Source organism: Condylura cristata, unplaced genomic scaffold (genome assembly GCF_000260355.1).
Source record: "Condylura cristata isolate star-nosed mole 26May11 unplaced genomic scaffold, ConCri1.0 scaffold00027, whole genome shotgun sequence".
NCBI classification, from domain to species: domain Eukaryota; kingdom Metazoa; phylum Chordata; class Mammalia; order Eulipotyphla; family Talpidae; genus Condylura; species Condylura cristata.
In genome coordinates, this window is record NW_004567128.1 from 5,096,207 (window position 1) to 5,167,334 (window position 71,128).

The following is a 71,128-nucleotide window of genomic DNA, read 5'->3' on the forward strand; positions in this document are numbered from 1 at the left end:
TGGATGCAGCCACCAAGCTTCCCTGCACAGTTATTCAGGCAGCTGGTATGAATGGACTGGAGTGAAAATGTCGGTGGAGACCTACTTGCCATCCCAGGGACAATAATGCCATGCTAGCCTGGATTGGGCCAGAATATTCCGCTGCACAGGAAAGTTTGGGTAGCCAGCAGCATTGAGTTGCTGCTGGTACTTTGAGGCGGGAGCAGTGGTTTACATTGAGGCGGCTGTGTGTAACGCCTGAGAAGACATATTCCTAATTAGCTTTATGAGGAATCAGGACCTTGCTTGGTACTAAAAATCAATAAAGGCTAAGTCTCAAAATCTATCAAAAGAGAATTCTAGGGCCCTCCCTAGTGGTGCAACAGGTTGAAGCATAGCACTATGAGGCTATCCACAGCCACTGCAGCACAAGTGAAATCTCTGGCCAGAGAGCTGACCCACATGGCGCAGCAGACCTCTCCTGTCTCACCTGCTTCTCCCCTCAGCAGTGTATTTCAGTATATCTGCCTGTTTTGCTCCCTACACTGTCTCTGGTGAATTCTCTCACCCCCACATTTCTGGCCTGTACCCCAGTTCTGTATTCATAAATAAATAAATCTTTTATAAAAAAGAGAACTCTAACATTATTTTCTGAACACTGGAAAACCTTACATAAGTGTTGTTCTCTCTTTCCTGGGCACTGAGAAGTTCACAGTCACATCTCTGGCCAGCCTACAGCAAGGATGTTTTCCTTTGTGCTCAAAGGAAGAAGTTCAGGACTCAACAATTTGCTTACTCATTGACCTTATTCTTGGTGGCATTAGTTTCTTCCTCATAAATCCCCCTTTCCTTGATTGCTTTGACATAATTCATCAACAATATTTATAGAGCATCAGTTTTCGGGATACAAAGTTGAACAAACTGGTGAAAGTGCAGTCTTTTACAAATTTACATTCTAGTAAACAAACAACAAACAAATAACCCACTATCCAGATAGAATGGTGAGAAACAGCAGGAGGAAAATGAAACAGGTAATGTGGAGAGATGGGACAGCTCCTTCAAGGGCCTTTCGTGAAACTGCATTTTTGTGTTCCCAAGATTTTGGTGAAAAGCCGAATTTCAGGTCATAGCTTGGGATTACTGAGTCAGTCTGCATCATAATGTGATCTCCAGGTGATTCCTGTGGCCAGTACACATTGAGAGACCGTCTACAACTTCAGAGATGGTTGTTAGGAAAATGATCCAAAGAAATTACAATTTAGGTGGGGACCAAACTAAGGGAGAAAGCTCAGGCATGCATGTGAAAACAGGCAGAGTGGTCCAAACAATAGGGACAGCAAAGGGGAACATTTTGTGGTAGTAATAGACAGGGAAGACCAGTGTGCGTGGGACACAAAGAGAGAGGGACCTTGAATTCTCTACTACTGGTCCTTTATCAGAAGCCCTATAATGAAAATTGTTAATTTGGGGTAACTGAACAAAAAATCCTGCATGCAAGGCCTCTATTTCTACAAATCAGAGATACAAGTAGATTTTTGCATGCAGTCACTCACCCCATCATTTTTGGAGGAAAGAGATGGAAAATCTACCCCAGATGAGGCCAGACCGTTGAGCCCTGTGTAGTGGGAATGAAGAAGAATGTTTTGATGGAACACAGAATTGATTGAATACACTGTGCTTTGTGATTGCCAACGTGTACATGAAGGGCACCTATGCTTAACTATTTACAACACTTATTTCCCACTTAGTTCATGATTTCACCCATCTGAGTTAATGGGATTTCCATCAGGAAAAACATTCAAGAAAAACTATGCTTTTCAAAAAATAAAAAAGGGTTTTTTTTTTCAATCTTATGAACACTGAGAAACCTCAAAATGATTGCTATTTCCTCTCTCCTTTGGCCATTCAAAACTTACAATCAAATCTCCCACCCACCTTAAGCAACCATTTTGTAGCCAGGGGCCTTCGTATTTAAATGCTAACTTTGTTTGTTTCCTCAGCACATAACTTTTTAGTTCCTTAACCATTTTACCGGTCATGTCTATATTTTACCAGCAATGGCTGAATTCATTTGTGGAAGATGGTGAGGTGAACTATAAAAATCAACTCAGAAATTGAAACAGGCTATCTTTGGGTCATTTTCTGTGCATTCATTTTTCAGGGAAAAAATGACTGACAGTTGCAACATTTTATAAATGAAGTCTACTTCTCAGGGTAAGGATGAGCTTAATAAGAATGTTCTATTGAGATTTATTTTCTCGAAAGAACACAGCAATAAAAATGCCACCTTGGATTTAAAAAAAAAATTATTTTCTCTGTGTTCCTTCTAGTGCAACATTTTGCATATTCACTCTCCAAATCAGAAATGGAAGAAAAAGAACCCCAATGTGCTAACATAAAACCTTTATTGTATATCAAGAAACAAAAGTAGCAGATCTTCGTGTATGCAGGGGGATTGTTATCTTCCAGAGCAAAGAGGTCTATTGTGTAAAGCAGTTTACTAAATCCTGTGAAAGCACTTCCCACATTTGCTATCCAAAACTCTTCCCACTAATCAAATCAAGAAGAGCTGAGGTTGCCAAATCCTTTACCATTCATCAACCCCTTGCCACTTCTCTCATTTTCTGGTCCTTTCTTGTCCCTCTCAAACCCATATTGTGACAACTTCAGATTATAAACTCCTGGAGGCTTGTTTTATTTGTCAGGGGAGCATGTACTCAACATATGTGATTTGAATGAATGAATGAGAGATTTCTGAGCAGGGGGAGAAAAACTGGTTATAGCCTCCATGTTTTATTGTGGACCCACAGTTGTAAATAGAGAGTAAGTCTCCCCAGTAATCTCACAGCACATGCAGGGCGGCAAAGAGTTTCAGTCTTAACATGAGGCCTTATCTCCACTGGTGCTAGGCTGCAAGAGCTCACTAGTGCCTAGGAAAGGTCACCAGGAGACGAGGGCAGGAAGTACAGGAGGTGTTGAATCCACTCATCGAAATCTGATGAGGGGCTAGGGGAAATAGGGGCCCACCATGTTGGTTTAGAGGTCGTGAAAACTGGTTCGAAGCAAACTGGATCGAGACATGAAAACCAGCGGGAAGGATGCGTATTGGCTTTTCCCTCCTGGTCCACCTGCTCGAATCCATTCAGTCTTAATGTTTGGGAAAGGAGAAACCTGACAAGTCATTTTGTAGATGAGGCTCTGAAGCCGCAGATTTCACCAGACAAAAACTCGCCAGCGCTCAGTTTCCGGGCCCGGAGGGTTTCTCTAGGGATGGGACGCACCCACTAGACCTCAAGTCACCTCCGGGATTGAGGGAGCGCGAGGACTGCCACTCGGGCCGGAGGGGCGGGGCCTGAGCGGGAGCAGAGGCGTAGTCTAGGAAGAGGGGCGGGTGCTAGCGGAGCTCAGGGGCGTGGCTAGGTGAGAGGGCTGTGGCCAGGCCCAAGGGCCCAGGCCCGCGCGGTCTGGAGGGGCGGGGTTAGGGCTCGCATCAGGGCGTGAAAGGGCGGGGTTCTGTCTTGTGGGCGTGGCCTTGGATACAGGGCGTGACGAGGGTGTGTGGTTCTGATGGCCCTGCGCGCCAGCTGTGAGGTCCCGGCACTGGAGCGAGCCGCGAGGTTGGTGCTCTGAGGAGAAGCTAAGGTAAGGACCAGGGGCCGAAGGGGCTGGGGAGGCTTCTGCGGGGTGGGCCGTCCCGGGAGGAATGGGCCCTCCACACACACCGGTGTCCCACCGTACCGGGTCCACGCGTCGTGACAGCTGTGTGTCCTGCGAGTATTGCGGGGCTCTCCGGGAGGCCAGTGGGGCATCGACCTCCCCCACCCCAGCTTTCTACCATGGGAGTCACCAGAAGGCTGCACCTCCTTTTCAGGATATTCGAGCTGGAAGGGAAAACAGCTGTCCCAGGGAAATGGGGGTTGGGGTGGTGGGAGGGCAGTTCCCCGGAGGAAGTGTGCCAGGGGGTGGAAGTGAGTAATTCTAGAAAGTGCAGTCTGCTGTGAAATCGCTGCAGACCCAGGCTGGGGCTAAGGTGCTGAAATCACACTGCCAGCAACAGGAGCGGGTGTCCCAAGCTGGGACCGACTTGGTCACCCTTTCATTTCTCCCCGACTACGCCTGTGTCTGTGGACCCAGTTACAGCCATCCCTCCCCCCCCAACCACCCCCAGGCTGGGGATCTGCGGCACCAGTGTCACGTGGACAAATCAGAGCCTTTTCCACTCGGCGATTCCTTCTGGCCTTTTTGTTTTATGCTTCACCCCAGAATGGGAGGAGCACCTCCAAAATACAAACTTTGTTGTGAGGTGTGAGCCTGTGGCTCTGCGTTAAATGTCACTGCCTTGAGGCCATTGGCAAGACGTTCATGCTCAAGTAAGTGCCCCTCCTCCACTCCGTGTATTTTCACAGAGAGAGTTTGAAAAATACAAGAATTTAAGGGGTGCACCTTAATTTGAAAGGACCTTGCTCTGCCCCAGCTGCTTTTTGCTTTCCCTTCTTTACAACAACCTGGTCTTCTCCACGTTGCTGAGTCTGGTTGAAATATGGAAAGGATCAGTAGGATCTCCGGGGTGAGAGAAGCTACCCCAGACCCTGCCCCCTGGACTGTCCCAGCACACCCTGAGGAGTGGAGCCGGCACTGTTCCCAGATTTACTGCAAATAGAAAACCTTTCCGTTATATAGGGCCTTCCTCCTTTACTGAGCTCATTTTTATGTCAGCACCAGGGCAGCAAGGCCAAGTGCAGCAAGGGCACTGTACCTGTACGCACCTGTCCCATTGTCCCTGGAGCCAGGCAAAGCCCTGTGACTGCTCATAGTTGCAATACAGTAAAGACTGAAGACTGAGTGGGTTGGGAGGTAGTGAGTGACCTTGAATATTTGGGAAATCTAGTGGAAAGAGAAATGGGTGCATCTCCCTGGCTGTTGGTTGTAGTCCACAAAGCAGTGCTAGACATTATTTTGAAATTTCTGGCAATCCCAGATCAGGATGCGCTTAGAGAAGTGGGTGAGAGGAGGACCCAGGTTTTCTCAATCAAGACTTGGCAACTTGAGCTCTGATTTATATTTCAGGGAATTGCAAAAACTTTCTTTTGGAAATTGGTAGGTGAGAAAATGAAGGGTCACTTTGATGAGAATCAAGGCCCCCCCCCCATGTATTCTTTAGTCAGAGTACTTTCCTCTTGTCAGTTTTGCATAAATATAAGTGTTTTAATCAGGCTTAGTTGAGACTACTTGTTATTTAATTCAAACATGGTGTAAATGATCCTTCAAGGATTTTCAGAATCTTTACTTTTTCTACACATTTCTAAGGTTGTGAAATGATAGCTAAGGGATGTGTTACTAAAATCCAAGGCCCTGCATAAATAATTAGTGGTAGTAGAAGCACAGAGTAGAGAAAACAGCTCTCCTGGGGCCCATAGCCCATGGTCCATCTTTAAGGACGGCCTTCCATGGGGACAGATTTCCTGTGAAACCCAGTAATGCATGCTAATAGTTCATCGGTATGCATTCTGTTTAATGGAAAAACATTATTTGTGGTTTCAGAAGCTTGGGTTTTATGAGTTCAGTGGGTAAGTTTAATTGCTTCTCAATAAATTATAACTTTGAATGTAACAAAGGGGATTGGCCTTAGGCTTTTGCATAAAAATAACCCCCTGTTTTGCTACAGGTGTTGTGGCCTGGCAGTAGCTAACTTGAGTTTCTGTTTATTGTATTTGCACTTTCCTGTACCCGCTCTCATGAATCCAAGCTCCCTTCCTTCCTTGGTTGCTTTTCCTGTGCTCCTCAGTCACCCCATTTGTGTCATCTTCCCTCCATATATACACCTTTTACTCCCTGGGGAGGGAGTTTCTCTCTGGCTCTTGTCCTCTCCTGAGCCCCAGAGCACCAGAACTGCATTGCCCAGTCTCCCCTGGACCTTTCCTCTCAGCAACCCCCCCCCCAAATCCATAGAATTAGCAGGAAGAGGCCACCTTTGCCTTCCTACCTGTTCCTCATGCTGGGTTCAGTTTCTCCATTCAGGGATTCCTCTTCACCCTATCCGCAGCCTCACTCAAGCCATAAAAACACAAGGCTTTCCTCTTCTGCCCTTTTCTCTGCCAACCGGTATAGCTTATGGTTTGTTTGTTTTTTCAACCAAATTGGTGATCTCAGATATAAAGTGCCTTGTCCATGTGCAGTTGAATGCTTCACATTCTCTCATTTGGATTATTGGAATCTTATTTGAACCTCCACATGCTCAAATCTGAGCTACTGCTTGCCCATCCAAATTCTCTTCCACACACTGCCTTCCCCTCTCAGTTCAGTGCAATGCCATCTTTCCACTGGCTTAGGCCCAGAATCTTCCAGTCATCCCTCCCTCCTTTCTTTCACATCTTACGGGTTAATACCTGCAAGATAATGTCCAACACCCAACAACCTCGCTCCACCTCCCCTGCAACACCCTTGGTTCCAGCTCCTGGATTATCATGAGTGGACTCCCTGCTCTTTCCCACCCCAGTTGATGTCCAGTAGGGTGCCCTGAGAATGGGTTGAAGCACAGCACTACAAATCTAGCCTCAGCTCCTTTTTTAACTGTTCGATCCCCAACCAGGGAGCTGGCCCACATGGCATAGCTGACCTCTCCTGTCTCCCCTCTGCTCCCCTCAGGAGTGTACTTCATCAGTCTATCTGTTCTGCTCCCCACTCTGTCTCTGGTGAATCCTCTCATTGTCTTGCACCTCTGGTCTGTATCCCAGTTCTATATGCATAAATAAATAAATCTTTTTAAAAAAGCAAATATAAATCAGATCATGTCCCTTCTCCGCTCCCAGAATGCCTTGGTGTCCCCATTTCACCTATAGTAGCAATTCTGTCATAGGTGACCCCTTCTCCAGGACATCTGCAATGTCTGGACACGTGTGTGGCTGTCTTAGAGGAAGGTGGCCATGCTATCTGGTGGGAAGGGGCCAAGGGTACTGCTCAATATACTACAATGCAGAGAACAGCCCCCAGACAACAAAGTTGTCCATTCAAAAATGCCTACATGTGGATCTCCCTGATCGTGCAGGGGTTAAAGTCTCAGTGCTATCAAGCTATTGCCAACCACTGGGCCTGATTTCGATCCCCAGTCAGGGTGCTGACCCACATGGTGCAGCAGACCTCTTCTGTCTCCCCCGCTTCTCCCCTCAGTAGTGTATTATAGTAAACCCATTTTTCTGCTCCCCACTCTGTTTCTGGTGAATTTGCTCACCCCGCCCCCTCTGGTTCCAGTTCTTCTATGTATAAATAAATAAAAATAAACTTTAAAAAAATGTCCATGTGCCAAGGTTAAGAAACCTGATTTAGAGACTCTTTACAATGGCCTAGAAATCTGATTTAGAGACTCTTTACAATGGCCTAGAAATCTATTTGATGTGACAACCATTACTTCTCCTGGTCTCCTCGTTCCCTCTATTCCTGCCATACTGGTCTTCTTACTACACTTGTGTGTGCCAGACAGGCTCAAACCTCAGGGTCTTTGCTCAGGTAATTCACTGCTTGGACTCCCTTTCTCCCAATAACCATGTGACTAATTCCTTCACCCCTTTCAATCCTTTGCTCAAATTCTGCCCTCTCTAAAAGACTTCCCCTGAGTAATTTAAAAATAACACCCCTTTCCAGTTGTACACCAAATTTACCTTGTCCTGCTCTACTTTTCACTGAACATATTTTAATTGTCTCTACAAAGGACTTACATATTACATTGTTGTTTATTGTATGTCTCCCCTACTATACTATAAGCTCCACAAAGATAGTGACTTTATTTCCTCAATGAGCCTAGAACAATGTCTGGCTTTTAGTAGATGTTTGACTGATGTCTTGATGAATGAAAGAGTAAGAGTGATGGTTGAAGAAATCACCTTCTGTTTTACTTGGACTTCTGCCATCCATCTGTGCTGACAGTCATCAGAAACTCTCAGTGCTTTCTCCTATGTACCTAGAATAAGGTCTGAAAGCCTTCTAGTCTCAGGAAATTCAAATTCCCTGAATTAATTGCAAACCACCCGCTGGCCCCACCTTCCACTGTGTTCCTTGGGCATCTGCTTGGGCAGTACCAAAACAAATATTCATAGCAGATTTGGATGCTGGGACGTTCAGAAACATGTCTTTGTTATATAAAGCAGGTTTCTGTTTGGCTTTTTATCTAAAAACACGTGGCCCTCTGTCCCCCCGGGTGGGCTTTCTGAAGGACTGTGACCAAGAGGATGAAGATACAAGACCAGGTTCTCTGAGCTCTTGTGTCTCCCAACCCTGAGAAGCCTTGGGCCAGATAGCATCAGCGGCCATCAGTCTACGCATTGGGCACGAAAGCAGATCTGCAGCATGCAGAGCAGTCCCCAGAGCGTGACCATCGCCCAGCCGGTCAGCCCCAGCTGCCACACCAGCAGCCTGCCTCGTGCTTCCCTGATGGCTCTCCACAGAACCAGACTCACGATCAGTTGCCCCGGTTCCTGGGGAGCCATGCTAAAGGCCTCAGACCTCAATGTGCAATGCCAAGTGTGCACCCGCTTGTCTGTACTGCTCCTTATGGGTTCAGGCATGCCCTTGGCCTTCTCTTACACAACCTTCCTTTCAGGAACAAACCAGCATGTCCCCTGTTGAGTGTAAGTTGTACTTAGCATTGTCTTTCCCGGGGAATTACTAAATCTCTTTTTCCATCTAGATTCGTAGGCAAGAAATTATTTTCTGCATGTTTGCCCACTTACCCCTGATCCAGATGAATTATGAAGAAACTCAAAGTCTATTTTCAACCCCAGTTGTTCTGTCTGGTTGGCTCCTAAGCACCCACCTCCTCAGGTGTGCTCAGCATCCCAGCATTTCCCCCTACCCCACCCCATCCACCTCTCTACCTGTTAAAGAGATCTCTGTCCTAGGGTTCAAATGCCACCCCCTCCTAAAACTAGCGCCTCAGCCCTTTGTATTGACCCGACTTGACTCGGGCTATTACCCTCCGTGCCTTTAAATAAGAAGTACTTTAGCTACAGGTCTGCTCTCCAGGCAGCTACCGTCTGTAAATGTTACATGCAGTGAGATATTTTGAGAGAGGGACCACCTTTGTTGGCGACCATGACACCGGAGGGTTCTAGATGTCTTCAGAGAAAAGAATTTCAGGAAGAACCAAAATAAAGCTGGAAACAAAGTTTATCAGGAAGCCACAGTCCACTGGCAAGAGGGCAGCGGCAGTCTCAGCCAAGAGAAGCTCAGGGCAGCAAGGGTGGGTTTTTTTTTTTTTTAAGATTTATTTATTTATACAGAACTGGAGTACAGGCCAGAGATGCGGAGGGTGAGAGGATTCACCAGGGACAGAGTGGGGAGCAGAACAGGCAGATCGACGAAGTACACTGCTGAGGGGAGCAGTGGGCGGGTCAGGAGAAGTCTGCCGCGCCATGTGGATCTCCTCCGGGGCAGGCGGGAGTCAAACTCATGTGGAAATGACTTAAGCTTCTTAATGCAGTGCTTTAACCCGCTGCGCCACCAGGGAGGGCCGGCTGTGGGGTTTTAAGGGTTTCTTCTTTCTGAGGGGAAAGAAATGCATACCTGGCTCTTATCACTGCTCTCATTTCTTGGAATTTGAACTCCCCACCCCTCTGTCTTTTTGAGTGGGGGGGGAAGAGGGAGCGCTGGTTCAAAGACTCTTCCCAGGCCTTCCAGGCCTGCCTGACTTATCTAGTCCTTAGACTAAGGAGATAGCCCCAGCTACCAAGTCCAAGTCCAAGTGCAGAAATGCAGCTGTGTTCCTGGGGGGCAGGAGTGGGTAGAAGGTGAGACTGTTTTCTACCTAACATAGTCTTACAATTTTTGTTATAGTGTGTTCTTATGATTGCTCCATTTCATTATTAGTTATTGTGCCCAATCCCTTGCTGTGTTTAATTTATATATGAGAGTTTATTGGGGGTATTTATGTATAAGAAAAAACACAGTAGCTTCAAGTACTATCCACAGATTCAGCCATCCACTGGGGGTCTGGGAACATATTCTCTATAAATAAGGGGAACTGCTGTGCTTGTTTAATTATGCTACAGAAAGGGGCCAGCCTCAGAGGGAAACTGTAGCATGATTGCACTTCTATGAAATATCTAGGCAAAGACATAGAGAAGGAAGTCATAGAGTCGCTGGGGGCTAGGGACAAGGAGTCACACTTTCACATAGCCTAAGTAAGGTACATTTGGACATAGCTGCTCCCTCTTAAAATATATACACACGCAACTGTAAACAGAGGGGATTTTAACTTGGTTTGAGAATCTCAGATGCCTTTGGCAATGCTGACACCTTTTGGCAATGGGGAGTGACTGTTGAATGGCTACAGAGTTTATGTGGAAAATGAAGGGTAGGTAGCAGTGATGGTCATACAGCATCCTGGATGTTTTTTTTTTTTTTAAAGATTTATTTATTTATGCATACAGAACTGGGGTACAGGCCAGAGGTGCAGGGGCGGCGAGAGGCTTCACCAGAGACAGAGTGGGGAGCAGAACAGGCAGATCAACGAAGTACACTGCTGAGGGGAGCAGCGGGCGGGTCAGGAGAGGTCTGCCACGCCATGTGGTCTCCTCCCGGGCAGGCGGGAATCGAACTCATGCGGAAGTGGCTTTAGCTTCTCAGTGCTGTGCTTTAACCCGCTGCGCCACCAGGGAGGGCCGCATCCTGGATGTTTTTAATGCCACTGAACCATATATATACACGTTGTTAAAATGATTAATATGATATATATTTTATCACAACCAAGAAAGTTCACTAAAAGGAGAAGTTCTTTGTTTAATTTTCCCTTGGGGATTTCAAGCTTATGGGAAAGGCAAGAAAGCATGACTTTCATCTCTACAGCTACACAATTCTTGCATGAGCTCATTATTCATTATGGCTTCAACTCAAGAATGAAAATCAGTGGAAAGGAAGCCTAGAGTCTAGGCCTGTTTCCCCCATTTCTCTTAGCAACTTGAAAGTTTCCCTTTACTGTCCAATTGATTTTATCAGAACGAATCCTATTTATTTGCAATTGGTTGATGGTATTGTCTTGAAGGAAAAAAAAGAATAAAAAATCATTCAAAAGTCTTTATTTTTCATGTTGCATTTATGTCATGGGTTGCATATTAGCAAAGTCAATCTGAGCAATACTTTTATTTCTAGCACACTTAACATTTTCTGAGCATTTTCTCAGATCTGACACCATTTGAGGCCACAGAAACAATGGACTTATACAGTGTTACTTATTAAACAACTGTTTTTCTTGCACCTCTGGTTCTGGATTCTCAGTGACATTTAAGGGAATACATTAAACCTTTATCTTAAACACTTCACTTTATATAACCCCTTTGTTCTATTGAACTGCACGGATAAATTTTGCAGTTTCATGCTGTACACATTCTTACAAGTTAGAAAGAAGCATAAAGTTCTTATCCTGAGCTCTCAGAACGTGAGGGTGGAGATAGAGAGGTTATGAGATGAGTAGGAACTGAGATAATCTATCTGAGCGATTAGACTTTTTGGCCATGTTTTTAATTTTGAAAATTTGATAGTTTTCATGTTCTGTCAAGTAGTTATTGCCAGAGACTGTTTTATACAGACAATTTTTATGGAGAGGAAACTATGAACTTGGAGGCTATTTCCTAATGAAAAATACCAGTATAGGTATGGTATATGTCTGGGATTTGCTTCAAAATAATCCAAGAAGGCCCTGCCTGGTGGCCTAGGGGTTAAGTCTCAGGGCTATCACACTACAGCCTGAGTTTGATCCCCAACCAGGGAGCTGACCCACATGGCACAGCGGACCCCTCCTTTCTCGCCAGCTGCTCCCCCAGCAGTGTGTTTCAGTAGATCCACCTGTCGTGCTCCCCACTCTGTCTCCAGTGGATCCTCTCATACCCCATGCCCATGGCCTGTACTCAGTTCTACGCAAACAGTTAAAAGGAAAAAAAAATGTTTTTAAATCCAAGAAGGGGAAATAGAAGGGTAAGTATAAATGAAACATGCTGGCCATAACAGATAATTATTAACATGGAGTATGGGGAACATCGATGGTTTGACTGCAATATTTTCATTGTTTGTGTAAGTTATCCAAAATAAAAAACTAAGAGAAAAGGGCAGAAATGGATTTTCAATTGAACTGGCCAATGATCTATTGTTTTTTAAGCCTGCTAAGTTAATTCAGTTAATGAAAGTATTTGAAAAGAAAACTTTTATTTGGCTCAAGGCACTAGTAAGATAATATCTTGAGCCTTTATTGTCCTTTCACATATGTTGAGTCACTCGCATATCTTAAGAAAGGTGCGTTTGAACATAGCTGCTCCCTCCGGAAATGTCTACACACACAAAACTGTAAACCCAAGGGATGTTCACTCAGTTTGGCTCTTTCCGACGTCTTTCGGCAGTGCAAACAGATACTAGGTGTCACAGCCATGAAGAGCACCCGGTGGGGGTGGGGGTCCTGCAAGTAGGGGCCACCATGGACTTGCCAGCTTCTGCCAGTTTCCTTCATCATGGTGATGGTGTGTCTGCTTGAGTCCTGAGTGCTCGCTGGCATTGCCATCCATGCCTGGAACAGAGCACGTGGCTGCAGGCGCCAAAGGCTGGCTACTCACCATGCTTCCTTTTGCAATACTGGTCCGGGCACATGGCTTGTAGGTAGGTAATGGGTCATAAAGGGTTCTGCCTGGAGCCCTCAATTGTTCCTTGCAGGGTATTGATAGAAAGGAACTCTGTTTCCTGCTTCCACTGGACACCTCTGGTGAGATCACTCCTTTCCCTAGGTGTAGCCTTCTCTCGCCTAGCTCCGCTCTCGGAATGGAAAACTAGGTTGCAGCCAGTTCCTCACAGGGAAGAATACGAGGAGAGGGCAGGAGGAAGAGAACGTTGGCCTCCTTGCTCAGCGCCCCTGGGGATCAGTGTGTGTTTTCTGTATCTTGCCCTTCTCTTAGGTAGATGGCAGGAAGAGATAAAGTTCATGTCATAAGTGACATGTGTCTTCTTGTCTCTCAGTGTCTCCTTTAGTGCCTTTACACCCCAGCCAAGGTCAAACTGAGGCCTGCCTTGGCAGAATCAGAGGAAGTCCTAACACACATAGGTTTGTGTGTTTCCCAGTCAGGCTCATGCTTTTATTGAGATAAAAGTCACGTACTTTTATCTCATTTAAAGTCATTGTAAAGGGTGTAGTTCAGAGCCACTTGGCACACTCACAGTGTTGTGCCAACCATCACTACAGTCTAGCTCCAAAATGGGTATGTCACCCCAAAAGAAAACCCCCAACCCATGAATGAGTTACTCCCCACTTCCCTCTCCCCAGCCACTGCTCTCACCAAACTGCTTTCTGTCTCTAGATTCCGCTTCTCTGAGCATTCCATACGAATGGGGTCCTACCATGTGGGACCTTGGTGCCTGCTTCTGAGCTTGAGGCTTTCAAGATTTATCACATCTTACCTGAGCAGAACTTTATTCCTTTTTATGGCCATTTAAAAAAATTATTTATTTATGCATACAGAACTGGGGTACAGGCCAGGGGTGGTGAGAAGATTTACCAGAGACAGAGTGGGGAGCAGAACAGGCAGATTGAATGTACATTGCTGAGGGAGCAGGGAGACAGGAGAGGTCTGCTGTGCCATGTTGGTCACCTCCCTGGCCGGGGATCAAACTTGTGCAGAAGTTCAACTCATGCAGGAGCAATACTGTTAGACCCTCCTCTTACAGGACAAGCATTGAAACATGTTTGGAAAGGACCAGTGAGCCTAGATCCAAGAAACAGGAAGACCGTTGGCCCTGCCTGAGGCAGTCACTTGACAATTCTCAGTACTTGAAATCAGGATCTATGTCTTCTGTCACCTGGGAAGCTTCTCAGGCCATTCCACTATACTCACTATGGTGAGACAGGCACCTTGGCCCTTAGAGACTGAGCCATGTCTGAGACGGCCGTGGCCCCTTCCAGCATGGGCCTTAGACACGGGGGCACACAACCCAGTCCTGGTCAAGTACTCAATCAGTGGTGAGCACCGCCACCCAGAACCGGAGGCCGCTGGGCTCACCAAAACAGGGCCTGGTCAAGGGAGGCTTCTAGAAAGCTGTGCTGGGTGTGATCTTTGAAGGGTGGGTAGGTCTGAACCAGGCACCAGAGGGAAAGCGGCCCAGGGAGGCTGGAGCATCTGCACAAGCCCGGAGACAAGAGGGAGCATCCGGGGTTGAAAGAACTAAGGTCCACGTGGCTGGAGGCAGAGAGGTTAGGGCCACGCACCGGGCAGCCCAGCCGAAGCAGTCACGGCTACGCCCACAGCTATGTGAAGGCGTCTGCAGTAAGCACACTGAATGCTGAACTCTGCAGTGTGAATGGATACTCGAGAGAAAAATTGGCTGTTTTTTTTTTTTTCTTTTCCTACCATGTTTGCTTCCTTGCTACAGGGATAAGAAAAGTGGATGAGGTGATATTGGGGTGGTGCAAGGGGATAAAAACACTTGGTTAATTTTAGCACGATGCCTTAGAAAATCCTCTTCTGAGAATTCTGCTGCCAGCCTGTGCAAAGTAGAGGGCACCAGTGAGCATGCCAAGTGAATCGACTTGTACATTCCTTCCGGTTTGGCCTCCATTTCCCCCACGTCCAAGGGACCGGGTGTTAAACCTAAAATTGGCAGAGTTACAGATTTTATTTAAGCTTAGATTTCAAAACTTCTCATGGGCATCTTGGCAGGAACTAGCACATTTTTTTTCTTCAATCATCCAGATGCAGATTAAATCTTTTAACCAGGCTGCCTAGAGGGGGTTTGTGCCTTTGGTTTCCTCTTACCTACACTAATACAGAGCTGGACTTCAGGGAATACATTTTTGTTTTAACTTTTAAGAAATTGTAAACAGTCTTTTCATTCTTATGGGTAAAAGGAACCATTTCTCTGCACCTCTGCTGTTTACCCACCTGCAGAGAAAGGCAAGGCAGTTAGTCATCCAGACTGTGCCAAGGAAGTGACCAGTGAACAAGAGTGAATAAACTATTGACTCTCATTTCCGCCCCCGCGTTCCCCCAGTGGGTCAGCCGTCTCAGCATTCTGAGTGTTGTCCTACCTACAGGTTTCCACATGATCTTAATCTCTGTCATTTTTTCTTTTCCTCTGTCTTTTTCCTTCCTCTAGGTTATTAGTTTCCTTCAAGTTATTTGGGAAGTGACTGAGATTTCAAGCTAAAATGTTGATGAATAGCCTGAGAGGCCTTCTTCAAATCTCTCCATGTAAATCTCTGTGGAGAAGATTCCAGATTCCGATGTCCATGCCAGTGAGGCCCTGCAGCCTCTACACGTGCACTTATAAAACCCGGAACCGAGCCTGTGAGTACACTGTGACCTTAAAGAGAGTGAATTGTTTCGTAGAAATCAGGTGTGTTCAATGTTTGTCGCTGATGACTATCAGTGGTGTATGGTGGTGTTACTGGCCTTAGCAATTCCGTGAATAGCCAAGTGTGTCTCTATTTGTTTTTTAAAATAAATGTGGGAAGTTCTTTTCTTGCCCAATTTTAACTTGTTGAAATGATGTTGGGCAGAAATGCACAAGGGACATGTCCAGTTTCATCCAGATATTTTGGAATCTGTTCCTTATTGTTTCTTGTTAGCAGCTGTCTTTTTGCTAAAGTTGTTCCACAAACAGAATCATTGCTATGAATCTTAACGTCCTATGAATGTTTGCAAGCAGGCCTGTGATTTCTGGAATATTGTTCCGGAGTTATAAATTTGCAGTTAATTTGAGTTGCTCAGTGTGTGCTGTGTTGTCACCACAGCAGATCAAGGAAGGTAGCAGATGGCATCCGAAACCTTTGGCATTTTAACCCACTCCTGAAATACAAGTTACCATCGCATCCCATCTTGACGGTGCAGATAGTCTCGAGCAGGGTTTGGCTGACATGGGGAAAGAGGGTGTGCTACCAGGCTGTAGCTGTAGTATGCACTGTCCCCCACCCACTAGATGCTAGTAGCTGTAACGCTTACAACACCAAAAATGTTTGCAGACATTACTGGATGATTTCTGGAGGACAGATTGCTCCTGCTTAAGAACCACTGAGGTATAGGGGAAGATAATATATGTATTTGTGGAGAGATGAGTTTGAATTTGTGGAAAGAGTGAATGGCTAAGTATATTTCTTTTAAAAAAAGATTTATTTATTTATGCATACTAGAACTTGGGTACAGGTCAGAGTTGTGGGGGATGTGTGGGATGGGTGAGAGGATTCACCAGAGACACAGTGGGGAGCAGAACAGGCAGTTCAACTGAAATCCACTGCTGAGGGGAGCAGCAGGCGAGACAGGAGAGGTCTGCCGCACCATGTGGTTCAGCTCCCTGCCTCGGGTTTGAACTCATGCTGCAGTGGCTGCAGATTGCTTTATAGTGCTGCACTTTAACCTCTGTGCCCCCAGGGAGGGCCCCTAAGTATATTCTTGAAGGGGATTTTTTTTTTTTTTATGTTTTCCATTACTTTAAAGGAATTGAGAAAGTGTTTTGAAAGGTTGGTTTCTTTCTCGGTCTAGTTTTCTTCACTTTTCCTCTTTGGGCTTACTCTCTTGACTCTACATGCATGTAATAAAAAAGAGATGCATATCCAAGCATAAGGGATGCTTGGATATTCGTAATGCTAATCCAGCTAAATACTAGGACTTGAAACTACTTCACAAATATGTTCTTGTTCTAAGCTCAGTTTGTTTCCTCCACCACTGACTGCTTTTATTAAAATGAACTGGTCAAATCATAATCTCTGGTTGCTGGGTGTGGCTTCCTACCAGCAGGCCCACATCCTACCCAGACTGGCTTATTTTCAATACTGGCATTTTGACATCCAAGGCTTAAAATGGAAAAAAAAAGTCATGTTTCTCTACTGAAGTTTTACTTTTAAAACAGCAAATTGAAAGTTCAAAGCCTAAATTCCAATATGCTTATGTCTTTAGGATAGTTCACTCCTTTTAGTGATGACAAAAACTAAAGTAGTAGTGGCCAGACAAGAACATTACAAGAAGAGAATCCTACAGACTGCTCTGTCTTGTGAACTTACATGCAAAAGTTTTCAACAAAATACTAGCAAGTTGATTCTAATACTGTATAAAATGAATTACACACTACAACCAACTTAGATTTCTGCAAGGCTGGTTGAACATTAGAAAATCAATTAATATAATCCATCACACTGACAGGCTAAAAGAGATAATCACATGATTTTATGTATAGAAGCAAAAAGGCATGTCACAAAATAAAACACTGTTCTCAGTAAAGTTAATAAACTAAGACTAGAAGGGAATTTTCTTGATAGAATAAAGAACATCTACAAAAAACTTATAATAACATCCATCATACTTAATGGTGAAAAACTAGCTTTCTTGCTAATATAAAAAATATATAGTAAAGGGGCTCCCTGGTGACATAGGAGTTAAAGTCTTAGCGCTGTCAAGCTCTCTCCAGTCAATGCCTACTGCAGTGCAAGTTCGAGCCCCAGCCAGGGAGCTGACCTACATACCTACATGGCTCAGCGGACCCCTCCTGTCTCCCGCTGTTCCCCTCAGCAGTGTATTTCAGTAGATCTGCCTGTTCTGCTCCCCACTCTGTCTCTGGTGCATCCTCTCGCTCCCCATACTTCTGGCCTATACCCTAGTTCTTGTGTGTATAAATAAATAAATCTTTTTTTAAATTACTAAATAAAATTATAATTTTCCTAATACAGTAAGTATGTAGATAAAATATAGTATCTAGCTAAAATTAATTTTAGCAGCATTCTTTATTTAAGCCAATATATCCAAAATACTCACCTTAACATGAAATGAATCCAAGAATTATATGAGAAATAGTTTACCTTCTCTGTTTTGCACTTAGTCTTCAAAGTTGGTATTTTACACTGATATCATATCTCAATTTCAACTCACCACTGGGGCCAGTAAACAGTGCAGGTACAGAGAGTGGTTGCCCAGGGATAATAGCGGATGAAGGTTTGCTTAATGTAGTGTGGCTATGAGGGAGGGGCTCAACTGGCCGAAACTGAGAAACAGGGAGATGTGACCTTGCAGGAGGTATTCTGGGGCACACCTGCTTCCCTGAGTATGAGGTAAGGGGTAGAGACTTGGTGTGGACTTGTTTGGTTTTCTCTATCAATAAAGTAAAACCTAAGTCCCTCCTTTGTGGCTGGTACCAAGTTCAGCCCTAGGGCTGTGGGAAAAGCGCAGGACACAGGTTCCACTAACTCGGAACCCAGCGAGCAGATCAAGCAAACACACATTACATGAGAGTGGTTGAGCGCTAAATGGTGTAAGAACAAATGCAGTGTGAGTTCAGAAGAAGGAAAAGCAGAGTGACTGGAGAAATGTCAAAGACCAGCTATTGGAAAATGGAGTAGGGGGCAGTGAGGGAAGGAAATATGATCCACACGCTTGGCATGAAGTCTGCCGGGGGCATGAACTAGGCTGTTGTCGCGGGCAAGGTAAAGAAGAGATGAACCTGGAGACTCTTAAAAAGAAAAATAACAGAGTGATAAAGCAAATAAGGAGAATCAAGCTTTCCTAGAAATGTTCTTTATCCCATTCATTCTACCCACAAATGATTGCAAGGGCAAATGATTGGATTGTGATGTGTTCTGGAGGGAAAGTTTCCCTGGAACCTTCTGCATATTTGATTAGATCTCCATAATAAAAGACGGATTAACAGGAGAAAAATAAATACCAGAATTGTATATACCACGTATAGCTCTGGTACATATGGGAGAGACCCAAGAAAACTAACTCCTCAAAAGGGACCCAAGTGACCACCTTAAATAGCATCTCAGCTAAACACAAAAGAAAGTGCAGGAGGGAGTGGCCAGCTAGGGGCCATTCAGGAAAGGCACAGTAAACAAGAGTAGGTTGCTGTGAGATTTAAGTTACTCCTTTCTTCATTGATAAACTTTCCTAGATATTTGTTTATCCTCCACTTCCTAATACAGAGAGGGAGAGGCCCCCACAAATTGAGATTCCTTTAAATGTAAATGTCTTTAACAAAAAAGTAGTTTCTCAGCTTTCAGTACCTCTCTTATATCTGCTGTTTCTTAAAAAAATAACCAAACTAAAATAATCCCTCTGCCAGAGAAGCATATTTTAGGGTGGTAAACTTTGCTCCGCAGCATCAGCATCCTTGCTGTCATTAGGGTTGATGTGGACAAACTGTGAATGCACACCTTACCACATAATGTCCATGGCTCTCCATGGGACAAACAGATCTGGAGGGACTACTCAGCATGCTAATATTCTACCCAGGTTATATAGCATGAACATCAGAGGTGCCCCACTTACAGGGGTGTTCCTTTGACAGGACCCCTGCTATTTCTATGAACCACTCACTGAAACCTACAAAGTATGGCTGAAAGTTCACTTTCCAAAAACTCATCCTCATCTTTCTCATTCTCTTTTTTGGAAAACAAGTCCATTGAAAATTTTATTAATTTGTGTTCACATTTCCAGCTGGTCTTGTGGGTGGTTCTAGTAAAATTATCCATAAAGAAACTCATTGGAAATACCCTACTTGATCTTGGCACTGATCTCCAGGCATTTTACTGTCATCACAGAGCTCAGAGGCATGATTCTGGGGGAATTAGAAGGTGAACCAAAAAGCTGGAGACTTGCTGGGTGGCAAAAAAAAAAAAAAAAAAGCCCCTCTCTGCAGGGTGCACAACCTGCCTTGTCCCCTGTGTTGGTCAGTGGTGACACCCCCCAACTGGCCAACTCCTAAGACTTTCAGGCTCCCTGAGCCACAATAGACCCACAATTGCAAGTGCCGGGTATGTGAGTCTAGATAGACGACCTCGTGATGACACCCCACTGTGCTTTCTCCCAGTGCACCCACTCTGGGAGAGCATGGATCTGGTTCCAGGGGGCGATCGCCAGTCACCCATCAACATCCGGTGGAGGGACAGTGTCTACGATCCTGGCTTAAAACCACTCACTATCTCTTATGACCCGACCACCTGCCTCCACGTCTGGAATAATGGCTATTCCTTCCTCGTGGAATTTGAAGATTCTTCAGATAAATCAGGTGAGAGCCAGCCTGGTGGTCTCACCTGGAGTGAAAGGGACAGTTGTACACAGCTTCTGGGAGACCATGGCACCAGGCTCATGGGACCTACTTTCTGAATGTATGAAAAAGTCCCTCCTAATTTTTATGCACGTTTTATTCTACCAGTATAGGTGATATTTTCATTTGTAATTATGTATTGATATATACATATATAGTGTATAGATACTTTAATTGCTTTCGAAGATAGAGTATGAAATTAAAGCTTATCCAGGTTTTATTTCTATGTTTCCATTGACTATGCACTACTTTCCTGTTTGCTGACTTTACAAGGGACTTTTATATTAAACAGTAATGCTATTTAATCAGATTTAACCAATCACATTGTAATGCATTTGAAATGGGCTAAAAAGAGGGACTCTGAGAGCTGGGTGGAGTTTGCCTTTTTGTAAGAGACTGTTATAGGTATAAGGGAAAATCTCCCGTGGTGAGGGTATATCTCTCCCTGTATCGGGAAGACCTAATTTGTTTACCTTTTACCTGGAAGAGCAAGTCTCTTTAACAGATTTAAATAAATCTTTTAGATTTATTTATGCATACAGCTGGGGTACAGGCCAAAGGTACTGGGGTGGTGGGGTTGGGGGTAGTGGTGAGAGGATTCACCAGAGACAGAGACAGAGGGGGGGAGGGGGGGCAGGTCCAGTGCCTTTCTTGGTGAGCAGCCAAGCTGACCTCCCACCCTCTGCGCCCACCACTTCCCTCACACCCTTTGCCTTTGGCTGAATTTCTTTAAGGAGGTAACTTAGCCATTTTGATGAGCAACACAGCTTCACCGGGTCTCTCCCATGTTTGTAAGGGATATCATCAGGATACTCTTGTCTTACAACTTTTCTCTTGTTATTCTGTCTGATCTTAATTTGATAAGTATCACCCTGGGAAAACTGAGAGGGGGAAGGGGACACTCCCCCAACCTCCACAGTCTGCCCTGTATTTTCAGGAGCATTCTCAATCCAGTGTCAATTTTATGACTCCTTCCTCCCTAGGGGCTAGTATCACTTGGCAACACCTCTAGACACTTGGTTATCAGGCCAGGGGTGGTGGTATGAGGAGCATCTGTTGGGTTGAGGCCAGGAATTCAGCTGGCATCCTCCAGAACACACTCAGCTTTCACGAAGAGTTAGCTAGCCTCAAATATCAGTAGAGCTAAGATCGAGGAACCCTGATCAAAGTTTTCCTTTCACGAATATGAGGAAATGAATCAGTGGCTGTCATAAATGAATGAAGTGAAAAATGTAACTTCAAGCATAAATAGAAGTGTTCACACCTGTGTTTATGCAGGCGATGGGACTGTGTTGTATCCTGGTTTTCTCTGTAGTTTCCAGTGCTTTCATTCACCCTGCTGCATACAGGTTTAGTCTCTTCCTGGTTCTCTTCCCTCTGACATAACTTGTCTCCCATGACTCAGGCAGTACTGGAGCCTGTCCTTAAGGGTTTTGGTGTCCTAATGTCCCCCATTTTCCTTTCTCCTCTGTGGGATGGCACAGGCCCAAGCCGTAACCAGCTATCTACACATGTCAAATTGAGAAGAAATTATTCCCTTTCTTCCCAGATTCATCAGGACCTTTACTCATTTTTCCAAAACTGCAGCACGTGCCTCCATGTCAGCTGGAAGCCTATAGTACTATGTTTGGTGTAATATAGGGCTTGCAGACATCTCCAAAATAGGAAGCCAGATCCATATGTTGTTGATGCCATCTTGTGCGATGGTGAGCTCTACTGCTGTTCCTGCCACAGCTTTCCCAGTGGGCAGAGCCAACCTCCAGGACCCTAGCTCTCCTCCATGCATAGCAGTCCTCTTAACCGATTAGTCTCCACCCTTGCTAGGTCCCTGGCAAATGTTTTTCTTTTTTTCTGAGGATGTTAAATGTTGGCCAGCCCTCAAATGACCTTCACAGTCTAGGGACTGTCTTTGCCAATAGAACATTACTTCATTGAGTTGAAAATTTTAGGAAGTTTTAAAATGGATTTCTTTTTTTTTTATTTTTCCTTTGGTCTCAGTGTTCAGCTTTTAAGGAAAGAGACAAACATTTTGTCTACTTCAGAAATCAAACCTCAGAATTGCCATGATCCTTTTGCGATAACAGTAAACACAGCAGTTAAACAGTTAAATAGTTCTATTAGATTAGTCTTCTACTGTCCTAATAATGCTAAAACAAACAACTTTAAGATCTTAGTGGCTTGGGACATTTACATATCACAGGGTAAACTGATATTCTGCAGTTATGTTTTGTTTTTATCGAAGTAACATTGCATCATAATATGAGTATGTGAGGCTCAGGTGTACAGTGTTGAGAATCAGCATGTATATATACCACATTAAGTTCACCACTGAACTTAGAAAACATGTCATTTTTTAACAAAATCTGCTAATTTACATGTTTTATCAGGAAGGAACAAAGTAAACCGCCCCTTTCCATTATGCTTTAATAATTATTTTCTTTAAGATACTGTTAATCTTTAATAAGTAACTAACTTTCTCTATCTCTCTTTTTCCACATTCCAGTGACTACTTCATATTTCCTGCTTATTCTTCACTGCTATTTCTCTATGCTATTGCAGAATAATCAATAGCATTCAAAAAGGAAGAGTGAATGAACATAAAAAAGTAAAGAAAAAGGAAAATATATCCTAGAAATGAAGAAAGTCAAATAATTTGAAATCTAGAAAAGAAAGGATCCAATAAATAATAAATATTAATCTCTCTCATTCTCTCTCTATGCATATGTATGTAAGTGTATATCTCTACCTCTATCTCTATCTCTATATCTATATGCTGCAGTGTGTTTACAGAGAACCAGAGGCAGAGTGTGTAAGGAAAGGACTCTGACAAAAATGAAATACACCAAACTTTATGGGATGCAGCAAAAGCAATGCTTAGAGGGAAAATTATAGCTGAAAATGCCTATATTGGAAAAGAAGAAAATTTTCAAATAAATAACCTAGCTTTCTACCTTAAGAAAATAGAAATAGAAGAACAAAAACAACAAAAAATAAAGCCTAAAGCAAGCAGAAAGAGTATAATTAAGAGCAGAGCAGAAATCAGTGAACTCAAAAGTCTGTTCATTGGAAAGATAAACAAAATTGGTAAACCTTTAGCTAAGTGGACCAAGAAAAAAATGAGAAGACTCAAACTACTAAAAGCAGAAATGAAAGGGAACATCACCACAATTACAGAAATTAAAAGCATAAGAGAAGGTACGTGCGCGTCTCATACCGCGGCCCTCTGCTCGGTATTTCATTTGACTCCTCTGAATAGCCCCAGATGCTGATTTTAATGAGTGCATGTGGGAGATACAGTCCATTGTGAGGAAGGCCACCAAATTATGCCTGGGCTGCATGGCATGGGTGGTCCCTGTAAATGTTCACCTCCTCTACAGTAACTGCTGTCGACATTGCCAAGAGGCATGAACAAGAACACCTGAATCCTGATGTTCGAATGTTCTTCCTGCCCCATCTTGCTTCACTTGCTTTACACTCTTATGTGATCCCAGGAAGAACATTTTTTTTTTAAAGATTTATTTATTTGTGCATACAGAACTGGGGTGCAGGCCAGAGGCTCAGGGGCAGTGAGAGGCTTCACCAGAGACAGAGTGGGGTACAGAACAGGCAGATCTACGAAGTACACTGCTGAGGGGAGCAGCAGGTGGGTCAGGAGAGGTCTGCCATGCCATGTGGTCACCTCTGGGGCAGGCGGGAATCGAACTCATGCGGAAGTGGCTTTAGATTCTCAGTGCTGTGCCCCAACCCGCTGCGCCACCAGGGAGGGCCAGGAAGAACACTTTTACAAACATTTTAAGGTCCTATTTTGGTCCTACGTTTAGTTTTTTTTTTTTTTAGAAAACACTCTCATGACTTTCTGTACATTTACAGAGGTTGTACTACCATCACTACAATCCAGTTTTAGAATGTGTCTACCACTCCGAAAAGTTGCGTGCCCTCTTCCTGAATTTACTTTATTTGTTTGGGTCCTGGGCATTCTTTTCCCCTTTATCGTCTCTTTTCATGCCAGCTCCCTCACCTACACGTTAATGGCAAAAGACGGTGAATGTTACATAGATTTCTTATAAGACTTACGCTGTGCTAAGTGTTTTGTATTTATGATCTGGTTTTTGGAAAGACTATTTATGTTCATCTAAATGCACACAAAGAACAAAATACCAGAAACCTCAAACCAAAAAGTCTATTTTTTAAAATAATATAATAATTCATTTTCACATCATTTTGTGCCTTTTCCCATCTCAATTGTAATCCCCGTGGGCTTCCCATCACCAGATCACCCCTGTGCCATCACCATAGTCCAGTGCATTTCCCTCCCCCCACTGTTTTTGATCCCATTCCCCACTCTACCCTCATAAAATGTCTCTGGTATATAGCTGTTCATTATTATTATTATTTTCTCGCCTGTTCCTTTATACTCCTGTGATGAGTGAAACTATCTGGTATATTTCCTTTTCTTTCTGGTTTGTTTCACTAAGCATGATCTTTTCCAGCTCCATCCATGTTGCTGCAAAAGGCATGTATTTATATTTTTTGGTTGCTGAGTAATGTTCCATTGTGTATATGTACCACATCTTTTAATCCAGTCATCTACCAAAAAATGTTTTTTTGATGTATCTTACCACTGCCCTGCTTTCTAACCCACTGTTTTCTATCTCTCTGCTGCCTTTCTTAACAATTGAACTTCCCCGCATTGCCTCATCTGTCCCTCCAAACCAACGGTAGCCTTCCCCTTCCTCTTGCTGAGGTTACCAGTGATGTTTCAGTTAACTAACTCCACAGACACATCCCAGTCTTTTTCTTTAGTTCTTGGTTTCATGGAAGATCTGTTAAGCTCCAGACACTGTGCTGGGTGCTTAGAGTAGAAAGGAGAAGGGATGGTCTCTGACTTTAAGGAGCTTACAGAGTGGTGGGTAGTCAGACTGGTGCAGTGACAGAGCTAATGCAGAATGGTAAGTGCCAGGACAGGAAGTGTGCCCTGGGGTCTGGTGAGAGAAGGCTTCCTGGGGAAGGGGACACCGCATGGTCTGTGCAGAGGTGGAGGTGTGATGCGGAGATGCTTGTGTTAGGTATAACTGTGTACAAGAGAGCGGACAGGGAAGTCCTGAGGTAGGCCCGAGCTGATTCACTTGTATATAGTACTGCATGGCCCATTTAAGAGAGTTCACGTGGGAGGGACACCCACTGATTCAACCTTTCCCCCACATTCCTTCATGGTGTGAGACACTGTCCCTTGAATTGTTGGATTTCTGTTTCAGTGATCGAGGGAGGACCCCTGGAACACAACTACCGATTGAAGCAGTTCCATTTTCACTGGGGGGCCATCGATGCCTGGGGCTCTGAGCATACTGTGGACAGTAAATGTTATCCAGCAGAGGTATGTTAAGAACTTGGGGAAAATGATTGTGAAGAAGTGGGAATATCTCCGGAGCTTCTAGGAAAGGCTTGTAAGTTCTAAGAATATGAGGAAGACATCAGGTAATTGCTAAAAATACTAAATACTAAATAAGAAGCAGACCTATCGATTATTCTGTTTATACAGGTAAAAACTCTAATTCCCTTCATCTCAAGTAACATAGCAGAAATGAACCTTAAGATCAAAGCTGAATTCTTCCCGAATTCTAGCCCAGGCTCAAATTGTAACTTAAAGTAATAGCCTAGGAACAGCACAGGGCCACCAAGTTGAGTTAACCCAACTAAGAGATGCTGGGGGCCTAACTGGAGGCTGTGGGATCGAAATAGGAAGAGCGATATTTAACAAGCATTTCTGAAATACAAGCAGTAAGACTTGGAGGCAGGGTCCTTTACAGGAGAAGAGAGGGAGAAGTTAATTGTGACCTTGAGGGTCTCACTTGGGAGGCTGGGTATTGACCTATTCATGATCAACGAAGAATAATTTTAGGTGTGAACATTGATATTCTTAGCCCCATCTCAGTGAGGTTGGGAGGCTGGAGAGTGTCCGTACATAAGCAAATCAGCAACCACTGGACCCAACATACCTTGGATCTCTCACAGGAAATGACAGTTTCCCTTTAGGGGCTGGGGGTGGGGGAGGCCTTAACTGGGGGCAGGGCTTCTCCAGAGCTCAAATAGCAGGCGGTTAGCCTTGGATTTGGGGAAGTGAATGTGAACCTACCATGAATACTCTTAACGGACTCTCCAATCTGCTCTCCACTGGTTTGTTTCGGAATAAAGCATCTTGTTGCAATAACTGATTGTTTCTGTTTGAGGTAAATATAGAGAACTATAGGGAGTGCATACGGAAATAAAATTTCTTCTTACAACTTTCCCCCAATAGAGTTTTAAATATCCCCTTAAAAGAAACACGTTAGGTGGTTAGCCTTCAAAGAAATTTGTCTTCAACTCTTGTGTAACTCCCATAGGGAGAACTTACATAAACATCGCTCCTTTAGAGGTGAATAGATTTTGGATATGAGTGTTTCCTGAAAATATGGCTGGGAATGCACAAATGTTTATCCTTCCTTGAAATGCTACCCACTTTGCTATAGAAATTTTCTTTTATTCCTCTCCAAATAGATCATTCTATTCCAAAGAAATATTCATTGGTACTCCTGCAAACATTATTTCTAACTTTCTACCAGCTTGTCCTGTACCTTTCAGTGACCTTACTTTGGGTGAGGAAACACATTAAAATATCATATGTCGAATCATGCTGTCTGCTGTCTGTCCGTTGTCTGTCTGTTTTGGCCTGATCTCCCATGGTTCTGTGTTAAACCCTTTTCAGCTGCACCTGGTACACTGGAATGCAGTCAAATTTGAAAGCTTTGAGGATGCAGCCCTGGAAGAAAATGGCTTGGCAGTGATAGGGGTGTTTTTAAAGGTAAAAGAAAAAGCTTACCAACTTTAAATGGTGTGTTGTATTCTAGGATGAAAAGATATAGCATTGCACTCTAAGCTGTAAGCATATTGGGATGAAAATAACTGATACTTAAATAACTGATACTTAAAGTATTTTAAATGGTATAAAAATGCACAATTCAAAAGAAAAGTCGCTAACCACATGTGGCAGTAGAGCACTTGACGTAGAACAATTTCTAATATTAATTAATGTAATTTTCAGGGGAAGAACTGATCTTTAAGACAAACAGGGGGCCTTTCCCTGCAGGCGCCTGACCCCTTCAGCAAACAGTCTGCTTATTTTTCCTGTGTCTAATTTGACACAGTGATGTCTGTAATATTCTAAATTACCAGTGTAAGTGTTGCTTAAGTTGCTTGGCTTGTTTTTATCTAATCTCCAGGTGGTTAATTTTACTTCAATTCTGTTACATTTCTACAATGAGATGTCAATTGTTTTTGATATTTTCTCATGTGCTGTTCTCTAGCTGGGCAAACATCATAAAGGCCTACAGAAATTGGTGGATACTTTGCCATCCATTAAGCATAAGGTAATGTTTTTTCCCCTGAGTCACCTGAAATGCATTTTACCTGCAGCTGGGTAGAGACACTGCGACGCCCTTGAGCTGGGAAGGACACTACAGCAAACTGTGTCAGGGCTCCCTGAAAGCTGCCCTGGATCCCACTTGTGGTTGATGAGATCGGCATTGAGACGCCCTGGCGCTGGGAGGCCTGGCCTGGGGCAGAAGAGATTCCCTGGGTGGCACCAGCTTCTCTGCTTTGGCTGCTGTTCCCCTGAGCTCTGGGGACTGGGGTACAGTGCCACCCCTCGTCTGCCGCTTCTAAGTCCTGTGGGCACACTCAGAACAACCTGTGCCTCTTGCCTTCTGCTCCCCAGAAGGGAAGCTTGGCAATCCCTTGACCTGTGCAGCTTCGAGGAGTCGTGTCCTGTGCTCTTGTGGGTGGGCACTTCTGTCCAACCTGGGCTGCTTCCTAGAAGTCCACCCTCTCTTCTGCTCCCGCCACACCCCCACCCTCTCCCCTCGCAGCCCAGGGTCCTGGCCTTTCAGTCTGCACTGCAGTGTAGAAAGGAGGAAGCTCTTAGACTCTGGAAAAAGAGCAGCCAGAGCTCCCTGCTTCTGCACCAGCTCCCAGGACCCAGTGGAGGTGCTGTGAGCACCTGCTGCACACTCGCTACAGTGGAGGGAGAGGCGGCTGCTGCCTGTTCCCCTGGCCTCAGCAGCGACCATGGTTCGCTGGAGGGGCAGAGCACTGCTCCATTCTGTCCCAAGCTGCCCAGAGGGGCTAATGCTCCTCCGGGCCTGTGTGGGGCCCAGACACTGGGAGCCACTGCTGAGTGCTTTTCACCACGAACCGGCGGCGATTCGGTGACCTCTTCTCTTGGCCAGGACACCATTGTGGAGTTTGGGTCCTTCGACCCTTCCTGTCTGATGCCTGCCTGCCCGGATTACTGGACCTACTCAGGGTCCCTGACTACCCCGCCGCTCTCTGAGTCCGTCACCTGGATCATTAAGAAGCAGCCGGTGGAGGTTGATCACGACCAGGTACGTTCTTTGCACATTTCTGTATGGGAAATTCTAGTCTTTACCTTTCAGACAAGGCTAGGCTCAAGCTTTGCCATCACCTTAAACATCTTGTCATCCTTTTACATTTTTATTAAAACGCACAAACATCTTCATTTGGATATGAATTGGAAAATGCTTCAGATGAACTACAGGGAAAAGTTAAAACAGGAAACATGCTTTTTACTTCCATATTTAGCAGTGATGGATGTTTTAGGTATTTTTTTTACATAAATATGAATATACAAACAAGTTCTTTTTAAATGGAAGAACGAAGGTTGGAAATGGGTGTGTTTAAAAAACTTTTAAAATCCTCGAGAAAAAATCTTTCTCTGGAATCTCAGAATAAAAACAGAATCCAGCGATGTCTGTCCAGAAACTTTATATTAAGTCAATTCTTTTGAAGTTAAACTTTTTCCTTAGAAACTACCTTTAGGAGGTGACTAACATTTCAATAGTAATTCTTAATGTTCTGAAATTATAGTAATTCTTGCTTATACTTGCCTTACAGGACTTTTATTAATTACAAAGTGTTATAACAGAAACAAAAGATTCAAAATCTTGTTTATGAAACTAGGTACCAATAACTGGCAACACAAACAACCTTCAAGGATTGGAACAAACAATAGATAAACTACAGACAGATCTCTGAAGACTGTACTTTTATTTTTATTTTATTTCTTTTTTTACATTTTAAAAGGACAAAGAAAAAGAGGCACCTGCACAGTCACAGGCGGGCAGGAGAGCTGCTGAAGACTATTCAAAAAAAAAAAAAAAAAGAAAAGAAAAAACAAAAATATCAGGAAGAGGCTCCAGCAGCATATTATACAAAATCTATACTTTGTCCAAATAGCATGTATTCCAGTAATACCCAGATGATTCATTATTAAGAATGATATTAATATAATTCATCACATCAGTGAACCTAAATGGAAAAATCATATCATCATTTCCATAGATTCTAAAAAGGTACTAACAAAATCCACCATACCACTTTTCTTTTTTTATTGATTTTCTTCAAATAAGATATAGGCCTCCCTAGTGGCATAGGAGTTAATTTTCAAATCTATCACCCCTGTGGCCTGAATTCCATCCCCAGCCAGAGAGGTGACCCACATGGCCTGGCAGACCTCTCCTGGCTCACACGCTGTTCCCCTCAGCAGTGCACCTTGTCCATCTGCCTGTTCTGCTCCCCACTCTTCACTGGTGAATCCTCTCATCCCCCTCCCCCACCAGGGACACCTCTGGCCTGTATCCCAGTTCTGTATGTATTTTTTTAAAAGACAACATTGTTTATGGTAACAACTCGACTAAATTAAAAGATATACATACAAATTATTAGTTGGTTGTTATCTGTAGCTGGTTATTTTGCCCATGGAAACCTGAGGTTCCTGAAAATTGAAAAGGAAGTAACTCATCTTTGGCAAATGGCTATTATGTGGGGGACAGGCCTGTGACCAACCCACCCAATCTTTGGCTCCAACTGGCCCACTCCTGCTGCTTTTCTCTTCACACAACTCCCTCTCCACCCTGTCCAGAGGTGAATGGTTCTCAAAAATCAGTTCTACAGGATCCAGTGTTTCAGTTGTAAATATGAAAGTAGCTTATTCTTGATGTAAAGCTGTTTCCCATTGACATTACTTATGTTTCCTATTTCTATTTCTAGCTTGAGCAGTTTCGGACCCTGCTTTTCACTTCCCAGGGGGAGAAAGAGAAAAGAATGGTGGACAACTTCCGCCCTCTGCAGCCACTCATGAACCGCACAGTCCGTTCGTCCTTCCGTCATGATTACGTGCTGAATATACAAGTGAAACCCACGCCCTCGGCCAGCCAAGCGACCCCCTAAATGACTCATATCAAAGCAGTATTTTGCTCTTGTACGCACTAGCTTTTAAAAAATTAACCAGACTATTCTAAACGCTTGCACTTATAGCTAATTTATAGATAAGCATTTCTGGGTACGGCAGTGCTCCCTAGTGAGGAATGCTCCTGAATAAACCAATTCTTGTTTTTATTGATGATATGCATCACCTGAAGAGGCCAGCAAGACACAGGTTTCTGTTACAGCAACCTGTTGGTAATTGTAATGTCTTCATGTCGGATGTTTTGCGCTGTGCTTTTGTGTTTGTCAGTTAGTGGTTCTACAGCGTCAGAAGTAGAAACTATGAACAAAGTATTTAACAGTTGGGAAGGCACCTCAGGAGACAGGCCTTCCAGAGACACCTGGGGGCCCAACTGGTGCGTCCTGGCTGAATGCTGGCCATGCTGTTAGTTTATTTAAACTTCAAGGACTTTTTCTGCCTAGAAAGCCTAGGCAGAACATTTTCAAGAAAATGCTTACAGTACACCTAGGATTTAAAAAGGTTTCGGGGTGTATTTACAGAAATATTTTTCAAAAGTAATATATTAGTCTATAATGTCTAGTATTAACTTATATTACCTGTATTCTGTGTCATAGTATATGATATTTTCTACCATGACAGAACTATCTTGGCTTCCCTTCAAAACTTTCTGAACTTTATTAGTCAAGGTTCTGTGCATGGCAGGTGATCAATATGTCTCCCAATTGATAGTGGTTTAGAAGACTTTCTGCAGTAATAGAGAATACTTGTAGATTAGGGTAAAATCTAGATAATTCTGTGTATTTTGAGGAATCCATGCCACCATTGCCTTGTTTGCACGTGTGCTGGAATGTTTTTAATTGCCTATAAGCCTGTGTCAGACTCATAGTGCATAAATTAGCATTATTTCTTTCATTAATATCCAGGCATGTGGTGGCCTGCAAGGTAAAGTTGACAGGAGATATTTAACACTACTCAACTGTGCACTGGAAAACATTAAGATGGTAAGTTTTCTGTTCAGGTTTCCTCCACTATTTAAAAGAAGGGTGCTCCTGTTTGGTAGAATTTGGTAGGGTTATTTTTGGGGTGTAGGAATACTCGATTTTTTTGTCCATATAAATTAATAGTAATAGCATTCCCAGATTCTACTTCTCACCCCAGTAACCTACCAAATAGGAATGTCCTGCTTTTAAATAGCAAAGGAAACCTCTAGTGTCTATTACCACAATTAAATGATACAGCCAGTAGGAAAAGAAGACAAATTTGGGGGGCTAGCTCTGCTCTCAAGAGTAGGGGAGGGTGAAGACATTTGCTTTCAGAGTGCGTAGCTTCTCCAAAACAGAGGCACCCCAGGAAATGAATAAAATTATTAAAAAGATAAATGTGGGGACGTTTATGTTAATTTCATGTAAGTGGTGTATCTCATACCACAGGTAGAGGCTAAGCACACAAGAGCTGCATTTTCCCTGGCACACAGGCTTCCCTCTAGGTCTCTTGCAAACTCTTAGTGCAAAGTTCTGTTGCAGTGAGACTTGCAAATTGGAGAGCTTACCGGAGACACCCTCCTTGCCTGAACAGCTTCGAGATACACAGGCTGTATTCACAGGTGTGCTCCGGTTGGCTTCCCCTGACTGACTCAGATCAGGTACTCTGATGTAATTATTAATAGTACCCCATTAACTCCGAGCCATGTCCTAGGCTGCATGGTAAATTCTTGGTCACATTCCCTGCAGAGTTATGGAAACTGCCTTGGGGTTTTCCTCAATGACTTAGTCATATGATGAGGGGTGCCCTGGCTACTGATACACCCTAGCACTTTTTACAAAACTTTTTACTTATACTTTCTGAGACATGAAGGGGAAAATGAATTTGAGATCTGCCAAATTTCATGTTAAAACTGCTGCTCATCTTCATTCAATATTAGATTAATAAAACCTTTCTTTACAATATTCGTGTTTGTCAAATGACTTTTTCTTCCTGTTGGTTGTCTTGAATATATGAGATGTCTGTAAAATTCTCAAGACATCCTTTAATGTGGAGGTCAGAAAGTGACTGGAAGGCTTCCCTCGTGGCACAAAGGGTTAAGTCTCAGCACTATGAAGCTATCAGCAGCCACTGTAGCTTGAGTTCAATCCCCTGCCAGTGAGCTAACCCACATGGTGCAGCAGACCTCTCTAGTCTGGCCTGCTGCTCCCCTCAGCAGGTATTTTGGTAGATCCACCTGTTCTGCTCCCCACTCTGTCTCTGGTGAATCCTCTCATCCCCTGCACCCAAGTTCTTGTATGCATGCATAAATAAAAATAAATCTTTAAAATTTTTTTAAAATTGTGGCTGTAATACTGATCAGGGATGAATTAGAGAAGCTGATATAGAAAGAATCAGCTTCTCCTTCCCAGCTCTCCTGCTTCTTTTGAATCAGTACACAATTTGGTGACCAATATGTCACCAGGGCTTCCCTGGAGCTACATGACTTAGGGGTAAAGATGGCAACCACCTTCAAAAAGTTGAGGACACTGAATCTGCTGCTCTTTCTATCTGGGAGTCCCCAGCCTCTAGACCTCTGAGAAATAACCTGCTGCAGTATGTTGTTACGGCAGCTAGGACTGACTAAGGTACTGCGCCTATGTACATGTTAACACATTTTCTAATTTTACCACCTTCAGAAACATCATTTGGGTTTGAGATCTGGGTGGGGATATCTCTGCCATCATTCCTTCCCAAAACACCATTCCTTCTGTTGCGCTATGCTTAGCACTAGAAAAAAGAACCAAGACAAAGTATCACTGGATAGTTCTTTTCTCCATAGAAATCTTTGAATTTGGTGTGTAAATACAGATTTGCACACACTTTTCATGTTACTATGCAGCCAGAATATTCCATCTTACTATACTAAACTGTACCTCTATTCTGGAAACCCTGTACCTATATATATGAAACCCAAGACATAGCAAAAGGCTTTGAGACCCCACTACATGCCCTTGAACAAATCTGGTGACTAATACTGGAATGATAGGTAAGAAAGGAAATGTTCTTTCCTGAGAATTTATGCAGGAATACCGCCACCACTGCCCTATTGGGAGCAGGAGTGAGCCAAATTAAGGGAAAGGATAACAACCTGGCATTCAGAAAACAGACATTTTCCCTTTATGCTTGCAACAAATGAGAAATACATTTATGGGTCATTATTCATTTTATAATAACTAATATTACTAAATATTTATGTAAGATGTTTTCCTCTGACTTTTTAAAGGTAATCAACTATTTTTTTTAAAGATTTATTTATTTATACGTACAGAACTGGGGTACAGGCCAGAGGTGCAGGGGTGGTGAGAGGATTCACCAGAGACAGAGTGGGGAGCAAAACAGGCCGACTGATGAAATGCACTGCTGAGGGGAGCAGCGGGTGGGTCAGGAGAGGTCAGGGCAGGTGGGGATCGAACTCAGGCTTTAGCTTCTTACTGCTGTGCTTTAACTCGCTGTGCCACCAGGGAGGGCCAATCAACATTTTTTAACAATGATGTAAAATAAAAACTTAGGCAATTTCAATGGGGTGGAAATGTACATTCTTGAGAATTAATAGATGCTGTACCTAAGGCACCCACAAAAGTAGAAAATAGATCTTGCACTGCAGAATGAGGATGACTGTTACCTATAATGAAGCACTATAGTTTGGAAATGGAACTGGTTTTTTAGAGTAACTTCTGTAATGAAATTGTCTTGAGCAATTCCAGCTTGTTCATGAAACTCAGTGGTTAGTGTTGAAGATAAATGTTTAACTCCCATGAAAGGAAATTTACATTCATTTCTAAATCATAATAAAGTAAATTCTAAATCTATTTAATTAGGAATATCTTCCTAAAAGACATTCTTACTGCTTTTTGATATGAAAGTCTATGGTAACTCATAAGAAAGTGACCCAAAAACTGATAAATCTTGGTCACAGGAAACAGTAACACTGTGATGTGTGAAGCTACATATTTTTTTCCTTTTGTTTCAAAATCTGCAAGTTCTATTTAACATCAGAATGACCCAGTGTCATTTTTTCATTCCTGGTTTTCAAACAACGAGGTGGCATTTGGAAACTGAAATCATGAAGAAGAAAGCCCTGATGTGGACCCCCTGGGAAGCTTTTAGAGACTTGAGGTCCTATTCGGGTTGTAGGTAACTTATTCCAGTTTGTAAGATAAAGGATGAATAAACAATGCTGGACTATCACGTGAAGTGAGAAGGGAGGCATTCTCTAGTTAGGGTCTGTAATGGCTAAGTCTCCACCTCCAAGGAGTCGAAAATTTAGTGCCAGCAACAGTCTTGGGAAGACAGCAAAGTACACTATAACATGACAGGTGTTATAAAAGATAGAATACTCATGCTAGTCGCACACTTTGGACAAGTACTTTACCTTCTCTTGAGGGGTTTGGGAGGCTTTCACAGCAGCGATGATGACGACGGTGATACTGATATAGTGGCTAATGTTTTGGGGACACCATTGCCAGTCATTAAGCCAACATATAACATATGCATTTGAGAACTTGATTTCTATCTCGATTTTTACAGATGCGAGAACTTACGACTAGACATTAAGGAGTTAACTCAAAGAGCAGAGAGGCAAGGCTTGAGTTTCCTAGCTCACCCAACTCTGTAATTACGACCCTAATTAATGTTGCACTGACCTGGACAAGGTCAACGTGGAGGTGTGTCATGCAAGTGTGTCAGTTAGACTTTATGCAGACTTTGTGCAGATTTTGTCTTGTGCTGAAAGATTGCAAAGAGGTATTAGGGGAAGCAGGGACAGCTTAATAATTGGGTATCTCAGTAATTTTTTTTTCTTCCCCCACCCTTGATCTCAGTAGTTTCGTTTTTTTTTTGAAGAGAGGAACAAAGTGAGGCGAGGGATGTTATCCAATCACTCAAAAGGGGCGTCATATATTATTTTGCAGTCGTAGCCAGAAGGAAACACTGTTTCTTGGTCTTGTGCATCATCATGATATTTTACTTTCCCATTCCCTACTCTGCTTGCCCTAATTTAATTCCTCACTTCTCACATCATGGTGATAGTCCAGCTTTATTTTTTCATCCTTTATCTTACAAACCAGAATAACTTACCTAAAACACAAATATGACAAGTCTACTTAAAAGCTTTCCATCGTTCCCTGTTGCCTACAGAACTTAAAAGGTTCTTAGCTTGGCATACAAGCCCTCCTCCGGAACTTAGCCAGCCCACCACTACCGCTTCATTCTTTGATACTCTTGAATTGCCATTTAAATGCGAAGGCCAAAACTCTCGCGTTTTCTACGAGATCCCACTTTGTTTCACCTCCCGATGCCTTTACTTCTGCCCGATTTAGCTGCTATTCCATTCCCACCCTTTACCCAGGTAAAAGCCATGTGCCTTCAAAACTCAACGCATGCATCAGAGAACGCTTCCTGATTCCCCAGTCGGACTACGCCAAGAAAAGAGACTTTTCGATACCACATCTTCTTCCCTAGGTCCCGCGCCTTCTCTGACTCTAGATTGCAAATCCTGAGAGGAAGACAGGCACCCGCACAGTCTGGGGAGTTAGGCTCGTCCAGAGCCGCCAACCCTGTGAATGGAAGGGGGCGGGGTCTGGAGCTTTGTCTCAGGCGCTGATTGGTGGAGCTGAAGAAGAAGGCGGAACCTGGCGAGGCGGGCTGCGGCGCGAAACGAGACGCGGTGAGTTTTCGGGAGTGGGTGAGGAGCAAAGAGCGCGGTGTGACTTTGCCCTGCTGGCCACCAGACACCCTTCAGTGTGGAGCGGTGGTGACAGAGCCCTGAGGGGGAGACTTTGCTTTAGGGCGCGGTAGGAGCGCCAGGGGTCCTTCAGGGAAGGACACGTTTGTGCAGAGGTTTTTCTCGCGCGCTGGGCCCTCCTCGGCGGAGGCTGGCCTTGCCCCGCCCCGGGGTCGGGTGGCTTTTGCGCCTGCGCGCCGCCGCGCCCTCCTGAAGTCCACCTCTTCCGGCCGCCTCTTGGGGGCGTGGCGGCGCTGGCAAGATGGCGGCGCCCGGGATAATGAAGTTTCCGGAGAAACGGAGGTAAGCTGGACTGGGGCACAACCTGGCGAGAAGAGGGGAGCTTGCGGGTTGAGGCCGGGCCTGGAGGATGTGTAGGGTGGAAGAAAAACCGAGCTGGGCCAAGCAAGCGAACCATCGCAGCAGCTCCAGCCCTTCTCGAGGCGCTTCCCGAGGCGCACCCCGAGCTGTCATCGGCGTCTGAGGTTCAGGGAAGTGAGGAGAGGAACATGTGGCGGGATGGAGAAAACCTGCTGTCTGGGTGTGGAAGGGCGAGATGATGATAAATACGTGCTGTGTGATTAAAACACGGGGAGCAAGATTTCCCTTCCCAGCACCCGAACGATTTTCTGACTGAGTGCAGCGGAGAGGGGAACTTACCACGCTGCAGGCGCCGCCACTGACGCTGTGTGCTTGTCTCGATCTTCCAGCCACAAAAAGTACAGGGCCGCCTTGAAGAAGGAGAAACGAAAGAAACGTCGGCAGGAACTCGCTCGATTGAGAGACTCAGGTAACTTACTGCTTTTCCTGTGTTATATGTATGAAATGCTCTTCCCACTCCGGTCCTAACTTGAGGCTGCAGTGCAGAAGGAAGCCAGCGCTGACTGATATTTAATAAAGACTTGCATATCAGAAACCATGTGAACGCACTCAAGAGGGGGAAAAAGTCACGGTGAATCATCACCCACTGATGATGTGTAAGTATTTATGAAGTATCTAATATTACAGGTGCAGGCATCATGAATTACAGCAACTAGCACAGCTCATGCACATAGTAAGTATTGGGGGAATATTTTTCTTTGTAAAACCAGTAGAGTTGAGGGTTTTAGACATTTTTCAAGTTTTTATTATTTTTGAGTAACGTAAGACACGTTGTTGACTCAAATTATTGTTTTTAAGTACATGTAAGCATAGAAGCTAGTTATGAAACTTACTTAACTATAAGAGGATATATTTCCAAATTATAAAAGCAAATGAAATTACATAGCTGGTAAAATCCAAATTTCCATTAATGTAATTTAGGGATGATGGGACACATATGTGCACGACATGAATATGGTAGCAGTTGGAGTTTGCAGTGCCAATACTACTATTGCCCTGTGTTATTTACCCTTTTTTTCTCCTGTTGAAATATTGTGGAGCCTATATTATATGTATGTCCTGGACCTCATGCCATTTGGCCTTCACACGGCAGAACTAAACATATCTTAGGCCAGCCTGCCTGTTTAATGCAATGAAATTAATACTGCTGACTTAATTGTAAACATGAGATAGTAGCTGTAAATGCAGGTGGAATTACTAGAATCATGCAGCAGTACTGGGATATAATGGTTCCCATCCAGAATATAGAGAAAATGCTAATTAAATTATCCTAGACAATTCTTGAAGTTTGTAGACCATTGCTTCAAGTAACTGGAATTTGCGGGCTTTGAGACACATAACCACAAAGATTTCATTTTCCATTGTAGATGCTCACTAGTAATAGCTGCAATATTTAGAATGGAAGAAGCAGTGTTTTTACCTGCAGCCTGTGTCAGCTTTCTTTTTTTATTCATTCAAAACTGACTAATAGAGGCAGATTCAGGCATCAGGGATAAAAGGAAATACAGTAGGTTAAAGTTCCTGAGCCCCTTGTTGTCCCTACCTCCTTAATGTTCTCAGTTACATTACTTTGTTCATTTAACCTGGTTTTTTTCTAAAGTACTTTTTTGGGGGAGCCTTTCTTCTTATCCTATTTTAAACCTAAGAGCTACTATTTATATTATGTTGCTTTTTCTTTTTTTACTTTGCAGTGTATTTAGAGTGACCCTTAGCATAGAGGCTGGTGGATCATGTCTTTGGCAGTGGAAGTTCATAGGTCGCGGGTCTGCTCAGGATCATACAGCTAATGGCAGGTCCAAGACTAAGCATTTGTCCCTGCACTACTGCTCCTACTTTTGCCCACTCCAGCTCACAGTTCTTTACTGAGCGGTGCTTCATGAATAAAGTAGCGTCCTGAACACCGCCATTCATTGTAATGTACCATGCATGGAAGGCTGGAATATAGACATCAGTGCAGTAAGAGTGAATTGGTAAATGATAAGTGTAAATTTCTGGAATTTCCATCTCTCAATTGCAGGTAGCCTCCTCAGCACCCAGTTCTATTTGCAATAAACTGAAATGAGCTGTCTTATCAGAAATGAAAGTAACTAAGTATAAAAAGCAAGTTGGGAAGCTAAAACATTTGCATGCATACAGTTGCATATATTATATACATATCAGATTTATTGTAAGTATGTATTCTAGTATCTAATATATATACATTATAAGTGTTGTGTATTAAGCATATTATGCATACTGTATACAGCTAGATATATTGTAGGTACAGTTATCCTTGCATGTATTTGTACACGTGAAGGAACACTGTATGCAGAACTGCTTGGCAGTGTGTGAGATGAGTTTGAGGGTGGATGGGCAGCTGAGAGAGTCAGGTGACAGATATTTTGTTTCCAGGAAGGCCTCTTCTGTGGATAACCTTTGGAAGGCCCTTGATGGTTATTTAATTATCTGTGAGTTAGCATTTTTCTTAAAGTCTTTTCCTCTCTTCTTTTAATCAGGTGCTGAAATAATAAAGTTTACTTAAGAAAAGTAAATTACTGTAATTATTGCAATTATTTAGCTTTTGGTTAACTCTATATTCAATATACGTGACACACAAAATCTTTTTCCTGAAGCTTGAGATCGTCTGTTGTATTTCCTTAAGATAACTTTAATTGTCTTCCCTTTTTCCTCAAATTTAGAGTAGGACAGGATACACATTTTAATTCTATTAAAAATATTTTCCCACATTTTTATAAAATGACACAATAAACATCCTTCATCTAGATTTGCCAGTTAACATTTTACCTTCTTTTCCTTTTCTCTTTACATAGATAGATACATGCTACATAGACCTTTTTCTGAACCCTTTGCCTGTCAGTTGCAGATATCATAACACCTTACTCCTAAATGTCTTCAGCCTGTGACTCCTAAGAATAAGGACCATAATATCACACTTACAGCCAAGTTTAGGAACAGTAGTTCAGTGCTGTGGCATACAGACTAAGACTGATTGTTTTGAAACTTTCAAGCCAGTAGGAAAACCTGCCACTCTAGAGTCATTCCTCCCTGAAGTAGCTTTGGGTCACAGTCTTTGTGCAAAAAAGGACAGAGCAGTTGCTGACTACCTCCCTTGGCGTCCTGGGGCGCGCCCTCCAGGCCAGTACAAGTTGCTCATTCCACCAGTGTGGGCACAGCTCCCCCCAGTGTGCCACTGGGACAGTGTTGCTCCTATTGGCAGTTAGCACTCATTGGCAGCCAATGTTTTCAGAGGGAGCAAATCAGTAGCTTCTTCCAGATAAGCTTTCATCCAGTGTTTTCAGCGTCTTTGTCTGAACTAGCCCATACCATGGGGTTGCAAAAGTGGTTCCTTTCTTCCTACTTAGCTCTTCCTACGTTTTCAGTTGGCATTCTTCTCTAAAGGTAGATGTTCCCTTCCACACCCCCACCGCCTCTTTGAATGTTACTGTGGAACTGTCAATTCATTTTTATTCCATGTATTATCTACAACTGTTATTGTTCTTTTTGTTTCTCACATGGTATCAAATCTGAGCAGTTGGAGCCTGTATCATTAGAAAGTTTTAAAAGCCAAGTTTGTATTATAATTGTAAGGATTAAAGATTGTATCTAGTTGGTTTTTGTTTTTCCTGAATTATTGACCAAGGTGTTGCAATGTACAGATAGTTTGATAAACCATATAAATTTCCCTTAGGACTCTCACAGGAGGAAGAGGAGGAGGAAGAAGAGGCTTTTATTGAAGAAAAGCAACCAGAAGAAGAGGACCTGTTGGAAATCGAGAGGTCAGCACTGACTGGAAACTCTTCTTGTCATCCCATTTATTTTATTTGAATATTATAAGTCTTCATTAGTTAATACAGGTCTTCATAAACTCTTGTACAGATATCCTTGATAAACCACTTTAATCAAGCTAATTGACTAAAACTAGATGCCATTTAGAAACTTTTGTTTTTCTACTGAATGATAAATGACTAATGGAAGACTTACAACAATGAAGCCCTGTTTTGATGATACTGGATTAATTCAGAGCTCATGTTGCAAGTCAAAAGAATATTTTCTTTATATAAGCAATTCATTTTCAAGGGTTCTTTTGTTTAATTCTATTAAACTGTTAGCAAACTCTTTAATTAAAAGGACTGCTTTAATGTGTGCATTTTAATGACTTTTTTACTTTTCACTAATTTGTAAATGTTTTGAAAAAGAATTCCAAGTAAATAAGTATAAAAAGTGAAAGTGCTCCAGTGACTGCATTGTCCCCAAAGATAACCACTGTCAGGAAGGTAAGAAAAGTGGAAACAGACTAAGTGCCCGAAGACATAGGAGTGGTCAGGAAAACACTGTGTGTGTGTTTGTGTATGTGTGTGTGCTTGTGTGTACACACAAGCATGTGCACAATGGGTGGTACTCAGGTGTAAAAAAGATGAACTCTTGCCATTTGCCACAACATGGAAGGGATAATACTTAGTGAACTACGTCAGAAGGAGTAAGACAGACACACCATGGTCTCATAGGTGGACTACAGAGAAACAAAGGGTCAGACCAATACTAAGTCCTTGACCTCTGACTGTAAAACAGACATCCAGAAGGGGGAGGTAGCAGGGTAGGACTAGAGGGGCCAGTGGATCATGGAAATTCTTGGTGATGAGCATGACATGGTGTGCAAACATAACACTTTAGAGGTTTGAACCTAAAACCGCTGGAAGTAAAAACAACAATGTAAACCAACTTTACCTCAAACAACAATATAAACAAACTTTACCTCAATAGATATGGGAGGGGATAGCGAAGGGAAGGATGTACAAAGGAAAGTATGTGTGTGTGTTTATAAAATACACTTGGTTTCTAAATGGGATAGTATGTATACATTTTTCCAGAAGTTGCTTTTTTGCAGAATGAGTAAGACATTTCAGTGTTAATGCAGACATCATGCAGCTCTTTCAGTAGTGACACAGTAGCCAATGTATGGATGTAGCTTTGCTTATTCTTTGTTCCTATTGTAAGTTCTTATACTGGTGGACATTCAGTACTATTACGCAACATTCAATTTATTATGTAAGTTGCAGTGAGCATTCACGCTTATATGGCCTTGGTAGCTCTGATAACTTCCTAGGAAAGTAGCTAGAAGTCAAATTGCTGGGATGAAGGCACAGTACATGACAATTATAGATGTCTGGGTACAGATGCATCCTGGTTTGGGGGCTTGCAACCCTTCCAGTATGGATCAAGGTGCTTGTCTCCCCCACCGTTACAAACTAAGCATTATCAATTTTTAAAATACCTGTAATGAAGAATTGTGTTCATTGTTTCCCATTTACATTTCTTAATAAGATTGCATATCTGTTTTTCCTAGGGGCCATGCTAATCTTCTCTATTATTTTAGTATATATGCTACCAAAGTGAGCACATGAATATGTTTTCCTATATTAGATATTTGTAGATTGTTTAAGTCTTACCTCTTTCTCTTTTGGGAAACGTGTTGTTGTAGAAGTAACGTTACTACTTTTTATTTTTTTTTTATTGAGGGATCATTGACATAACATGTTTCAGGCGTCCAACTTAATGATTCACTATATATTGGGAAGTGATCACGATAACAAGTCTAGCTAACATCCACCCCCAGACATAATTGTACTTTCTTTTTCTTGTAATGAGGATTTGTTAGGTCTAGTGTCTTAGCGAGGTTCAGATGTGTACTACGGTGTCACTCTCTGGAGTCCCTGCTGTACATTCTATCCTCAAGACTGAGGTAGAACTGGAAATTACTGTCTTTTGACCCCTTCCACCCATTTCTTCTATGCCTCACTCATCCTCTGGCAACTCCTAACCTGTTCTCTGTATGAGCTTATTGTTATTCTAGATTCCACATATAAGCAAAATCATACAGTATTTGTTTTCGCTGACTTATTTCACGTGGCAGTGCCCTCAAGATCCACCCATGTTATCAGAAATGGCAAGATTTCATTTTCTTATGGCTGAATAGTCTTAACAGTGTGTGTGTGTGTGTGTGTGTGTGTGTGTGTGTGTGTGTTTTCTCCACATACCCCGTTTTATTTTACCATTCATTGATGGACATAGGTTGTTTCCATGCCTTGACTATTATAAATAAGGCTGCAACGGACATAGGGTGCAGATATTTTTGAGTTAGTATTTTCATTTTCTTTGGATGAATACCTAGACACAGAATCCCTGGACCGCATTTATATCCCTAACAACAGTACGCAGGCATTCCTTTTTCTCTATGGCATTGCCAATATGCGCTGCTACTTGTGAGTAACCAGGTGTGAGGTGATGGAGCACTGTGACTGTGATTTGCATTTCCCTGGTTAGTGGTAAGGAGCACCTAGTGATGTGCCTAGATGTTTTCGTTGGGGAAATATCTATTTAGATTCTCTGCCTTTTTTTTTTTTTTTTTTTGTATAGGAGAACTGGGGTGGAGGCCAGAAGTGCAGAGCTGGGTGAGAGGAGTCACCAGAAACAGAATGGGGAGCAGAACAGGCGGATTTACTGACATACACTGTTGAGGGGAGCAGTGGGAAGACAGGAGAGGTCTGCTGTGCCATGTGGGTCAGCTCCTGGGCCTCAGTCTATTAAATGATATGATTTGTTTATATATTTTGGATACTAACCCCTTATCAGACATGATTTGCAGATATTCTCTCTCATTAAGTAGGGTGCCTTTTTATTTCATTGAAAGCTTTTTAGTTTCATGTGGTCCCACCTCTTTATTGTTGCTGTTATTGCCTTTGCTTTTGGAATCATATTCAAAAAAAGTTTCAACTGAGAATGGTATCAAGGAGTTTATCACTTATGTTTCTGTTTAGGAGTTTGATGTTTTTGGGTCTCCAGTTCAAGTCTTTAACCCTTTTGTGTTAATTTGTGTCTGTGGTATGAGACGGTGGTCGAGTTTCATTCCTTTGTGCCTGGCTGTCCAGTTTCCCCCCATTTGTTGCAGAGACTGTCATTTACTTGTTGTATATCCTTGCTTCCTTTGTTGTAAATTAATTGACCATGTGTCTGGGTTTAGTTCTTGGCGCTCTACTGTGTCCCATTGATTGGCCTGTGTCTGTTGTAATGCTAATACCATACTGTTTTTGATAACTACAGCTTTTTTTTTTTTTAAATTTATTTATTCGTGCAGAACTGGGGTACAGGCCAGAGATGCAGAGGGTGAGAGGATTCACGAGAGACAGAGAGGGGAGCAGAACAGGCAGATCAACGAAGTACACTGCTGAGGGGAGCAGCGGGCGGGTTCTGCCACGCCATGTGGACTCCTCGGGGCAGGCGGAAATTGAACTCATGCGGAACTGGCTTAAGCTTCTTAGTGCAGTGCTTTAACCCGCTGCGCCACCAGAGAGGGCCGATAACTACAGCTTTTTAATATAGCTTGAAGTCAGGAAGCATGATGCTGCCAGCTTTATTCTTCCTCAAAGTTGCCTCAGGGACTTTTGTAGATCCATATGAATTTTTAGGATTGTTTGTTCTATTTCTATTTAAAAAATTGGAATTTTGATAGGGGTTGTGTTAAATTTGAAGATTGTGTTGAGTGGTGTGGACCTTTTAACAATATCAGTTGTTGGCCCTCCCTGGTGGCGCAGCAAGTTAAAGCATAATTCTGCAAGCTGGCCACGGCCACTTCAGTGTGAGTTCAACTCCCTGCCCTGGAGGTGACCCACATGGTGCAGCAGGCCTCTCCTGTCTCGCCCGCTGTTCCCCTCAGCAGTGTACTTCATTATCTGCCTGTTCTGCTCCCCACTGTCTCTGGTGAATCCTCTCACCGCCCTTGTGCCTCTGGCCTATACCCCAGTTCTGTATGCATAAATAAATAAATCTTAAAAAAAAAAACTTGGCCCTCCCTGGTGGCTCAGCGGGTTAAAGCACAGCACTGAGAAGCTAAAGCCACTTCCTCATGAGTTCGATTCCCTTCTGCCCTGGAGGTGACCACATGGTGCGGCAGACCTCTCCTGACCCGCCCGCCGCTCCCCTCAGCAGTGTACTTCATCCATCTGCCTGTTCTGTTCCCCACTCTGTCTCTGGTGAAGCCTCTCACCCTCTGTATGTCTGGCCTGTACCCCAGTTCTGTATGAATGAATAAATAAATCTTAAAAAAAAAAAAGCTTAAAAAAAAAAGACAAAAACAGTATCAGTCCTTCCATGAACACAGAACATGTATTTGTCTGTTCTTTAGTTTCTTTAATGTGTGTCTCCTAATTTCAGAATACAGAGGAATGTTATTACTTGACTAAGGATATTTGACATGTGTTTTTCTTGTCATAAGTGCTACATACAGCATTACTGAGCATAACTTGATTTTCACTTGGTCACTCGCACGATGATATGTAGCCTTGATGTCTGTGTTAGGAAGGCTCTCCCATCCCGAGATGATGAATCTATTCAGCTTTTTTTTCTTTAGTATTTTTCAGGGGCTATTTTTATTTATCAATTTTGAAAGGTGGTACACAGTATTATGGGTGTGCTTAATGTTAGCGACTGTAGACTTAAAATGGTTAAAATGTTAAGTTTTGTGGTGTGTATATTTTGCCACAATTAAAAATAAATTAAGCATTTTTAAATGGCAAAGACCTTTATAGACATTCTCTAGTTGTTTAGTGTGTGCATTGGAAATGTTCTTTCATGTTAATCTCTGTTGTCTAGTTAAGTGCAACAGTAGGTAAAATAATTAGAATGCCCAAAAAAATCCCCAAAATGTTGTCATGATTGGGAGCATGGAGTCAGATTTGGCCTCATCTGTGTTCCAGTCTTGGCCTGGCTACTGACTAGCTCTGTTCAAGTGCTAGTTTCCTTGCCTTAAATATAGAGATAAAATCTATCATAGTACCTACCTCCTGGGTAGGTTAAATGAATGATTAGAGTACAGTGTTTAACATAGGGTTAGCAAGCCAAGGTGCTGTAATAACTCTGGTTTGTTCTTATATATTTCTGTTATGATAATAATAATATATATATATATATATATTTGAGTTTCTTTGAGATTTGGTTAACTCTTACTAGAAATGCTTCTTTAAAATCACATGTATCTCTGTGTTCTTTCGAGCTTTGTTTATTCCTATACAAGCTACATAATGGAAAATGAGTGGATGTGAAAATACTGTATGACTTTCACATACTGCTTTAAGCAGATCTCTAATCTCAAAGGTAAATATATCCAGACATTAGTTAAAGTTGTGAGAATCACTTTGATTCAGTGATTCTGAAGAGTCTTGGAAAGAGCTGAGTCCATTCCAAGGTGGTTTGGTCCTTGCAAAGAGCACAAGCCACTGGGCTGGGCAGAGGCTCAGTGGAGTCAGAGAAGCAGAACGTGCCCAGGGTTGCTCTGTGGAAACGTGATGAGGACAGGTGATAGCTGGCAGAAGAGAATGTTCTGTCCTGCAGAGACTGCAACACAGAGGCCTTTTCAGTTTTATTGTTTTTTTTTTTTTTGTATCGAAGTACTTTGGTTGATAGCAGAAGTTTCAGGTACACACCATTATAAACAATATCTCTGTATACTATGCTTTGCTCACCAACAGCCTTCTTACCCTTCTCAGTGATTCCATTTGCAAGGAGTAACTCTCAGTCCTTGAGGGAGACACTTCCAAGGTGCAGGAATATGTGCTTATTCACAATTTTCAGCCCTTCTTAGTCAACTGCTTTCAGGCTTGTTAGTATACTGGCACCAAACATCACCGTGATGCAGCTCAGGGAGAGATGTCAGAGACTGAGAGGTCGGAGAGGTCGATGGTGAGATGTGACTCTTCTGCCTCCGATGATGATCCGATCATTGCTGAAATGTAGTGCTTTCCCCAGGTTGCTGCTTATCTCTCTGGCCCTCTTATCCCCACTTACCTGCTTTCTGGAGAATCTCTTTCATGCTATTTAGTCATTTCCCAGGGAATGCATCATGCATGTGTTTGTATTGGTCTACTAATGCCCATTTGGTAACATCATTCCACCGATAGGCAAAAATTACATGAGGAATGGTTGCTGCGGGAGCAGAAGGCTCAAGAGGAGTTCAGAATAAAGAAGGAAAAAGAAGAGGCAGCTAGAAAACGGCAGGAAGAACAAGAGGTACCGTAGTGATCAGATAACCAGTTCACGGATTAATGGCGTTACCAAAACAACTCTCCTAGAGATTTAATATATGTAGGACTTGAAAGAAAATTGATCTTAATCATGTTATCATATTGTTAGGATATTTCCTTTATCTGCCATGTATGTTAAAGGTCTTCAAAAAGTGAACCTGAAAAAGAATTTACCCTTCCTCTCTTCCCTTCCTCTGCCAGAGAAAGTTAAAGGAAGAATGGGAAGAACAGCAGAGAAAAGAGAGAGAAGAGGAGGAGCAGAAACTACAAGAGAAGAAAGAACGAGAGGTGATTGCCTTCCTCGGAGGGTAGCCAGCCACTACTCTCTCCGTGAGCAGTAGGCATGGGGTGGGGGTGGCGCAGTCCTCTGCTCCTTAGGGTTTGTGCTGCTGGTACTTTTGTTTTTTTCCAGGCACCAAGTGCAACCATGGGCTTTTTCTGGTAATATAGTGGACACTGGAAAGGTAGCTCTAACTAAACTTTGAGGTGTCAGCAGGATGGGCTGGGTCTTTGTGTCTAGAAAGAGTTGTGGTATCAGTGTGGATGCTAGATTTCCTCACATGTTTTGGCAGCCTGCAGCCAACTCCATGTGGTCTGGACGCTTCCCCATGCTAACAGGCATTTCTCAAGAGGCGGGTCTGAGAATCGACTTGGTTCTGACACTGTGCCTGGAGGTAGTGTCCCCTTTAGGTGCAGGTCCATTGGCTTGGTGACGGAGAGCCAGAAATTCAGAGAGCAGGTTTGCTTTAACAGACCCAGGAATTCCTTGCCTGACAGCTAGGGCGAAGGGAAAGCTCCTGTTCACACTTCAGGCTGGAGTCTTAGCTCATGTGCAGGGGTCTTTTGCACTTTTGCACACAGCCTTTTATGTGCAGAGCACTTAGTTGCCATCCTGGGGATGACTGGTGGGGTCCAGTTCCTCGACTGCTGCTCTCCCATTTCACTTCTTATAACAGGCACAGCTCAGTGCAGCAGTTATTCTACCTCGAGACTTAGCAGCTAGATTATGTCTTAGGGGGCTAGGGAAGCAAATTACGTTGAGAACAGAATTTAAAACTTTTGGAAATGTCAATGAGGTAAAAAAAATATAGTATATTCTAGTCCTTATGTAAGTATGTTTTCATCAGTCACACTTACTACTGGCCATGTCCTAATTTAGCACCTGCTAAATGTTTGTCATAGTTCAGCAAGTATCGTGCTTTAGAATATTCACTAATGCCTCATCCTGAAAACCAAAATGTGGTATAATTGTTCAGCTATACAAAATATTGTTTTAAGCCTGTTTTGCAGTGTGAACAATTCAATGTCCTTGAATAAAAATTCTCAGCTCTAGATCCTTTGAAAGTTTTTCAGAAGATCTGTGCTATAGAAACTAATTAGAACCTGGACTTTTTTGTATGAGTGGGTTTGTGTTTCAAAGTCTTTTGTGCTTGAGATTCTGAACTCGAGAATGCAGTTAAAAGAAAGCAGTGACTTAGCTGAGTTATCATGGTTTTCATGAGTCCCATGTTTGCACCATTTCCAGGAAGCTGTGCAGAAGATGCTGGAGCAAGCTGAAAATGAGGTATTTCTAAAGCCTTACATTAAATTCAACTTGACACCAACTAACATTTTGTTCAAAAGCAGACATTTTATTTCTGGGAAATGCTGACTTTATGGGAAGCTACTTACATTACACCTAAATATCTGGAATCACTTGTGACTGTGATTTCTGCAACAACTAGCCCCTTAGAAGTTGACTGAGAAACAACAGCAAATGGTATTGAATCACCTCTTATCGCCCCTTTAACTGTGTGTAAGCATAGCAGCCACTCATGCCCCCAAGTGTAAGGTTTCGTTTGGCTCAGAGTAATTAGATTTCTCTGTGGTGGTTCTCTGTCAAGAAGACCTTTGACCCTTTTCAGATTGGATGGACAGAGGGGAACTTGGTGACTGTTTCTGGTAGCCGTAGTGATGCCTTCATGGGAATGAATGGGAACCAAGAGAGCACTACAGCTGTGCCTCAGAGTAGTTGCTTGTGAAGTTGCAATTGTGCACTACAGCTTCGATGTGTCTGGCCTTAAAGGCATCCATTTTAGTTTTGGCAAAATAATTTTAATACATCTTAAATGTTGGACTTTGTGGATTTATACACCACCAATAAAATGGTCATTTTCAACAGCTGGAAAATGGTGCCACGTGGCAAAACCCAGAACCTCCCACGGACTTGAGAATAATGGAGAAAGATCGCGCCAACTGTCCATTCTACAGTAAAACTGGAGCTTGCAGATTTGGAGATAGGTAACTAATTTGCCTTATTGGGTCAGAATTCAGTGAGTCAAGTGTTGAGGCGCTTGAGTCCTCATTGGGGGAGTCTCCCAGGCTATAGTGGGCGATGTCCCAGTCAGGCATCTGCTGTGTCCTGGCTGCTTCTCCGGCTCCTTGCTGCCCCTCCATGGGTTCAGCTAGTTCTCTGAGAGCGCCGTACTGCCTTGGCCCCTTCTACAGCTTTCTGAAGGCCTTTTGCTCTTTGTTTTCTTCCCGTGTTTGCATTAGTCCCTGTGGGACAACTTGGAGGGGAAATAATCTAGTTTAAGAGCCAGGAGGGCCTGGCTTTACTTATGGAATGGAATACACTCATGCACAAAAGAGGCTTTCAAAATCTGGCATGCCAAAAGGGGTTTTGGGGAGGGCAGGCTCCCAGAGAGTAGAGGACAGAGAGGCTAATGTGCCATCCTCAGCCAATCACTTCCCCAAGTCACTTTAGTGGCTGTAACTTTGGGCAAGTTACTTAAGCCCTCTGTGCTCACTTTTCCCGTCTGTTACAGGGGACTGAGCGTATTGCCCCCTGACCGGGTGCGAGTGTGCGCGTGCCTGGGAAGCAGGTCGACCGTGTGACTGGGTTCGCGGCCCTTTTCCTTATGCTACTGCTCCCGTGTTCTAGACCCTCTTGTTCCTGCCTCTTTTTGCATTGATGTTTTAGAAAAAAACCTTCATGTGGAAATCTTAAATATCACTGCCTTCATTCGTTTAGCTAATACTTAAATACCTACAGGATGCCTGATATGATAATCTCTTTAATGGGGCTGGTTTATGAGTTAATAACACCCCAAGGGGTGAATGATTCATCAGGGTGAATGAATCCATCTGAAGAGCGTCTTGTTACTGTGTGTGCTGCCCGTGCCCAGGATGGCACCTTTATCACTGTTCCCCCTCAGAAGAGATGTGAATAGGCAAGCCCAGCAGAGCCTACTGAGTGACTGACTCCCTTCCTCGTGTCTGTCCATAGATTATCCTTTCGACAGTTGAAAACAGGAACTTCCCCATCTTGTCTCCTTTTTAACTTAAGCCCTCATACCATTTTATATTTTGTAAGACCAGTGGTTCTCAACCCTGGATGCCTGTGACAATTGAAAACTGTGGCTACCTGGGGTGGAGTAGATGAGTCTCGGAGGCGGGGTTGCCTGGTGCCCTTCCTCATGGTGCCTGCAGGGCTTTCCGCTGTGCCCAGGAGCATGAGAAGAGTCATGGGAGCTGGCTAGTGTAAGACCGTCATCTTTTGAGGAATTGAGAACTGAGGAACACAGAAAGGCTGCATTCCCCCAGGTCCCTTGAGTACTGTGTCCCAAATGTAAGCTCCTTTCACCAAGAGGCAGTGATCACTGGTTGATGGAGACACCCCGCAGCAAGGAAACAGTGTGTGGTGAATGGCTTGATTTACTATTGAGGCACAATACTCTGCTTCCTCTTCAGATCATGTGTATCTTTCACCTTTGACTCAGTGAGGCACAGTTGACACGCCATTATGTTAGTCTCAGGGGTACCGTGTGAGGATGGTACAGGTACTGTGAAGTGATCACCACTGCAGTCATTAATGTCTGTCACCACATAGTTCCAGACAGTTTTTCTCTGGTGATGAGAAGGTGTGAGGCCTGCTGTCTCAGCAGCTTCCAGACATGCAGTTTGGTATAACTGGACGTTTGTACCTGTTGACTCCCTTACCTATTTTGGCCCCTACCTGTGGCCTTGGCAAGCACCAGTCTGTTCTCTGTTTTATGGGCTTAGGTTTTTTTTGTTTTGTTTTGTTTTTTAAGAAAGCAATAATTTTATTTTTTTAAGATTTATTTTATTTATGTATGCATATAAGAATTGAGATCTAGGCCAGAGGTGCAGGAGGTGAGCACATTTGCCAGAGACAGAGTGGGGAGCAGAACAGGGATATTTACTGCTGATATTTACTGCTGAGGGGAGCAGCAGGAAGTTCAGGGGAGGTCTGCTGTGCCATGTAGGTCACCTCCCTGGCCAGGGATCAAACTCAGGCCACAGTGGCTGGTGACAGCTTGATAGTGCTGAGACTTTAACCCCTGTGTCACCAGGGAGGCCGTGTTACTTTTTTTACTTTTTTTTTTTTTTTAAGATTCCACGTGTAAGTAAGGTCAGTGTTTGTCCTTCTTAATCTGACTCACTTCATTAAACATGGTTTTTTCAAAGTCTATTAGAGTGAATTATCCTCAGATAATCAAGACCCAGTGTGAATTCAGTTTTGTAGATAGTTGAGTCAAATTGCATTTAAGGCTTTCGTGCTGTATCTTTGCTGTCTCCCTGGGTTCCCAGACTCACCACCATCTGGTTCTGTTCCTCCTGCTGTTGGGCAATGGGGAGAGGCGACCAGCCTACGCAGCTTCAGGAGCTGCACTGACAGTGCTTCTCCATGGACAGAGGAATGGATTGGAGACTCCTGAAACCCACCTCTGAGAGTTGTGTCAAGGAAGTGGTGACAGTGGTGAGATCAATTGTGAGCATTCCTCAGTATTTCCCAGGCCGCGGAAATGTCCGTATTCCAGCTTCCAAACAGTGCAAGGGAGAGTTGGGTATTGGCGTTGTTCAAGTGATGAGTTCAAGTTGAGCTTCTGTGAGATTAGCGATTATAAAACCCAGCAGTGAACTTCACACAGAAGATGCTGTTCCCCTTTAACCTAGAGCCGCGCCCACTTGCTCTGGAATGGCAGTTGTTTTCTGCTCAGGTCTGTAACATGCTCAGACAGACAGCTCTATGCCCTCGGCACATATTTGGTGTTTCTTTTTTTGTGATTAATAGTGTTCACCTCTAAAACCTTTCCAGAGCTGGTATTTTTTGGAGTCACAGCCTTGAAGGGAATTTTATGATTTTCTTCCAAAAAGATCATATGCAATGATGAAAGTCAAGCTGGTTTATGACCTCGCTTCTTTCTAGGGGTGAATTTGAAAAGCCTCACAATCTACTGCACTAAGTTTGATAAGAATAAAAGAAATTGGAAGCAAGGAAAAGGGGAGAAGGCATGTTATTGGGAATGTGGAGTAATGTATTCGACTCTGGGCTGTCATGCATTCTGGACAGGAGCTACGCAGCTCTTAACAAAGCGGAAGAACAAATAGTATCTCTGGAACCAGATTTTCTTGGCATCAGAGTCTATTAGAATATTGTATAGAAGTATTGAGTAGGAAGAGGATAATCACTTTGCTAACTATTTTGTTACCTGTCATAGACGTCATTTTCAGGAGCAAGCTGCTTTGCAGAGACCTTCTGTAGTGAGTTCAGCTTAACTGTAGCATGTAACTTGGTCCTGTGAAGGACAAAGGTACTGGGTACTTGGCCTGCTCCTTGAGGAAAGAGCTGACTCAGTTAACTATGCCTGAAGGGCACTGGGATTCCCACACCGTTAGTTGGTAGTCCTTGTACTACGGCCGTATCCAACTCTCTCACTCTTCTGCTGTCTTGTATCTGAGTAATTTAAGTATCTGGGAAATAGGAAAATAGTTTGTCCTAAGCCAGCGGTTCCCAGATGTGCCTGCTCTTCAGGCCCAGGGGGGATGTTCTTTTGAAAATGTAGATTCTCTACTCTTTGATATCTGAACAATGATCTGGTGCAAGGCCCAAGTGAGAAATCTCAGTTCTTCCCAGGAGAATCTAAGAATCACATAGGCGTGGTGGTGCCTCCATGGTCAACTGTCTCCCCAAGTCTCTCTTGTCTTAGCTGACTTTTAGTAGGAGCTGCAGCCCTGACCTTGAATCCACTCTGACTGTGTGGACTGTCTCCAGGCCATGTAGGATCTTCCCTACGCCAGGGCTTCAGCTCTGTTCCAAAACTCACCAGTGGGGGCCTCCCTCGTGGTGCAAAGGGTTAAGCGTAGCACTATGAAGCTATCCACAGCCACTGCAGTACAAGTTCGATCCCTGCCAGGAAGGTGACCCACAAGATGCAGCAGACTCTCCACTCTGACTGGTGAATTCCCTCACCCCTCGCATCTTTGGCTTGTACCCCAGTTCTTGTATGCATAAATAAATCTGGGAAAAAAAAAACACAAAAAACCTCACCAATGCTCATTTTATATCCTGGGGTCTAGGGACAAGTTCAACCAGAAATAATAATCAAATTCTGACTCAGTCCTAACTCTGCGGCTAGGTTGACTGCTCACCTGGTTCTGTTGGTAGCTGTGTTTGGGACAGTGTAACTTCTTACCTGGTGTCTAACTGGATAACCAAGGAGGGTTCTTTGGAAAACAGAAAAGTTCATACGGATGTCCACTGATGGTGCACCCTTGTGTGTGTGTGTGTGTGTGTGTGTGTGTGTGTGTGTGTGTGTGTGTGTGTGGTGGGGGGTTGGGGGGACATGTGCAGGCCTGTGTGAATTAGGGTATGACTGTGAGGATGTTTGCTGTGAATGTGGAAACTGGGCCCGGCAGCTAGTCATTCTGGGGCTGTTGTGTTTTTCAACCCTAGACCCAATCTGCATCTGTTTTTCTTCCCTGCAGACCTGCATTGTTATTTTTATCTTGCCTTTACGTTTTTTTTTTTTTTTTTTTTGTCTAAGCCAATTTTTTAACTAGAAGCCTAACCTGGACAATTTTGATGACTGGAATCTTGACTACATTTCCTTCCCCATCATGGAAGTAAATAAGAAAATAAACTCATCCAAAATTATTTTAGGAGTCACTCAGGTGCAGCATGGTCCTGTTTAAACTCTGCAAAGAAGAATTTCCCATAAACATTTATTGTGCCACGTCGTAGCAGGTACTGGGCTGAGGATGCCTGCAGGTCAGCAGCCCACGGATCAGTGGCCTGTCGCTTGAGTGCTTGTGCTGCTCTAGGCCTCGGCTTCCTTCTTTGCAAGGTGGAGGGACTCATAGGCAGTGTCATGACAGGTTGTGAATGTGATGATAAGAGGAAAGAGTGGCAGGAGAGCTGTGAGACCCGTATACGGAGGAGGTGGGTCTGGCCCATGGAAGGGCCACTTGTTGGTCACCCTGCTCTCTGGGCATGGAGGGCACCCAGGTGACGGGGTGCAGGACCATGGTAGTCTCCCCTCTCCCAAGTGCCACCTGTGACCTTGTGCGCCTGATCCCCATCTGTCAGCTCGGCCTTCTCTGTCCTTCCGTGCGGCCTTCTCTGTCCTTCCGTGCGGAGAAGGCTGCCTGACCTCCATCTACTGGCTACTGAGAGCCTATGGACTTGGAAATGATTCCCACTCTACATTTCAATGTGGGCCCATCTACATTGATAAGTCTTAGGAAGTTTTAAGTGTTCAAATCTGATTCTGAATTGTTAACTTACAGTCTAGTGGAAACAGGCAGGTCTCTTGAATCAGTATTTTGAGCTTAAGGACAGATTTTTATGTGTTGTGTCTAACCCTCAGACAGCTGAATCCAAGGGTTTCTTTCCTGTGCAGGTGTTCACGGAAACACAACTTCCCCACCTCGAGCCCCACCCTTCTCATTAAAAGCATGTTTACAACATTCGGTATGGAGCAGTGCCGACGGGATGACTATGACCCTGATGCCAGCCTGGAGTACAGTGAAGAGGAAACCTACCAGCAGTTCCTAGACTTCTATGAGGATGTGCTCCCCGAATTCAAGAATGTGGGGAAAGTGATCCAGTTCAAGGTGGGCATGCGCAATGTGTCTGGAGGAATGCTGAAGTCGCCTGGGTGGGCTCATGATGGCACAATACTGGCATCAGTACTATTTGCCTCATGCCAGGATCCTCACTGGAAAGGAACTTTCGTCTATTCAGTGCCTTTATGGCCCAGCTCTTAGCCTGTGATGAATTCTCTGCAGCAGTTTTTCTGTAGCCAGCTTCCAGTGGCGCCTGCTAGCAGCCCTTTAGGGGCGGCGTGTGATGGCAAATGTACCCCTCCTGCCTTTGTAGTTGGCCTCAGCTAGCCAGCAGTGGACTGTGTCACCCACGCCACTCCCTGCACATACCGAGCTTGTGGTGGCATTGCATGGACAGTGCCTGCTTGTAGCTGCTGCCCGTGACACACGGGCGTGGTCCACTGAATGACCCAAGCACATAATCTTGGGGCCTTTTTTTTTTTAGTTTGCATTCTTTTTATTCATTGAATGCTCTCAGTACCGAACATAGTGTTCCTGAAGTCATGGTTGGTGATCTGGCCATCTGGCATTCAGATGGCACAGGATTCTTGTAACGTGGTACTGAAGGCCAGAGTAGAGCACAGCTCCAGGCCCAGTCGCTGAATCCTGCCTGAGGCCTCCTGCCTCACCTGAGATGTGATCTGACCCAAACCTGAACGCCTTTATGACTCCAGATTTGTAAAAAGAAAGGAATAAATCTGTGGTTTTTTCTTGCTAGTTGGAAGTGATAGGGAGCACTGGACCAGCCGGAGAGCAGAGCCTCAGCTACTGAGCAGCACTCGTGAGATTCTAGGCTGACCTGCCCTCTGCCAACCTCAGAGAAAATCCTTTTCTGATTTCTCTGTCCCTTTGCCTTTGTGGCTGCTGTGGGGGGCTTGCTGTCCTGGCTTTCCTCTCGGCACACTCGGGCAGGGCTTGCGGTGGGCACCCCACCTGCAGGCACTCCGGGGCCTGTGGCTTGACTGTCCTGTGCTCCTCACTTGAGCTCTCCGTGCCTTGTCCTCATCCCCAAAGCAGGGGACTGGACAACAATGGTGGTTTCCCATATGGGCCCTAGACCATTCCGCTCCCATGAAGCCTATGGTGGAGCTGCTGTCAGTACTTCCGACTGGCTAGCGGAAATCCCACCGCCCCACAACAGGCCTCATCACTAGCCACAGCGTGGTTTTTGTCTTTTGTTTAGAATTGTCAGCCAAGCTTGTGCTAATCACATTAGCAATTAGGGTATGGAAGGCTGTTTTAGCAGGAAAATTTCCAGAACATCGCATTTAGCCTGAAAAATGAATAATGGCTCCTTGGGAACCACTGAATGAAATGATTCCTGAGGTCCCTGGAGCGGCCTTCCAGCCCTCCCTTTCAGGGAGGTGTACAAGCTCAGTGCTGATCCTGCCTCTTTGGCAATGAATTTGTAAAATATAGACTCGTTTTGGAAATAAAGTGAGATAGTAGCGTGGATTTGCAGACCTCTTTATACCGTTATGTAATGACAGAATATAATGACAAATCAGATTTCTCATTTTTGAAGACAAATGATCATATGTTCAGCCTAATTCATCATAAGAACAGTGTGTATTCAAATGAGATGTTATTCACACCTAGCAGGTAAAAAATGGTAACTTCTATTAATACCAAGAGCGGGCAAGGATGTGTAAATTAGTAAGACCCCTTCAGAGAGCAGTTTGTCAATACCTGGTGAAGTGGAAGCTACATGTAACCTATAAATGGCCCAGGTACCTCTGGCTGTCCTGAGTACAGAAACCTGTACACCCACAGACACATGTTCAAGAACCCTGACCACAGCTGTTTGGTGGTAACAAGTGGGAAGCATCTTGGGCAGTCATCATTCAAATAGTGGATAAATAACTTTGATTAATTGATCTGTCCATTGCATATTAATTAAAATGAGTCATTAAGTTTGTGATTATATCTTGAAAAGATTTGAAATAAGATCTATGACATTAAGCAATGTACAAATAGTACTATATCCTATCAGTACTGTTTAGCCATGCATATACACGGCTTTGTCTGTGCACAAATATGTGTGCACCCATATGTGGATCTTGGCACATTTATTTATCTGTGTTCCTAGTCTGCATACATGTGAGGGCATGCACATGCCGCCTGATGGCACCCTCCGTGTCTGTCTGTACGCTCTGGGTATTTGTCTGTGCAAATAGGTATATACATGTGGGTATTTCCATTTGGGGTGCAGAGGAGGCACCCAAAATCACGGGAAGGCTCATCTGTGTGATGGAAGAGGGAGAATAATGGGATGAAAGGACTTCAAGGGTGTTTCATGTTTTATACATTTAAACACGCTCAACGCAAGCCCGAAAGTGTTAGTGTTAAATCTGAGTGGTATATGAGGGGCCAGTTTCTTCTCCATATTTTTATGCACGTGTGAGCCATTTCGTGTCTGTGAGAATAAGTGTACCTGGATCAGCTAATGGGGGCCTCCGAGGTGGCTGTTTGCTGAAGTCTGCCTCAAGTGAATGGGAGAGCAATGGGAACTGCTTTTGGCAATGTTAGTGAGAACAACATGCATTTGACCACAGGGCCACTTTTCCTTGTTTTTTTTGTTTTTTGTTTTAATGATGGAATTCTTCATTGCTCCTTAGGTCAGCTGCAACTTGGAACCTCACCTGAGGGGCAATGTGTATGTTCAGTATCAATCGTAAGTATTCTGAACATAAAAGTCCTCACATGTGTCAGAGGAGTGTGGCGGTCGCATTAAAGTCTGGGTGTTTTCCCCATTTGCTGTCACTTTCATATGCATGCCGTTTTAAACAGTGCCAATAGGAAGAGCGAGTTGACAGAAATTTTGAAGGGATTTCAAAAGAATACCTGTGTATTTCATCTGTGTATACTGATATAGCTGGGAATGTGTTACAATGTAGGTTTGTTTTTTTACTTAATTTTATAAAAGATTTTAAAATTTATTTTTACACACAAGTTCTGGGGTATAAGCCAGAGTTGTGGGGGGTGAAAGGATTCACCAGAGACAGAGTGAGGAGAAGAACAGGCGAATCTACTGAAATACACTGCTGAGGAGAGCAGCGGGGAGACAGGAGGGGTCTGCTGTGCCATATGCCATGTGGGTCACTTCCCTGTCCAGGGATCAAACCCATGTCACAGTAGCTGGCAGTAGCTTTAACCCCTGTGCCACTAGGGAGGGCCCTACTTACATAATTTTAATAATTAAAATACAAACTGAAGAGAGGTCATTAGGTCAGAGAATAGAAAAGTGTAACTTGAAAGAGGTAGAAATGGAAGCCCCCAGCAGTTAGTCAGCTTTGCTGAATCTTGCTGTTTGTCTGGGCTGCCCTGCCCCGAGCCATGGCATGTGAGGCCTGGCCGTCCTGGCAGAGGTGGTGGGCGTGGACTCTGACAGTGGGAAACGTGTTTGCATGTTGTAGGGCCCAGCCTTGTGGTGTCAGAAGCTTTGAATCAAGCCATTGCCCACACATCAGCAGGTGTAGGGGGTAATAAAAAAGGTTCCTGAACACATTGTGAGGCCCAGGAGCCTAAAGGCTTCCTGTGGACCAGTGAGGAGGTAGTGCCCAAGCAGCAAACTCAGTGGTCCTACAATAACTAATAAAAGTTAATTGCCGATAGGATGAACCCGCATTTTCAAAAGTTACTGTAAAGTGCATTTTTTATTTTGTGGTTTAAAGGGAAGAAGAATGTCAAGCAGCCTTTTCCCTGTTTAATGGCCGATGGTATGCCGGGCGACAGCTTCAGTGTGAATTCTGCCCCGTGACCCGATGGAAAATGGCAATTTGTGGTAAAATACAACACAATGCTTTCCCCCTGTCCACTGTCATGTGAAGGCAAATTCTTAAGGAAAATGCGCTCTTCAAGGGGGAGGCTTTGGCCTCACGCTGTTGGTGAACAGAGAGATCCTTCTAAAAGGACAGCGCGTTCTAGATCTGGGCAGAACTTGTGGGTCGTTTCATGGATGAGGTGACTGAGGTCATAGTGTGTTGAAGATGGAGTGGGGCCGAGGATTCCCATCTTCCATCCTTGGACTCTCTGTGGCCCTGTAGGAGCCAGGGAGGCCACTGGGAAGCCACTTCTTCCTCACTGAGTTCTCGGGGTATTTTCTCTTCTTTGGCTCCCCTCACTTGAGCTATATCCCCCCCCCATCTTTACTCCTCATAAGTCACCTGTCATCTTTGCCACCTAAATCATGACCCATAACATTCCTGCCTTTCTTGAAATCCATACTTTCTAGCAGTAGGGATGAGTAGCTTCGCATCAGTTGTGGCTGTGTCAGTTACACGTCACTCCCAGAAAGCAGGTGGGTCAGCTGAGCAGCCAGCACTGGGGAAGGCCTCACTGTTCTGTGGCTGCCAGTCTGCCTCAACCACATACTTTCTGGTGCTGGACCCAGGCGCAGAGAGATGAAGCTGTATACTTCCCCTTTTGCTTTACATTCACCTGCTTATGCTTCTTTAAAAAATCTAGCCTATTTTATAAAGTTATTATTTTTCCTTCTAATGCTGAGTTGTAAGCGTTTTTGATATATTCTACAGATAAGTCCCTTATCAAGGATATGATTTGCAAGTATTTTCTCCTTTAATTTTGAGGAGTTCAGTTTATCTCATCTTTCTGTTTTGGTGTCTTATCAGAACCCATTGCTTAGCCCGGTATCACAAGATTTACTTGTGTGTTTCATCCCTTATGTTGAAGACTCTGGCCTGTTTTCTTTATTCTTTGTATGTAGTGCAAGGTATGGAGGTATTTCACTTGTAGCTGTTTTTGCTTGTTTTTGGGATATACTACTTAAAAAAAAAAGTTTGAGAACCCTAAAAGGATCACGAAGTCATTCAAACAGATTCCACCCTTGGCAAGAGTCTTCCATATTAAAAATTCTTGGTAAATTGAAAGCAATAGCCAATATTTACCATCGTCTTCTAAAGTGTAAAGAAAATGCAACATCTTCCACATATAACAGGTTCTCTTTTAAGAGTGGCTCTCCCCCACTGCCAGAACACCCCCAGGGACCCCAGTTTTGACTGGGCGTCGGCACTGATAATCAGAGAGCACGGCCACCAGCGTTGCTACTCTTGGCGTCAAGGTCCACTGGGGCCTGGGGCCTTCTGGGTACCGCAGTTCTCATTCGCGTCTTCCCAGTGCCGTTTCTGAAAGACCACGTTGGAAAGTCAGGGACTCAAGGCATGACATCAGTTTATATTAGCTCCTTTTCAGTCACACCAGAAGGTAGCTCTATCGCCTCTCAGCATCCCTGAGAGCCAGAGGGCCGCCGTCATCTCTCTCCTCACTGTCCTTGCAGGTCTGTTTGAAATACAACAGTGTCCAAGAGGGAAACACTGCAACTTCCTTCACGTGTTCAGAAATCCCAACAACGAGTTCTGGGAAGCGAACAGAGACATTTACCTATCCCCGGACCGGCCGGCGCCCCCCTTCGGCAAGAGCTCAGACAGGGACCGTCGGGAGCGGCCAGGCCACCATGAGGACTACTACGGAAGGCCGCGCCGCAGGCGGAGTGCCAGCCCGGCCCATGCCTACAAGAGGAACGGGGAGGCCGACAAGAGGAGGAGGAGCAGCCACCGGGGGAAGAAGTCGCGCAAACACGGGGCCCGCAGCCGTGAAAGGCATAGCTCCCGCAGTAGGGGCAGGAAACGGGACCGAAGTCGGGCGCGGCGCAGCCAGAGCCGGGACAGCCGCAGCCACAGCCACCGGAGGCCCAGCCGCAGCCGCAGCCGCAGCCGCAGCCGCAGCCGCAGCCGCAGCCGCAGCTCCTCGAGGTCCCGCAGCCGCGGCAGGAGGAGGTCAGGTAGTAGAGACAGAACTAATCACAGCCCCAAATCCAAATAAACCGCATCATTGGCAAGTGCTTGTAGGTATTTATTATGGCTGCTGCATAGTGGCTAGAAGACGGCAGGCTCACATGAGCTAAAGAAGCTGGCAGAGAACCCTACTCAAAATACTTTCTTGATCTGATAATCAGTGTGTTTAGTATAGAAAAGCTAATATGTGTAAATAACATGAAATTTACCTGTAACCCTGCCCCTTAATGATAGCCAGTTAATGCTGGAGTATTGCTGTAGGTTCCTCTTCCCTGTAATCATGTATTTTTTTTTTTACCCAGAGGTCATGTATGGCTGCTTCTGAACTGCTCTTTTCTCCACATAAAACCTTGTGACTCACTAAGCCCTATTCCGTCTGTTAGTTTTTGCATAGTATGGATGGTTCTTCAGCCCTCTCCCGATTGTTGCATTTTTTATTGTAAATTTTACACTATTAAAGAATCCTGTGCTACAACCATCTTGTGGTATATTTCCTTAAATACGTTTCGCACATTTCTGCTCATTTCCTTAGGATAAATCACATTGAGAGGTAAATACTAAGCTATTTCCAAATTGTACTACAGAAGGACTACAAAAATTTTACTTCATCAACAAGAGTTTGCTGCTCTCACACCCAGTTAGCCTTGGCTAACTTGGTAAGTGTTGTTTCAGTGTCTTTTTCTGTCTGTATTGGCTAAGCCAAACACTTTTTTCTGTAGGTAACGGCCATTAAATTTGGTTTTCGTTGGCCAATAACCTATTGGGTTTTTTCTATATACACTAGCTAAACAACTTTCCCTAAAAATTCACTTTCTCCTAGTCCATATCCGGGACCCCTCCTCAGCTGGGGATTTTCCATTAGGGTGTTTGTGTTTTTTATAGTGTGTTGACAAGTTCTTTATATAGAGGTGAAACACTGTCATTTTCAGGAAAATTAGGGTTATTGCTAGACATCTGGTATTATAGCAATTCTGGTTAAAAATTCAGGGCCTTCCCTGGTGGTGCAACAGGTTAAAGTGCAGCACTATGAAGCCACAGCCACTGCAGTTCAAGTTCTATCCCAGGCCAGGGAGCTGACCCACATGGCGCAGCAGACCTCTCCTGTCCCACCTACTGCTACTCTCAGCCATGTGTGTCAGTCCACCTGCCTGTTCTGTTCCCCACTCTGTCTCTGGTGAATCCTCTCACCCCCCCCAACCCCTGCACCTCTGGTCTGTACCCCAGTTCTTATATGTATAAATAAAGCTTTAAAAAAAAAAAAAAGCTTAAGGCAAGATAGTGTCCTTAGATTTTTAGATCATCAAAAAAAAAATGCTCTTGCTTCCTTATGCATTTTTCATTTTCCTAGTAACCTTTCCATTGACATACTGGGCATCTTGAGTTTCAGAGTGTGTGGCATTTGGCAGTTTGAGATTTGGAAGGCCTTAAGGATACACGGAACACAGACTAACAGAAATAAAACAGGAAATTTCAAGATTGGGATTTATCAGTTCTACCCCATTGAGAAAGGTCCAGAATACATTTTACTTTAAAAATTGATTTGTTCTGGACTTTGCTTTACCCTAAAAACGACTGAAATTTCTCTGTAATTATCTATTAGATTCACTAATGCTGGATAATTATAACTAAATTCAGTATCTTCCAACACTTACTAAATACAACCAAGATATACACAAGTAAATGCGCTACTCAAAACTGAATAGCCTTAATAGATCATGGAGGAACAAAAAAGAGAAACACCAGCTTGTTCTCAAGATAATTATTAACGATGGTGCCTTTGCCCTCAATGGGCCATGGTGTGGTGGGAGGGAAGGGCAGGTTTGCAACCATGGGCTGGCCTAGAGCTGAGTGCTGAAGCTCTTCAGGCCCACAATGGTCACCAAACAGGGAGTAGCCTGCAGGCCCCAACCTCCCAACACAGCCATATCCAGCACTGCAGTGCTCCCTGCAAAGGGCTTAAGACCAGGAAAAGGGAACTCCAGACACCAGTGAGGCAGAGTCAGCCTTTATGGATGAGAGCAAGGGAAGCCCTGGGGAGAACTCAGGAAGGGAGAGACCCCCATGTGCCAGGGCTGGAGGTCTGGACAGGTTTTCAGGCTGAACTTTGAGAACAATTAAACTTAAGTGGTTGAGAAAGCAAGGAGTATGGATCCAGCTAACGTCCACTGTCACTGTCACTAACGTGGGCAGCCCTCACTCAGCTCCAGGTCCTGCAGGGCTCCTGACCATCTCCAACCGGAGCATCTCACGGAAGCTGTGTGCCCGTGGCTCCAGGCCAAACAGGTCTGTCTCAGGGTCTGCGACCCCCGTTGCTTCCCATAGCAGCCAACTTGACAAGCTGTGGAAAGGACTCGGGGAGCCGGGCTGGGGCCTTAGCGAAGACAATGCGCCAAGGATCCGGTAGCCGCGTCTGGGCCTTGCACCAGCAGGTTTTAAGCCTCACTGACCAGTCTGTGGGAGCGGACAATTAAACAGCAAAATTCTTGCAAAGTTTTGGTTCTTGAGTACTGTCTTGTCCTTGCCCCGGGAACCTCCTTGCCTCACTAATATTTTTTTTTTCTAGCTAACAACTTGATGGCAGTGGTTTCTTCTCAAATGCCTTAGTGTGAGCAGGCAACACTTCCTGTCTGTGGTTAACAGGTACGCGCCCTCGCTGACACCGAAGCTATGATTTGCTACCCGTCTGGCAGTAGTTGGCACATCAGCCCAGTCCGCCAGCGTGGCACCAGCAGCGTGTGGGCATGGCGGGGGCTCCCGCTGATCTGACCCGCCTCTGAATACCTGCTGAAATCAACAAAGCAGAAAAGCCAATTGCATTAAGGTTTTAAAAGCGGCATTTATTGATTGAAAATAAATGTAGATAAGCTCTCAGTAGCATGGAATCCACATTATTTTTTAATGAGCTTGAAGAAGTACATGAATACTCCCCTTAAATCCGCTGCCATTTATCTTGTGTGTGCTTTTAACAACCACCACAAATGGAGGTGAATGTTCAACTTGTACTGAAAAAAATATGAAAACTTCTTCTTTCAGCAGCTCTCCAGCTTGACAAACTTTTGGAAAGAGAGATTAAAAACACACTATGGTGGTGTATGTTGAACATTTATTACACTCATTGGCGATGTGGTAAGACAGTGCTCACGTGGCCTGAATATTGGTCACAATCACAACAAAGCTTAATCGAGCCCAGCAAATACAAATGAAGGTGTAAACCATGAAGACGTTTACAACGTAGGTGTAAAAAAGTGATCCCCGAACAACTGGATAGCTTTAAAAATATAGAGAGCCCGCTGAAACCTTTGCCTCACTCAGTTCACTTCTAATGGCGGGATCAGTCTCTATTTCTCTAAGACCTTTCTAACCAAGCAGTGTCGTGGACGGAAGCTGCCCTCAAGTGTGTAGCACTTCTAAGTGGAGAGGAGCAGTAGGGGGGCAAAATAAATTTGACTGTACCCACTACCCCAGAAAGAGTATTCGTGCTTTAAACATGGACTTTAACACTTTGTAACATGGTTTTCCCTAAGATGCTGTGATAAAGAATTCCAGAAAAATCAAAATTTCCTCCTTATTTGGGGGGCATCAGAAACAATCCAACAAAGCGATTCAATGATCATGACCACAGAAAAGTTTCTCAGGTGTCCAATATCCCTTGGTCTTAAAAATAATGAGCTCTCTACTCTGAAACAGTTGATCTCTGTTCCTCATCGCAGATTTAGAATGGCTAAAAAAATCATTTTGTGTAGAACAGCATTTTGTGTGACTAAATATTTTAGTCATTTAGCATTCCCTTTGTTTTAAGGTATGCAGTTTCCAGTAATTGTCTTTGGTATGATTTTTTGGTAAGTTTTAACAGTTAAATTTTCATTCATTTGATACATGTGACATGTCAACTCCCTTTATTCCCACATAGGATCAAGTACTACACTAGTCTTTGGTTTCATAAAACCAGGTTTTACATTCGAATTTAATGGTTTCCTTTGCCAAAGACAGTATTTAGTAAGTATGTGTTACCGGGCTGTGCCATTTTCATAGATACATGTAATCAGATTAAGAGAAACAAACCTATCAGCTTTAAGGTATCCAAAAAAGGTATCTTTTTATATCATTCTAATTCAGACTGAAGTCCCTTATCATTTAACTAACCAAAATTCCCTTTAAAAAAAATTTTAGTGTAGGCCTGAATGAAGCAGCTTAGCAAAACAGTAATACTGACAAGACGTCATCTTACACCATTAGCTAACATGGACATGAAGGCAGTGACCATCTACAGTGTGAAATGCCACAGGAAGTCATCAACAAGGGAGGAGTTATGTCAGTCCAATTTCTTCAAGAACACTACGTGGGGTTTCAGCTTCCTGTGGAGGGAAAACGTGAGACTCTGGTAAGCAGACCCTGGGAGGCTTGAGAACATGAGAATCACACAAAGGAAGTGCAAGTTTCAGAGAAGCAAGTGGTGCATTCCACTACTGAGTTGGTGGTTAGTTAGGGTTTGGCGCCCCCAAACATCAGAGACAACAGAAGGGGGTTTTCAGCATGCATTGAAGACCTCACAGAATACCCACCCACGTGCTAGGCACCCGTGCTGTAACACAAAAAGCTGCCTACCTACTGCAGATCTGAATTGTCTCCAGCAAAGTCATCTGTTAAAATGCAAAACCGCCCCCAAATAAAAAGCAAGGGAACACTGTGTACTCCCAATTCTTAATTTTGTTTGCCATGCTTCATTTTGGGGGTTGTGTATCAACGTGTCCTTAAGAATAGTATCTTCCTCCCTGGGCTTTATTCAACTTCCCCAGGACAACCAATAGCCATGCTGGAGGAAATACAAGAATGCTCTGCAGTGAAAGAGCATTTTTGTCCTGTGTAACCACCAATTCTCCTTTTCAAATGTAATGGAAGACAAAGCAGGCATGTTGAGAAAAATGTTTATAATTTTCCAGAGTGGCTGATTGTGTTTATCACACAATAAAACTCTAATTTCCAATTATGGCCCAACAACTTTGTTGTTGAAAGAATTACTGTTAATTTTTAGTATCCAGTAACAAACTTACTTTTGCATCCTAATTGTGGTACAGCACAAAACAAGAAAAAGAAAGATTACATTAAACCGCCAATCCATATAACATTGGATTAATTGTAAGGTACTACATGAAGTAATTTTTAGTAAATTAAACTCTATGGTCTGTGTATTTGGAAAACAAGGATCATAGTACTTACCTTCATATGTTGAGATTGAGATTAGCCTCAGTGCCTGACTTACATAAAAAGTGCTCAAAAATGTTAGCTGTTAAGACAATCGCAGTCTAAGTGAAGGTATTTAGCAGTTAGTACTAGATGCTGCACTACACACCAGCTCTACAGAGGAAGCTCACGGGACGACATTTCAGTTGATTGTATACTAATGAAGCATGGGAAATCAGCTTTGGTGAAAAAAGCTATTTCTAAAGGCAGTCTAATTCATGAAGTATTCTTGTCCCCCTCCCCAGAGCCTCCATCTAATGGGCCTATGGATTGAAATCTATGCATATGGAAGATAAAAAACATTCATCACCACCTCTAGATTACCATCAGTCAAATACAGAATGGAGGAAATTCTGTAGGACAGATGTCTCAGTCAGAAAAGGGCAGGAGGGCATAAAGCAGAACTGTTGAAGAGTAAGGGCCTTAAGGGACATACACTAGATACTAAGTGAGTATTGAGAATCTGTTTCTAATGAACATGATAAAATGTGCTTTTTAGACAAGTAGGGAAAGTGGAACCAGGAATAAGCTATTAGGGATTATTGCTAATTTTTTGAGTGTGGTATACCATCTCCTGTGGATGCATATTCAAGTATTAAAGATAAAAAGGTAGGATGGCTAGAGCTTACACTGCAGTACTGAGGGAAGGGGAGGGAGACCCGTGACCAGGCCCAGGAACAAGCACTCAGCTGACAGCTGTTGCAGCTGTGCTACACAAGCCTGGGGTTTCCGCATTACCCCACCTGCACTGCTGGGAGTTTTCACTGATGAATGTTTTAAGAGTGTCTAATGGAAATGATGCAATACTCCCCAAAATGGCATAAGCCAACCTCATTTATGTTTAGCATTAAACATTAAACACACTGAAATCGTGTCACCCGGATCACAAACATTTATTAAAGGAAAAAGTTTAATCATTTCTATTCAATGTTAAGTAAGTTTTTAATAAGTCGAACCACCTTTATTGTATTTATTAAAGGATACCAACACTGAATTCTGTGCAGTGAACACCCTCAGCTTACCCCTGCCAAATGCCCCCCACTCCATCCCCTGGGGCTGGTCAGATTTCCCGATGTGGCCACTGTCTACCATCTCATATAGCACTTCTTCAAGAGAGTCAGGTTGCTTATCGAATATGCATTATTTAAATATCCTTTCTAAAGGCCTAGCTTCAGAGAGCCATTTACACATTTTATTCCTTTGAGATTTGTACAAACAGTACATTAGATTTTATGAACTGTTTCTAATGTAAAATGTAATCTTCACATATTCCCATTAAAAGTGCAGCTCAAAATTACCCAGAAAAACTACTGCTTAAAGCAAGCCGACAATCATGGACAATGAAAGTAAAATGGTGGTTAGTGACCGAGGGCTGGGGGAGGGTAGTGGACAGCTGTCTTATGGGCAGTCTGAATTCTATACGATGGACAGCTTCCGGAGATGGCTGCACAACAGCCACCAGTAATGTGAATGTACTTAGCACTACTGAATTAGGCACTTAAAAGTGGCCAAGCTGGTGAACTGTTATGTTTTTGTACCATGAGTTTTAAAGATTACCTGGAAAAACTAAAATATAAAACATTATCAACAGGGATGGAAAAGTAAAAAGTCATTCACATGAGACAAAGTACATGCAATAGTTTTATTTTGGACATGCAAGGAAAGCTATTTCAGAATCTACTTATTTAAAGCAAGCAGCTGTATACAGATAACAAAAGAAGCAACATCTTGTTACAGCACGCAGCATCCAAAGCAAACAGGCATGAGACAATGCATATTTATGCAGCGTTAAAACCAGATGAACAACATGGCAGGATAGTGGAAAAAAATGGAAATGAAAGACCAGTGTTTCCCAGTGCTTTCTATGTATGATTCTAAATTGTGCATTTGCTAGGCCATCCTGGTGCTTCAGATGAACACAATACCTGAGAATGGTAAGAATGGGAATAACTGACCTGCATACCCGCCTAGTGTACACTATCATTTCAGGGGCAAACCAAGCTGAGCATCTTTTGAATTTATTGTTTGATAACTTAGGCTTCAAAACTCTCTACATATAAATATTAATTATTTGGCACTTTTCCTTTTATAATATGTTGCATGTTCTACTAAGAGTATACATAAAAATCAATATTAACTTTTTAAATATTAAGATATAAAACTACAGTTAACAATTTAATAAGAATTTAAATGAAGTCTTAATATAAAACAAAAACACTGAAAATAAGTACTTAAATTTTAACTATATATGTAAACCCAGCATTAATGCTTTTAAGTGGGGTACTGCATTGGACACTCTGGTCCGTTTTCTGATCATTCTGAGAGGACCTGACTGTTCTAGATAGCTCAAATGTGACTCCATAAATGTGGCATTACAAAGTACTTAAAACCTGTGCTTTACTTTCAGTACTATCTACTAATACAGATTTTATTTCTTGTATTATTTCCAAATCACATAAATATAGTTTTACTTTTGTCAACATTTTCTGCCCAAAGCACACTGTGTCAGGCACTGCTTCCTTCAGCCTCACATTTTACTGTCATCTTTGGTAAACATCTGAAAGCTTACTAAGTTTTTTCTCATGTAGGATTAATCACAGATCGTTCAAAAATGGTGACATGTATAGGGTTGAAGATAACATATTGCTCTAAACATTCACAGGTCGTATTTTCTCCAGAAGAAATTAAATCAGTTGCAAGCAGGAATAAACTGTATCAAGAACACATACAGAATGAAAATAAAACCAAAGAGCAGGAAAAAAATTACCATCGTATTGGTTCTAAAGGGTACTATTATTACACGAGATAGTCAAGTCACCAAGATGAGGACATTTTCTTTCATAAGCACATCAGCTTTCTATTTCCTCTGTGAAATGCTGCATGCGCGGTGAGTGGTCATTTAGTACACAGGCACATTAAAATATTCATGACGTGGCTACAAAAGAAATGCACATATTCTTACACACAGTATAGATTTAAGAAAGACATAATCAGATTTCTAGAATCTTTAGTGGACAGTAAAGAAAACTGAAACTTAAGTTTTTGTCTCTTTTTATTCTTTGGTGTATGACTGAAAAGTGCCCAGGAGTTCAACTTTGTCTTTTCTGATTTTTACTGTATGTGGTGATAATGATAACTAAAATTAGCTTACAAAGCCCTGATGCAATGTGCTTACTAGTAATACACTGAGAAGATCTTCAGTGTTAAGTCATCTGATCACTACTGATTTAACTGAAAACTCAAGTGCCCTCTCCCTGGTGTTTACATTCATTAGGGTTTTATTATAAATGCAAAGGGGTTCATCCCTTAATGGGAACTATCACACCCTAAGGTGACACATACTCTTTTTAAAGAGACTCTGAAGGAAACTCTTTCCCAAAAGAAGGCAGAAAAGCAGTCACCCAAGGAGGATTTCAAAGGTTTACTTAGCCTGAAAAAAGCCCAGAGATTATGCCTTTAAGGCTCAGGGTTATTTATTACCTTTAAAAAAAAATTCTCAAGATAGATTATAAAGAATTCTCCCAAAAAATTCATTTAATGGCTCCAAAAAGATGTTTCTCACATCAACAAGGTAACCTGAGGTTTTAAACTGATGAGGGGTATCCACAGATGGATTTCTAGGGCCCCCAAGAACCTCCCAAAACTAGGAGTGAAATAACATACAGATTTTCCTGAGAAGAGGGGCCAGGCCCTTTACAGTGTTAAAGGGATTATACCCCACCTGAAGGCTCAGGACTCAAAACAATTTTTAAAAGTTTAAACCTGCTGAATTGAAAGCTTTTGAAATACCCTTATTTTAATATTTATCCACCTTGGCACTTTGAAATGTCAGGCTACAAAGTCATGTAAACTTACATGTAAAATATGTAACAGATCCCTTATATTTATGTGACCACTGAGTACAAAAGTACCAAGAAAAAAGAAAAATTTCAATCCTCAGATAATTTCTAAGCAATGGAAATTGCTTTTTTCCCCAAAAAAAGATTACAGTGAAGGGAAGCAAGTTAAAATGTGAATAATAAATGTCCAAATGCTTTACTTTCTGATGGTAGCTCTTATTTTCATATGGGAATTCATTTCTGCTATCAATGGCATTAATGATTTACAGTATTTAATAAAACATTTTTATCAATGAAGCTATGAAGCTATATTAATATTCTGTGTAAAAAAAAAATGAATTACAAGCCCCAATGATGGATCATTATCAGAGCAAAATTCCCTATGAAAATATCAGCTAAAGAAAAAAAAAAGAGAGAGAGAGAATATCAGCTAAATGAGATAACTGGGACCATCCCTTAGAATTTAATGTAATTAGACTTTTCAGGTAATACTAAAATATAAATAACAAACTTGACAAAATTATAATTATAAACTGAATATATATATATATATATATCCTACTACATTTTGATGCATGTGAGTACTCCAGCACGTATTCTAGTATGCTTTCTTACACCCAATGAAACTCTTGCTGTGACTGATATTCTCTGTTTTCTGGAGAGAGAACAAGAAAAGTTTAAGTCTATCAAAAAAACTTCTATCTCAGTTAATACCAGTTCTTTGAGCCTGACATTCTACCTTTTAACCTTTTAGTTTTCTTAGTCTTCTATCTCACTACATAACCACCATGCAAAGCAGATACACATTAATGCCCAGGCAGCTCTGACCTGGTACTACCTCTGGGAAAGGAAAGGGTGATGGTAAGCAAAACACTTCTTTACACCAATGATCCTTATTGCTGAACTTAAAACAAGAACTAAGCATCTTAAAACTAAGAACTAAGAATGCTACTTGTAGGAGAAAACCCTGTTCCCTGGACAAACATCCTTTCAGAAGAAAAGAAACCCTAAAATGTACAGGAATATATACCGTTACCATTGAAAATGGCTCCAGCACATTTTAAATTATTTCCCAGTTTATACTGCTAGGGTACAAAAAGGTTCTGCTATAAATACATGCATAATGACACTAATATCTAAGGTTGATTTTTTTCTAAAGGAGGGATATGACTACAAGTAACTTATTTTTTTTCTCATATTCAAAGAAAATATTCTAATGCATTAAATATATCCCATCACCACCACCTCCCAGGAGCCGTAGAAACTGCCTCCGCTCAGACTGGGGAGACCAAAGTCTGTGGTGCCACGTGGCCGGGCAGGACCTGCGCTACTAGCGATACTAGGACACGCAAGTTTCTTACCCGCCAAAATGCCAGTGGCTGCAACTACGTGCAAGATGAGACCAGAACAAAAGTAGAACCAACTTTTAACCAGCTGTATTACATAAACACAAGTCACAAGATGCCTTTAGTATAGATTCTTTACTTTTTTTTTTTTTAAAGTAGATCACACGTGCACTATTTTCAGTCTGAAATGGCTCTCCAATCCCCAGCAGTCCTGCTCACCAGACAGTGGCTAGCCATTAAGTCAGTTCGCACCCTTGATCATTTTTCTCACGTTTCCTACTTCGTCCCATGCTCCTCAGGCCCCAGCAGCTTTCCTCTAGATGACCAGTTTCTCAAGGTCAAGAAAACAACTTTCTCAATTTCCTTTATTTTTTTAACTCACCACAGAAAAAAAAACTACTGCTTTCTCTCCATCTCCTCAGAGCAAAGGACTCTCCTTGAGCAAGCGCAATGCTCGACTCCACTCTAATGCTCCCTCCCAATATACTT

General features: G+C 43.2%; 3 protein-coding genes across 6 annotated transcripts in view; 2 read left to right on the forward strand and 1 right to left on the reverse strand.

The window, feature by feature from the left end:
• The first annotated feature begins 15,099 nt into the window (after nt 1-15,099).
• On the forward strand, nt 15,100-32,180 carry CA5B (carbonic anhydrase VB, mitochondrial). Its single transcript, XM_004689877.2, has 7 exons — nt 15,100-15,287; nt 19,795-19,992; nt 25,287-25,405; nt 26,774-26,869; nt 27,372-27,434; nt 28,293-28,448; nt 30,133-32,180. Exons 1-7 carry the CDS (start codon nt 15,149-15,151, stop codon nt 30,310-30,312), a joined length of 951 nt encoding a protein of 316 aa, XP_004689934.1. The 5' UTR covers nt 15,100-15,148; the 3' UTR covers nt 30,313-32,180.
• Nucleotides 32,181-36,009: 3,829 nt separating this feature from the next.
• Nucleotides 36,010-60,297, forward strand: ZRSR2 (zinc finger (CCCH type), RNA-binding motif and serine/arginine rich 2). The gene is made up of 11 exons (XM_004689878.2): nt 36,010-36,359; nt 36,767-36,846; nt 40,126-40,213; nt 46,388-46,496; nt 46,712-46,798; nt 48,036-48,074; nt 48,672-48,790; nt 54,196-54,409; nt 57,019-57,074; nt 58,075-58,184; nt 59,697-60,297. Exons 1-11 carry the CDS (start codon nt 36,319-36,321, stop codon nt 60,239-60,241), a joined length of 1,488 nt encoding a protein of 495 aa, XP_004689935.1. The 5' UTR covers nt 36,010-36,318; the 3' UTR covers nt 60,242-60,297.
• Nucleotides 60,298-63,035: 2,738 nt separating this feature from the next.
• AP1S2 (adaptor-related protein complex 1, sigma 2 subunit) overlaps nt 63,036-71,128 on the reverse strand; it is a 27,456-nt gene continuing 19,363 nt past the window's right edge. For 2 of the 4 annotated variants that reach the window (XR_001145860.1, XM_012730374.1), the window contains 2 exons: nt 65,265-65,273; nt 63,036-64,568 (listed from right to left, as the gene is read on the reverse strand). Coding sequence is in view for 3 of the 4 variants with exons in the window: in XM_012730374.1 (XP_012585828.1) it covers nt 64,521-64,568; nt 65,265-65,273 (57 nt within the window). In the remaining variant the exon portion in view is untranslated. Of the gene's footprint in view, nt 64,569-65,264; nt 65,274-69,883; nt 69,949-71,128 lie in introns of those variants that run through there. The other 2 variants (XM_004689879.2, XM_012730375.1) reach the window with 2 other exon arrangements.

Bases quoted from the DNA above. Each gene is read 5' to 3' on its own strand.
- CA5B (XM_004689877.2), top strand. From the start codon at position 15,149: ATGTTGATGAATAGCCTGAGAGGCCTTCTTCAAATCTCTCCATGTAAA. The intron at 15,288-19,794 runs GTGAGTACACTG...GCTTTCTCCCAG, and splicing joins TAAAACCCGGAACCGAGCCT to TGCACCCACTCTGGGAGAGC. The intron at 26,870-27,371 runs GTAAAAGAAAAA...GCTGTTCTCTAG, and splicing joins TGATAGGGGTGTTTTTAAAG to CTGGGCAAACATCATAAAGG.
- ZRSR2 (XM_004689878.2), top strand. From the start codon at position 36,319: ATGGCGGCGCCCGGGATAATGAAGTTTCCGGAGAAACGGAG. The intron at 36,360-36,766 runs GTAAGCTGGACT...TCGATCTTCCAG, and splicing joins AAGTTTCCGGAGAAACGGAG to CCACAAAAAGTACAGGGCCG. The intron at 46,497-46,711 runs GTACCGTAGTGA...TTCCTCTGCCAG, and splicing joins AACGGCAGGAAGAACAAGAG to AGAAAGTTAAAGGAAGAATG.